The 51,519-nt window shown below is 40.9% G+C and overlaps 1 protein-coding gene across 1 annotated transcript; it reads right to left on the bottom strand.

Moving 5' to 3' along the window:
- Positions 1 to 23,651: 23,651 nt before the first annotated feature.
- Positions 23,652 to 28,074, bottom strand: LOC309481294 (E3 SUMO-protein ligase ZBED1-like; the record flags this gene model as incomplete). Its single annotated transcript, XM_082146162.1, has 3 exons — positions 27,570 to 28,074; positions 25,966 to 26,929; positions 23,652 to 24,379 (listed from the first exon to the last, which is right to left on the bottom strand). The coding sequence occupies exons 1-3, from the start codon at positions 27,798 to 27,800 to the stop codon at positions 23,652 to 23,654; spliced, it is 1,923 nt and encodes a 640-aa protein (XP_082002288.1). The 5' UTR covers positions 27,801 to 28,074.
- Positions 28,075 to 51,519: the final 23,445 nt, after the last annotated feature.

Genomic DNA, 51,519 nt, shown 5'->3' with positions numbered 1-51,519 from the left:
AACACCGGAACAACAGCCCCTTTCACCAGACACTTTTTCTCTCTCGCCAGCAACTCCACTTCTGTGCTTCTCACAGAAAATGGAAGAACTGGTGCATGCTGGAACCAGACTATCCCACTCTTTTGCTGCAAGCCCCCAGATATCAACCAAAAAACGTCGGGCACCGCTACCACCAAAGCCTGCGGGCCCAGCTCACCCTCCCCCTGTCTCTGTGAGAGCTCTTCGGCCTCTGCCACAATGCCAGGGCCCACACCCTCCTCCATCTGCTCGAGGTGAACCAAAAACAACTGATACCAGCTCTCAGTGATGTGTGTCGGGTCCCCGCTTTGATAACAGTAACTTTCTCAAATGTTTACAGAACAAGCGGGAGCCCAGTGTGCCTGTATCTTTCTCTATTGCTGTTATATTACAAGATAGAAAGTCTAAGGCCTTCAATAGCCGTACAGCAAACTCAACTAATCTGGTGCCTATTGCACGTCTAACTAAGATTGGTGTAGGGAAAAAAAGTAAGACTGTTAAGTTAGCAATTTTAAACATCCGCTCACTTAAAAATAAATCACTTCTAGTCAATGACTTAACCACAAACAACCTGGATTTTATGCTTCTAAATGAAACCTGGCTAGAAGACAGCTGCAGTGCAACAATCCTAAATGAAACATCCCCTCCTAACTTTACTTTTATGAGTGTCTGCAGAGCTGTTAAAAGAGGTGGGGGTCTAGCTGCTCTTTTTAAAGATATCTATTAATGTAAGCAAATATAATTTGGGAACTACACGTCTTTTGAATATCTGGGTATTGTGTTAAAAGGTGCTCCACGCATTTTACTCATCATTATTTACAGGCCTCCAAAATACTCTCCAGCCTTTGCTGAGGACTTTACAGAACTGTTATCAACAATTGACTCAGAGTTTGACTGTTTTGCCATTGCTGGAGATTTTAACATTCACATAGATAATGCAGAAACCAATATGGTAAAAGAAATCAAAACTGTTTAAAAAACGTTTGATCTGAATCAGCATGTACATGGACCCACACACAATCGCGGACACACTCTAGATTTACTTATTAGTAAGGGTCTAAACATCTCATCGATTGTTATGAAGGATGTAGCACTGTCTGATCATTTCTGTATTTTCTTGTGATGAAACAGAGAGGTCCAGAGACGGGAAGCAGGTACAGTTCTTTTAATGGAAACAAGGTAGACGCCGTACAGGCTGATAACAGAAAGTCACTTCTCAAATAATCAAACAAAGGTATCGTTCGCTGCTTCTCTCAAAGTATGTAGAAACTGAAGAGAACACTGTCGATCTGGAACACTCCTGAGTAGCGAGGACTGGGTAGCAGGTGAGCAGTGGAACCCTCTGCTATTCTCCACGGAGAACACTGGGTACAGTACAGAAGAGGTAACTCACAGTAGTAGATAACAGTTGCACAGTATTCAGTAGGACCAGACAGGACAGGACAAGACAAGGTAATCCTTCGGAGCAATAACAGCCGACGTGCATCACAGAGAAACAATAATCCGACAATACAGACACGAAAGGGAGAACTAGGTATAGCGAAGACAAAAATGAATGATAGAGAACAGGTGTGTAGATGGGATGCGAATGAGAACCAGCTGATGGTCATGAGGTGAAGCGTTAATGAGTGTGTGCGTAAGTGTGTGAGAAAAGAGGTAGTAAGGCGTAAAACAGCCAGCAGAGGGAGACAAAGGAAAGAAAAAGAGAAGGAAAGAGCCAGGATCATTACAGTACCCCCTCCTCAAAGTGCGCCCCCTGGCGCATCTGAGGAAGAGGACTGACGGGAGCGGAAAAAATCATCAATAAGCGAGCGGTCCAGGACGTCCCGGGAGGGGATCCAGCATCTTTCCTCAGGCCCATAACCCTCCCAATCGACAAGAAATTGATGGCCCCTCCCCCTGGGGCGCACATCTAGTAATCTGCGAACTCGGTAGACGGGCGAACCCTCAACCCGGACCGGAGACAAGACAGGACGAGGTGGAGCGCGAATAACGGGCTTCAAACAAGAAACATGAAAAACTGGGTGAACCCTACGGAGATTGGCTGGCAATTGGAGTCTGACCGAGACCGGACTAAGGACCCTAATGACGCGGAATGGTCCTATGAATTTGGGAGCCAGCTTACGCGAAGGATACTGAAGGGGAAGGTCTAGAAGGTTAGCAGTTGAGAGCCAGACCTTCTGTCCGCGGACATAACGGGGACTCTTGATGCGACGCTTATTAGCGGATCGACGCGTCACAGAACGAGATTTACAAAGGGCGGACCTGACCATTCTCCAAGTTCGTTTGCAACGTTGGATAAACGCCTTAACCGAAGGGACCTTAGACTCGGCATCAGAAGTGGAGAAAAGGGGAGGTTGGTACCCCAAACTGCCTTGAAACGGCGGCGACAGACCATTCGTTTGGGGATGAAACCCGGAGGAGAGGCTGACAGAGGCACCTATGAGGCGACAAAACTCCTTCCAAAAGAGGGAGGAGAACTGTGGACCTCGATCCGAGACAACATTCTCGGGAAGACCATGGATCTTGAACACATGGTCAACGACAATCTGAGCGGTCTCTCTGGCTGACGGAAGCTTAGGCAACGGAATAAAATGGGCGGCTTTTGAAAAGCGATCAACGACCGTGAGAATTACGTGGTTACCCTTGGAAGAAGGGAGACCAGTAATGAAATCAAGGGCAATCTGTGCCCACGGACGAGACGGAACGGGTAAGGGTCTAAGATACCCTGCCGGGGGTCTGTTACTGATCTTGGTCTGTGCGCAGATAGAACATGAAGCGATGAAGCGACGAATGTCTCGCTCACGGGAAGGCCACCAAAATCGTTGTCGAACGACGGAAATAATACCTCTTACCCCTGGATGAGCGAATAACTTAGACGAGTTACCCCACTGAAGAACGGCGCGGAGGGTGGCACAAACAAAAGTCCCTTAGGGCAGAGCCGCGGCGTTTGAGTGCGAGAAAGAGCTCGCTTGACTAAGCGTTCAATTCCCCAGATGGCCGTGCCAACTACCACCCCACGAGGAAGAATCCCCTCATTAGTTGGCACAGACTCTGAAGAAGGAAACTGGCATGACAGAGCGTCAGGCTTTAAATTCTTTGACCCTGGCCGATAAGAAATAGAAAAATCAAAACGCGTAAAGAAAAGAGACCAACGAGCCTGACGAGCGTTACGTCTCTTGGCAGAACGTATGTATTCGAGATTCTTGTGATCGGTCCAAACCACGAACGGAACCGCAGCACCCTCAAGCCAGTGTCGAATGGCCAGAAGCTCTCGATTACCTACATCATAATTCTGCTCGGTAGGGGTTAAACGATGCGAAAAAAAAGCACAGGGGTGAATCCGCTCATCAGCTGAAGCGCGCTGAGAGAGGATGGCCCCTACCCCGACCTCTGAGGCATCGACCTCGACAATAAACTGCTTCTCTAAATCAGGCGAGACAAGAATGCGAGCGGAAGAGAAACGCGACTTGAGAAGTTCAAAAGCTACCTCGGCAGCCTCAGTCCAGAAGAATCGAATCTTAACAGACGTGAGCGCAGTGAGAGGGGCCGCAATCTGACAAAAATTTTGAATAAAGCGTCGATAAAAATTTGCAAACCCTAGAAAACGTTGGAGGGCAACGCGGGACTCTGGTCTGGGCCAGTCTGTAACAGCGCGAACTTTGGCAGGGTCCATACTGATTCCCTGAGCGGAAATAACGGAACCGAGAAACGTGACCGACTGGGAGTGAAAGGTGCACTTCTCGGCTTTGACAAAAAGACGGTTCTCAAGGAGTCTTTGAAGGACCTGTCTTACGTGTTGCACATGAACTTGGAGATTAGGAGACAAAATCAAGATATCGTCAAGGTAAACGAACACGAAAAGATTTAACATGTCTCTGAGAACATCATTGACAAGAGCTTGAAACACGGCGGGAGCGTTGACCAACCCGAACGGAAGAACGCGATATTCAAAGTGCCCTAGGGGTGTGTTAAACGCCGTCTTCCACTCATCACCCTCCTTGATGCGGAGAAGATGATAGGCATTGCGAAGGTCCAGTTTTGTGAAGAATTGAGCCCCCTGCAGGATTTCAAAGGCCGAAGACATAAGCGGCAGCGGATAACGGTTCTTAACAGTTTTGTCATTCAAGCCGCTGTAATCAATGCACCTCTATATGACATGAAAGCCCCCAGGAGAGTATGGAATTCTTAGCCCAGTTAATATGAGGGTTGTGTTTGGCCAACCATGGATGACCCAAAACTACAGGGGTATTAGGTGAATCAAAAATGAAAAAAGAAATAGTCTCTTTGTGGTTGCCAGATATGGTGAGACTCACCGGTGCTGTAGAGCAGCTAACCTGGGCGAGAACTCGACCATCCAGGGCGAAGACAGGAGTGAGGTCTTGAAGGTCTAATAGGGAAATACCCTGTTTAAGAGCCCAGTTCTTGTCCATAAAATTTCCCTCAAGTCTATCAGAGCGGGACAGGTGACAGACGAGTTGGCCCAGCGGAGGAGAACAGGAAAAGTGGTCCGGGGCGCAGAAGAGGGTCCAGAGAGGATGCGCTCACCAGTCTCCCTCTTAGGACTGGTGAGCTCTGGCTTTTACTGGGGACTGTGTAGCGAAGTGCTTATCCGAACCGCAGTAAAGACACAGACGGTTCACAATTCGACGATGGCGCTCAGCAGCCGAGATCCGTATCCCTCCTAACTGCATAGGTTCGTGTTCGGTAGAGGTTGCAGGTGGAGAGCTAGCAGTAGACGAAAAAGCGGGCGTGGTCATCACACGGCGAGTCCGCTGGCGCAGTTCAAAGCACTTCTCAATGCGCAAAGCAGAGTCTATCAGAGGATCAAGACGAGTAGGAACTTCACGGGCCAACACCTCGTCCTTAATCTCAGCATTGAGACCTTCAATAAAACGAGCCACCAGAGCAGGCTCGTTCCAACCGCAGGAGGTGGCGAGAGTCCGGAACTCCACAGAAAAGTCGGAGACCGAGCGGCGTCCCTGCCGTAAGCAGGACAGTGTGCGAGAAGCCTCAGGACCATAGACCGAGCGGTCGAAAACTCGCAGCATCTTCTCTTTAAACTGTGAATAACGGATCAGACAATCGGCTTCAGCATTCCAGACAGCTGTTCCCCACTCGCGGGCTCTTCCCTTCAGAAGAGAAATTACATAGGCTATTCGGGAGCGCTCTCTTGTGTAGATAGATGGCTGGAGCGAGAAAACAACCTCACACTGGGTGAGGAAAGGCAGGCATTCCGTAGGCTCACCGGAGTAACAAGGGGGATTGTTAACTCGCGGTTCAGATGTACCTGATGAGACAGACAGGGAGGCGTCCACGTGAAGCACGTGGAGCTGTTGTGAAAGATCGGCCACTTGAGCGGTCAGCGAGTCCACAACACGGCGGGCGGCGGAGAGTTCTTCATCGTGCTGACCCAGCAACGCGCCCTGCATCTCCACAGCGGCCTGGATAGGATGTTCACCAGCCAGCTCCATTCTGTTGGTCGGATTATTCTGTGATGAAACAGAGAGGTCCAGAGACGAGAAGCAGGTACAGTTCTTTTAATGGAAACAAGGTAGACGCCGTACAGGCTGATAACAGAAAGTCACTTCTCAAATAATCAAACAAAGGTATCGTTCGCTGCTTCTCTCAAAGTATGTAGAAACTGAAGAGAACACTGTCGATCTGGAACACTCCTGAGTAGCGAGGACTGGGTAGCAGGTGAGCAGTGGAACCCTCTGCTATTCTCCACGGAGAACACTGGGTACAGTACAGAAGAGGTAACTCACAGTAGTAGATAACAGTTGCACAGTATTCAGTAGGACCAGACAGGACAGGACAAGACAAGGTAATCCTTCGGAGCAATAACAGCCGACGTGCATCACAGAGAAACAATAATCCGACAATACAGACACGAAAGGGAGAACTAGATATAGCGAAGACAAAAATGAAAGATAGAGAACAGGTGTGTAGATGGGATGCGAATGAGAACCAGCTGATGGTAATGAGGTGAAGCGTTAATGAGTGTGTGCGTAAGTGTGTGAGAAAAGAGGTAGTAAGGCGTAAAACAGCCAGCAGAGGGAGACAAAGGAAAGAAAAAGAGAAGGAAAGAGCCAGGATCATGACATTTCTTTGATATATTGATCTCTCCTGCCATTAAAGCTAGATCTGTGTCTGTCAAGAAGAGATGCTTAAATGAGAACACTAGTGTACTATTTATGAAGGCTATATCCTTAACACCAAGCATATCTGCTGACTCTGTTGATTTTCTCCTTGATTCTTTTAACTCAAAAGTTAAAAGTGCAATTGATGATATTGCTCCTGTGAAAGTCAGGAAGAAGAGTGGCAGACAAAAAGCACCTTGGAGAAACTCAACAGCAGTGCAGAAAAGCAGAGCGCATGTGGCGGAAGACAAAACTTGTAGTCCATTATAACATCTACAAAGACAGCCTTCATGCTTTCAATATGGAACTAGGCAAAGCTAGACAGACTTTCTTCTCAAATATTATAAACTGCAATTTAAACAAAACACGCACTCTTTTTGCGACTGTAGAGAGACTAACAAACCCCCCAAGCCAGATTCCCAGTGAAATGCTCTCAAACAGCAAGTGCAGTGAGTTTGCTTCTTTCTTCTCTGACAAAATCAATAATATCAGAAAGGTGATGAGCACATCCTTGAGTTGCGCTGGGGTCAGACAGAGCAGACCACCTGAGAAAGTAGTTACTTTGTCTGATTTCAAAAAAATTGATGGCAAAATTTTGGTAGAAACCGTACAGCACCTTAAAACATCAACATGCGCTCTTGACACACTTCCCACATCTTTTTTCAAAAGTGTGTTAAACAGTTTAGAAGCAGATCTTCTAGAAGTGGTAAATGCCTCACTTCTCTCTGGGAGTTTTCCAAACTCCCTGAAAACTGCAGTTGTCAAGCCCCTCCTGAAAAAGAACAATCTGGATAAGACCATATTAAGCAACTATAGACCGATCTCAAATCTTCCTTTCATAGGCAAGATCATTGAAAAAGTTATCTTCAATCAGCTGAACAAATTCTTAAGCTCGAATGGATACTTTGACATTTTTCAATCTGGTTTCCGACCGCATCACAGCACAGAGACAGCGCTCATAAAGATAATAAACGATATTCGCTTAAATACTGATTCAGGCCAATTATCAGTGCTGGTACTACTCGACCTCAGTGCTGCATTTGACACTGTCGATCATTACATACTTCTTGACAGGCTGGAAAACTGGGTGGGGCTTTCTGGGATAGTCCTAAAATGGTTCAGGTCATACTTAGGGCGTTTTTCCACTGGGTTCGTTTGCTGCGGTCCGAACCCGAGTGCGCTCGTTCCCGGCGCCCCCCGCAGCGTTGGTCTGGTTTCACACTCAATTAGTTGTATCGAACCCAGGTGCGTTTGCAGTGATCTTACGTCATCGCAAACGCAATCAAACAATGATATCGACAGTGATACGCATGCGCGGGATACTATACTTCCTGAACAAGCGCGCACCCGAGTCCGTGTTGCTTGCACATTAACGCGAACCGCACCACGGTTCGGGAGCAACCGAGCTCAGACCACCTCCTCCAGGTAGTCTCGGGTTCGGTACTCTAGTGCGCACCCGGGTCCGATGACAGCGTTCACATTAGCGATTTTTCATGCGAACCGTGCCCCGGTCCGCACTAAACTGCCAGTGTGAAAGCGCCCTTAGATGGGAGAGGTTATTATGTGAGTATAGGAGACCATAAGTCTGAGTGGACATCCATGACATGCGGAGTCCCTCAAGGCTCAATTCTTGCGCCACTCCTGTTCAACCTGTATATGCTCCCAATGAGCCAAATAATGAGAAAGAACCAAATTGCTTACCACAGCTATGCAGACGACACACAGCTGTACTTAGCCCTATCGCCTAACGATTACAGCCCAATTGACTCCCTGTGCCAATGCATTGATGAAGTCAACAGTTGGATGTGCCAAAACTTTCTTCAGTTAAACAAAGATAAAACTGAAGTCATTGCATTTGGAAACAAAGATGAAGTTCTCAAGGTGAACGCATACCTTCACTCTAGGGGTCAAACAACTAAAAATCAAGTCAGGAATCTTGGTGTGACACTAGAGTCAGACCTTAGTTTCAGTAGTCATGTCAAAGCAATAACTAAATCAGCATACTATTATCTAAAAAATATTGCAAGAATTAGATGCTTTGTTTCCAGACAAGACTTAGAGAAACTTGTGCATGCTTTCATCACCAGCAGGGTGGATTATTGTAATGGACTCCTCACTGGCCTTCCCAAAAAGACCATAAGACAGTTGCAGCTCATACAGAACACTGCAACCAGGATTCTGAGCAGAACCAGAAAATATGAACATATCACACCAGTCCTCAGGTCTTTACACTGGCTCCCAGTTAGATTTAGGATTGATTTCAAATTATTATTACTGGTATATAAATCATTCAATGGCCTAGGACCTCAATACAATGCAGATATGCTCACTGAATATAAACCCAACAGATCACTCAGATCATTAGGATCATATCAGCTAGAAATACCAAGGGTTCACTCTAAGCATGGTGAGTCTGCTTTTAGCTATTATGCCAGCCGCAGCTTGAACCAGCTTCCAGAAGAGATCAGATGTGCTCCTACAGTAGTCACATTCAAATCCAGACTCAAAACACTTCTGTTTAGCTGTGCATTTACTGAATGAGCACTGTGCCACTGTTCGTCCGACTGTACTGTACTGTACTGTATTTCATTTTATTTTTCTAAACTGTTTTAATTATTCTTATTTCTTTTTATTATTTTAATTTCTTCTATGTAAAGCACTTTGAATTGCCATTGTGTATGAAATGTGCTATATAAATAAACTTGCCTTGCCTTGCCTTGCCTTGCCTTGCCTAAGGCTATACTTGACATAGGCTATGTTGAACTACATTTCCCATGTTCCCTATCCCTGTAGCCTTAGCCATGTTAACACAGGTGTCTGGCATTATGCAATCAGGAGAGGTGATTGGCAAGAGCCCTTTTGAATGGCCACATTCACTCTGTTTTGTATGCCTGAAGAAGGTCGCAAGACCGAAAGCTTGCTAATAAATAGATTTTGCACAGTGTTTGAGTGTGCAGCTGCTGTATTTTTACAATATACAAATTACTTAAACAGAGAATATTTGTTTTCAGTTTGAATCCAATCATTTAAAAGTACACACTTAAATGTTTATAAAGGTATATGGCTCATAAATGTGTGACAAGTATTCGCTGAGTTTTGTTTCAGTTTATAGATGTGCTCAAGAAAAAAAAGTTCACCGCGACGGAGAGGCAGAAAGCACACCCTGTTTATTTTCTTTATTTTACAAAAGCACAATGTTTTGATTCGATTGTAAGTGGACACATACAAAAGTAGAAATATCACAGATTCTTTTTTTCATATTTCTTTTTTCTGTATGACCGTAAATGATGGAGAAATTTAAGTTTATTGTACTACTATGTGAAGAAAATCCAGCAAAACGCGCCGGCGCGTTTGTCGACCTCAGAGGGTTAAACATCGTATACATTTTTAAATATTGCTGATTACTTACAAAGCACTAAATGGTTTAGAGCCCCAGTACATGATCTAGCTCTTAACTTAACATTATAGTCCTTCACCTCTATTGTAATCTCAAAGTTATGGCCAGTTGATAATACCTAGAATATCAAAAACGGTAGATCCTTTTTTTATTTAGCACCTAAACTCTGGAACTGTCTTCCTAACATTGTCCGGGAAGCTGAAACACTCTGTCAGTTTAAATATAGACTAAAAACACATCTCACTGTCACGGTTCATGAATTCACTGTTTTCTTCGTGTCTCGTGTATTTGTTGTTCTGTGTGTGTGGGTGTGTGTGAGTGGGCGTTACTGCTCGTTCCAGCTGATCAGCGCGCCAGCTGATCTCATTCCCCGCACCAGCTGCTGCCAATTCACTCACCTATAAGTTCTCATCGCACTCTCATTCTTTTGGCAAGGCAAGGCAAGTTTATTTATATAGCACATTTCATACACAATGGCAATTCAAAGTGCTTTACATAGAAGAAATTAAAATAATAAAAAGAAATAAGAATAATTAAAACAGTTTAGAAAAATAAAATGAAATACAGTACAGTACAGCAGTGGTTCCCAAACTTTTTGAAAGCATGGCACCCCTTTGTAGTGTTTTTTTTTCCACGGCACCCTAACCCAATTAAACTAAACGAACATATGTGCATACATATATACAATTATATCCAGATGAGCAAACAACCAATGAAGCATAAACAGCAGCATGAATTTATTATGAATGCATTACAACAGACATAATATGAGGCGAAACAACCCCTTCAGATGAATCATCAGTCCATTAATAACTGGACACACGTCAACAGACTGATTTTAACCAATAAGGCTACTGTATGTGAGAATCATTGGAATAAAACAGATTTAAAGATACTTAACTCTTTAAATAATAATAAACAACTCCAAATATTTTTGCATATGTTGGTGTTTTGATATGATTTTAAAATATGCTGTAAACAGGGTTAGCCTATATAGTTTTGCATTTTTTCATTAGTTTTTATTTCGTTTTGACTTTTTGTTTTCAAATTCAGTTTAGTTTTAATTAGTTTTTAAAGTGGGTTTGCTAGTTTAGTTTATTTTTTATTTTTTGAAAATGCTTAGTTTTCGTTTAGTTTTTATTAGTTTTAGTGTTAGTTTTAGTCTTTTTTTTGTAATTTGGGTTATTTGTCAGGGGCAAGATTCAGAAAGACATAATGACATAACATTATTTCATATTTGAATCACAGCTAGTGTTTTGACATCGACAACCACAACCAAAAAGTGCATTTTTCCTCAAACTTGCGACTAGTTAACTTTCTAAAGAAGGCGCAATCGCTTCTCGGGTCGACAATAACACACTGACAAATTTATATTCAGAATTTAAAATATTTTTATACCACTTTTTAATGTGTGATTGTGTAAAGGTGTTCACAAGATAGAGAGACCAACCTTTCGCGAACTTGCTTTCAACGTCGAACGAACACTCGTTCTCATGGAGACGCGGTGTGCACAGAGGGGAGGAGCTGTGTGTTTGTGTGTGTGTGTGTGTGTGTGTGTGTGTGTGTGTGCGCGCGCGCGCGCATGTGAGAGACGCGTCGCATGAGTGACAGAGAGAGCAGGGAAAGGAAATGCAGCTGAACGAATACGCTGCGTGTTTTAAATAGCGTTTTTTCCCACCTAGTTTTCGTTTTTTCGTTCGTTTTCGTTAACGATTATAACCTTGGCTGTAAAAGGTTATTATATGGTACGATAGTTATTTTAGGCTGTTTAAATTGGAAAATAAAGCTGAGATTCTGCGGCACCCCTAGCCAGTTGTCACGGCACCCCAGGGTGCCGCGGCACCCACTTTGGGAACCACTGCAGTACAGTACAGTCGGACGAACAGTGGCACAGTGCTCATTCAGTAAATGCACAGCTAAACAGAAGTGTTTTGAGTCTGGATTTGAATGTGACCACTGTAGGAGCACATCTGATCTCTTCTGGAAGCTGGTTCCAGCTGCGGCTGGCATAATAGCTAAAAGCAGACTCACCATGCTTAGAGTGAACCCTTGGTATTTCTAGCTGATATGATCCTAATGATCTGAGTGATCTGTTGGGTTTATATTCAGTGAGCATATCTGCAATGTATTGAGGTCCTAGGCCATTGAATGATTTATATACCAGTAATAATACATTAAAATCAATCCTAAATCTAACTGGGAGCCAGTGTAAAGACCTGAGGACTGGTGTGATATGTTCATATTTTCTGGTTCTGCTCAGAATCCTGGCGGCAGCGTTCTGTATGAGCTGCAACTGTCTTATGGTCTTTTTGGGAAGGTCTTTTATGGTCCATTACAATAATCCACCCTGCTGGTGATGAAAGCATGCACAAGCTTCTCTAAGGGCGCTTTCACACTGGCAGTTTAGTGCGGACCGGGGCACGGTGATCAGCACATCCTTGAGTTGCGCTGGGGTCAGACAGAGCAGACCACCTGAGAAAGTAGTTACTTTGTCTGATTTCAAAAAAATTGATGGCAAAATTTTGGTAGAAACCGTACAGCACCTTAAAACATCAACATGCGCTCTTGACACACTTCCCACATCTTTTTTCAAAAGTGTGTTAAACAGTTTAGAAGCAGATCTTCTAGAAGTGGTAAATGCCTCACTTCTCTCTGGGAGTTTTCCAAACTCCCTAAAAACTGCAGTTGTCAAGCCCCTCCTGAAAAAGAACAATCTGGATAAGACCATATTAAGCAACTATAGACCGATCTCAAATCTTCCTTTCATAGGCAAGATCATTGAAAAAGTTATCTTCAATCAGCTGAACAAATTCTTAAGCTCGAATGGATACTTTGACATTTTTCAATCTGGTTTCCGACCGCATCACAGCACAGAGACAGCGCTCATAAAGATAATAAACGATATTCGCTTAAATACTGATTCAGGAAAATTATCAGTGCTGGTACTACTCGACCTCAGTGCTGCATTTGACACTGTCGATCATAACATACTTCTTGACAGGCTGGAAAACTGGGTGGGGCTTTCTGGGATAGTCCTAAAATGGTTCAGGTCATACTTAGATGGGAGAGGTTATTATGTGAGTATAGGAGACCATAAGTCTGAGTGGACATCCATGACATGCGGAGTCCCTCAAGGCTCAATTCTTGCGCCACTCCTGTTCAACCTGTATATGCTCCCAATGAGCCAAATAATGAGAAAGAACCAAATTGCTTACCACAGCTATGCAGACGACACACAGGTGTACTTAGCCCTATCGCCTAACGATTACAGCCCAATTGACTCCCTGTGCCAATGCATTGATGAAGTCAACAGTTGGATGTGCCAAAACTTTCTTCAGTTAAACAAAGATAAAACTGAAGTCATTGCATTTGGAAACAAAGATGAAGTTCTCAAGGTGAACGCATACCTTCACTCTAGGGGTCAAACAACTAAAAATCAAGTCAGGAATCTTGGTGTGACACTAGAGTCAGACCTTAGTTTCAGTAGTCATGTCAAAGCAATAACTAAATCAGCATACTATTATCTAAAAAATATTGCAAGAATTAGATGCTTTGTTTCCAGACAAGACTTAGAGAAACTTGTGCATGCTTTCATCACCAGCAGGGTGGATTATTGTAATGGACTCCTCACTGGCCTTCCCAAAAAGACCATAAGACAGTTGCAGCTCATACAGAACACTGCAACCAGGATTCTGAGCAGAACCAGAAAATATGAACATATCACACCAGTCCTCAGGTCTTTACACTGAAATCAATCCTAAATCTAACTGGGAGCCAGTGTAAAGACCTGAGGACTGGTGTGATATGTTCATATTTTCTGGTTCTGCTCAGAATCCTGGCGGCAGCGTTCTGTATGAGCTGCAACTGTCTTATGGTCTTTTTGGGAAGGTCTTTTATGGTCCATTACAATAATCCACCCTGCTGGTGATGAAAGCATGCACAAGCTTCTCTAAGGGCGCTTTCACACTGGCAGTTTAGTGCGGACCGGGGCACGGTGATCAGCACATCCTTGAGTTGCGCTGGGGTCAGACAGAGCAGACCACCTGAGAAAGTAGTTACTTTGTCTGATTTCAAAAAAATTGATGGCAAAATTTTGGTAGAAACCGTACAGCACCTTAAAACATCAACATGCGCTCTTGACACACTTCCCACATCTTTTTTCAAAAGTGTGTTAAACAGTTTAGAAGCAGATCTTCTAGAAGTGGTAAATGCCTCACTTCTTTCTGGGAGTTTTCCAAACTTCCTGAAAACTGCAGTTGTCAAGCCCCTCCTGAAAAAGAGCAATCTGGATAAGACCATATTAAGCAACTATAGACCGATCTCAAACCTTCCTTTCATAGGCAAGATCATTGAAAAAGTTATCTTCAATCAGCTGAACAAATTCTTAAGCTCGAATGGAGACTTTGACAATTTTTAATCTGATTTCCGACCGCATCACAGCACAGAGACAGCGCTCATAAAGATAATAAATGATATTCGCTTAAATACTGATTCAGGCAAATTATCAGTGCTGGTACTACTCGACCTCAGTGCTGCATTTGACACTGTCGATCATAACATACTTCTTGACATGCTGGAAAACTGGGTGGGGCTTTCTGGGATAGTCCTAAAATGGTTCAGGTCATACTTAGATGGGAGAGGTTATTATGTGAGTATAGGAGACCATAAGTCTGAGTGGACATCCATGACATGCGGAGTCCCTCAAGGCTCAATTCTTGCGCCACTCCTGTTCAACCTGTATATGCTCCCAATGAGCCAAATAATGAGAAAGAACCAAATTGCTTACCACAGCTATGCAGACGACACACAGCTGTACTTAGCCCTATCGCCTAACGATTACAGCCCCATTGACTCCCTGTGCCGATGCATTGATGAAGTCAACAGTTGGATGTGCCAAAACTTTCTTCAGTTAAACAAAGATAAAACTTAAGTCATTGCGTTTGGAAACAAAGATGAAGTTCTCAAGGTGAACGCATACCTTCACTTCAGGGGTCAAACAACTAAAAATCAAGTCAGGAATCTTGGTGTGACACTAGAATCAGACCTTAGTTTCAGTAGTCATGTCAAAGCAATAACTAAATCAGCATACTATCATCTGAAAAATATTGCAGGAATTAGATGCTTTGTTTCCAGACAAGACTTAGGGCGTTTTTCCACTGGGTTCGTTTGCTGCGGTCCGAACCCGAGTGCGCTAGTTCCCGGCGCCCCCCGCAGCGTTGGTCTGGTTTCACACTCAATTAGTTGTATCGAACCCAGGTGCGTTTGCAGTGATCTTACGTCATCGCAAACGCAATCAAACAATGATATCGACAGTGATACGCATGCGCGGGAGACTATACTTCCTGAACAAGCGCGCACCCGAGTCCGTGTTGCTTGCAAATTAACGCGAACCGCACCACGGTTCGGGAGCAACCGAGCTCAGACCACCTCCTCCAGGTAGTCTCGGGTTCGGTACTCTAGTGCGCACCCGGGTCCGATGACAGCGTTCACATTAGCGATTTTTCATGCGAACCGTGCCCCGGTCCGCACTAAACTGCCAGTGTGAAAGCGCCCTTAGAGAAGCTTGTGCATGCTTTCATCACCAGCAGGGTGGATTATTGTAATGGACCATAAAAGACCTTCCCAAAAAGACCATAAGACAGTTGCAGCTCATACAGAACACTGCCGCCAGGATTCTGAGCAGAACCAGAAAATATGAACATATCACACCAGTCCTCAGGTCTTTACACTGGCTCCCAGTTAGATTTAGGATTGATTTTAAAGTATTATTACTGGTATATAAATCATTCAATGGCCTAGGACCTCAATACATTGCAGATATGCTCACTGAATATAAACCCAACAGATCACTCAGATCATTAGGATCATATCAGCTAGAAATACCAAGGGTTCACTCTAAGCATGGTGAGTCTGCTTTTAGCTATTATGCCAGCCGCAGCTGGAACCAGCTTCCAGAAGAGATCAGATGTGCTCCTACAGTGGTCACATTCAAATCCAGACTCAAAACACTTCTGTTTAGCTGTGCATTTACTGAATGAGCACTGTGCCACTGTTCGTCCGACTGTACTGTACTGTACTGTATTTCATTTTATTTTTCTAAACTGTTTTAATTATTCTTATTTCTTTTTATTATTTTAATTTCTTCTATGTAAAGCACTTTGAATTGCCATTGTGTATGAAATGTGCTATATAAATAAACTTGCCTTGCCTTGCCAAAAGAATGAGAGTGCGATGAGAACTTATAGGTGAGTGAATTGGCAGCAGCTGGTGCGGGGAATGAGATCAGATGGCGCGCTGATCAGCTGGAACGAGCAGTAACGCCCACTCACACACACCCACACACACAGAACAACAAATACACGAGACACGAAGAAAACAGTGAATTCATGAACCGTGACAGTGAGATGTGTTTTTAGTCTATATTTAAACTGACAGAGTGTTTCAGCTTCCCGGACAATGTTAGGAAGACCGTTCCAGAGTTTAGGTGCTAAATAAAAAAAGGATCTACCGTTTTTGATATTCTAGGTATTATCAACTGGCCATAACTTTGAGATTACAATAGAGGTGAAGGACTATAATGTTTAAGTTAAGAGCTAGCTCATGTACTGGGGCTCTAAACCATTTAGTGCTTTGTAAGTAATCAGCAATATTTAAAAATGTATACGATGTTTAACCCTCTGAGGTCGACAAACGCGCCGGCGCGTTTTGCTGGATTTTCTTCACATAGTAGTACAATAAACTTAAATTTCTCCATCATTTACGGTCATACAGAAAAAAGAAATATGAAAAAAAGAATCTGTGATATTTCTACTTTTGTATGTGTCCACTTACAATCGAATCAAAACATTGTGCTTTTGTAAAATAAAGAAAATAAACAGGGTGTGCGTTCTCCGTCGCGGTGAACTTTTTTTTCTTGAGCACATCTATAAACTGAAACAAAACTCAGCGAATACTTGTCACACATTTATGAGCCATATACCTTTATAAACATTTAAGTGTGTACTTTTAAATGATTGGATTCAAACTGAAAACAAATATTCTCTGTTTAAGTAATTTGTATATTGTAAAAATACAGCAGCTGCACACTCAAACACTGTGCAAAATCTATTTATTAGCAAGCTTTCGGTCTTGCGACCTTCTTCAGGCATACAAAACAGAGTGAATGTGGCCATACAAAAGGGCTCTTGCCAATCACCTCTCCTGATTGCATAATGCCAGACACCTGTGTTAACATGGCTAAGGCTACAGGGATAGGGAACATGGGAAATGTAGTTCAACATAGCCTATGTCAAGTATAGCCTTAGGCAAGGCAAGGCAAGGCAAGTTTATTTATATAGCACATTTCATACACAATGGCAATTCAAAGTGCTTTACATAGAAGAAATTAAAATAATAAAAAGAAATAAGAATAATTAAAACAGTTTAGAAAAATAAAATGAAATACAGTACAGTACAGTACAGTCGGACGAACAGTGGCACAGTGCTCATTCAGTAAATGCACAGCAAAACAGATGTGTTTTGAGTCTGGATTTGAATGTGACTACTGTAGGAGCACATCTGATCTCTTCTGGAAGCTGGTTCAAGCTGCGGCTGGCATAATAGCTAAAAGCAGACTCACCATGCTTAGAGTGAACCCTTGGTATTTCTAGCTGATATGATCCTAATGATCTGAGTGATCTGTTGGGTTTATATTCAGTGAGCATATCTGCAATGTATTGAGGTCCTAGGCCATTGAATGATTTATATACCAGTAATAATACTTTGAAATCAATCCTAAATCTAACTGGGAGCCAGTGTAAAGACCTGAGGACTGGTGTGATATGTTCATATTTTCTGGTTCTGCTCAGAATCCTGGTTGCAGTGTTCTGTATGAGCTGCAACTGTCTTATGGTCTTTTTGGGAAGGCCAGTGAGGAGTCCATTACAATAATCCACCCTGCTGGTGATGAAAGCATGCACAAGTTTCTCTAAGTCTTGTCTGGAAACAAAGCATCTAATTCTTGCAATATTTTTTAGATAATAGTATGCTGATTTAGTTATTGCTTTGACATGACTACTGAAACTAAGGTCTGACTCTAGTGTCACACCAAGATTCCTGACTTGATTTTTAGTTGTTTGACCCCTAGAGTGAAGGTATGCGTTCACCTTGAGAACTTCATCTTTGTTTCCAAATGCAATGACTTCAGTTTTATCTTTGTTTAACTGAAGAAAGTTTTGGCACATCCAACTGTTGACTTCGTCAATGCATCGGCACAAGGAGTCAATTGGGCTGTAATCGTTAGGCGATAGGGCTAAGTACAGCTGTGTGTCGTCTGCATAGCTGTGGTAAGCAATTTGGTTCTTTCTCATTATTTGGCTCATTGGGAGCATATACAGGTTGAACAGGAGTGGCGCAAGAATTGAGCCTTGAGGGACTCCGCATGTCATGGATGTCCACTCAGACTTATGGTCTCCTATACTCACATAATAACCTCTCCCATCTAAGTATGACCTGAACCATTTTAGGACTATCCCAGAAAGCCCCACCCAGTTTTCCAGCCTGTCAAGAAGTATGTTATGATCGACAGTGTCAAATGCAGCACTGAGGTCGAGTAGTACCAGCACTGATAATTGGCCTGAATCAGTATTTAAGCGAATATCGTTTATTATCTTTATGAGCGCTGTCTCTGTGCTGTGATGCGGTCGGAAACCAGATTGAAAAATGTCAAAGTATCCATTCGAGCTTAAGAATTTGTTCAGCTGATTGAAGATAACTTTTTCAATGATCTTGCCTATGAAAGGAAGATTTGAGATCGGTCTATAGTTGCTTAATATGGTCTTATCCAGATTGTTCTTTTTCAGGAGGGGCTTGACAACTGCAGTTTTCAGGGAGTTTGGAAAACTCCCAGAGAGAAGTGAGGCATTTACCACTTCTAGAAGATCTGCTTCTAAACTGTTTAACACACTTTTGAAAAAAGATGTGGGAAGTGTGTCAAGAGCGCATGTTGATGTTTTAAGGTGCTGTACGGTTTCTACCAAAATTTTGCCATCAATTTTTTTGAAATCAGACAAAGTAACTACTTTCTCAGGTGGTCTGCTCTGTCTGACCCCAGCGCAACTCAAGGATGTGCTGATCACCTTTCTGATATTATTGATTTTGTCAGAGAAGAAAGAAGCAAACTCACTGCACTTGCTGTTTGAGAGCATTTCACTGGGAATCTGGCTTGGGGGGTTTGTTAGTCTCTCTACAGTCGCAAAAAGAGTGCGTGTTTTGTTTAAATTGCAGTTTATAATATTTGAGAAGAAAGTCTGTCTAGCTTTGCCTAGTTCCATATTGAAAGCATGAAGGCTGTCTTTGTAGATGTTATAATGGACTACAAGTTTTGTCTTCCGCCACATGCGCTCTGCTTTTCTGCATTGTCTTTTCATATTTTGCACTGCTGTTGAGTTTCTCCAAGGTGCTTTTTGTCTGCCACTCTTCTTCCTGACTTTCACAGGAGCAATATCATCAATTGCACTTTTAACTTTTGAGTTAAAAGAATCAAGGAGAAAACCAACAGAGTCAGCAGATATGCTTGGTGTTAAGGATATAGCCTTCATAAATAGTACACTAGTGTTCTCATTTAAGCATCTCTTCTTGACAGACACAGATCTAGCTTCAGTGGCAGGAGAGATCAATATATCAAAGAAAATACAGAAATGATCAGACAGTGCTACATCCTTGATAACAATCGATGAAATGTTTAGACCCTTACTGATAAGTAAATCTAGAGTGTGTCCATGATTGTGTGTGGGTCCATGTACATGCTGAGTCAGATCAAAAGTTTTTAAAACAGTTTTGATTTCTTTTGCCATATTGTTTTCTGCATTATCTATGTGAATGTTAAGATCTCCAGCAATGGCAAAACAGTCAAGCTCTGAGGTAATTGTTGATAACAGTTCTGTAAATTCCTCAGCAAAGGCTGGAGAGTATTTTGGAGGCCTGTAAATAATGATGAGTAAAATGCGTGGAGCACCTTTTAACCCTCTGAGGTCGACAAACGCGCCCGCGCGTTTTGCTGGATTTTTTTCAGTTCAGTTCAAAAGAAATTAATTTTGCTCTGTTGACTTTGATATTACAAGCAAGTTTCATACATCAATCGATTCTGTTAAATGTGTATTATTTTTGTGCATACTCACAATAAAAACAAACTGTTGTGCTTTTTGCCAAATAAAGAAAAATAAACGTGATGCGAGTTCTGCCTTCTCTCTGCCAGTGAAGACCATTCTGAAACGCGTCCGAAAATGAACAATAACTCAGCGAATACTGAGTCAAACAGGCATACAGTCACACAGGCATGAAGCTTGAATTCTCTTCTTTAAAATGAGGTAATTTATATAAAAAAAAAATATTCTCATCTTGTGAAATCTGTGTTAAAAGAGAGCGATTCCAGTCGAGCTCATTAGAGCTCATTCAAAGGTAATGTGACTCCGCCCACGGAGAGCGCGCGCTATTCAAACGCAAATTACTGAGGCAAACCTGTGAACGCCCCCCATATCAGCTCGAGGAAACACAAGTTTAATCATATCATTGTAGCCTACGTGTTTACACCATCTGGCAGCGCTGTGAGGAATAATAATAACGGAAAATCTACCTCAGAGTGCGGGTATTGCAGGAGAGAGGATCCGAATATGTAGTAAGTTTTTTTTCCTTCTCAAGTTAATCGCGTTTCTGTGAATGAATGAACGCCAGCCGCAGAGATGCGCGCTGTTTATCACAGCTCGCAAAAAGACAGTTTAAATTTAAATTGCGTCTCTGTGTGAATGAATGATGATGTTTTAGCAAACTGTATTGCTATACTGAGATGAGTAAACTGAAAATTAACATTTATATGCCCTAATATTTCATAAAAACAACGTTACAGTCAGGCGTTTCTGTTTGTGAATGAATGTTTCGGTTTTAGCAAACTGTATTGCTATACTGAGTAAAAATCGACTGAAATGTTGAAATACAATGTATTTGTATAAGCAACGTATTAAACTGCAAATTAACATTTATATTTCTTATAATAAAAATGAAAGACCTATGTTACAGACATATGAAAGACAACATTTCGTTGATTAGTTTTGGATAGATTATACATTTTTACTGTAAAATATCTGCCAACTCAAATAATCTTTTGTTTGCCAATATTTGCTCATGTTAAATATAGTATGTTTTGTCAAAAATAAAGTAATCAAATAATCAATCAAATCCTTAACTTTGAAATATGTATGATAAAATGTTTACTTTAGTTTTTACAAAGAAAGATTACACTTGAATTGTTGTTGTAATTGTAACCTTTTTAATAAAAAAATATATTTACAAGGTAGATGTAAACAAACTATTAAAAGGTAAATATAAGCCTTTTCTTTAAATAATTTTTATTGTGTTTTATTAGTGACAAATTTGGGGAGAGGATAAATATTCCAAAACTGAAAATACAGTATGAGAATTAACTGCACAATTACTAGACATGTTTTCCTTGGATATTATAGGCCAAATTGCAAGCACAATATGTGGAAAAATAAAAAAGAATTGAGATGCTTCCAACTGTTGCTCTTGCATTCTTGTGGCTCAGTGACTCACCTGAATGAATGGCTAATTAAGTATGCAGGCCCCATTGTCTCCTAAGGTGTGAACCACTAAATATGCATGATCGTTGACGCCCACTCCGCATATTGCCTTTCCAAACAGAAAGTGCTTTGCAAAATTCAAATCAATGTATTGTGTTATGTGAATGATAAGGGCAGGATGATTTTCACATCATTTTGAAGAAAAAACACTAGGCAATGACATCTATTAGACAAAAGTCTTATTGGCACATATTTAGTATGTGTTTTATGGCCTTATTTCAGAAACTTTAGTTTTTAGTTTTTTCAATAACCACGCATAAACATTATTCTCTCAAAAATGCAGACATGTACATTCTTGTTGCTCACATATTATGGTAGCCCTGTTTGTGCTAAATAGAGTGTAATTACACCTTTGCCATTAATATGTTTATAAGCAACTGAAAAAAGCACAAATGTCAGGGCATGTCAGAACATCTCAAGGACACCAAAAACCCCTCAGACCTCAGAGGGTTAATACAATACCCAGATATTCGAAAGACGTGTAGTTCTCAAATGATATTTGCTTACATTAATATATATCTTTAAAAAGAGCAGCTAGACCCCCACCTCTTTTAACAGCTCTGCAGACACTCATAAAAGTAAAGTTAGGAGGGGATGTTTCATTGAGGATTGTTGCACTGCAGCTGTCTTCTAGCCAGGTTTCATTTAGAAGCATAAAATCCAGGTTGTTTGTGGTTATTAAGTCATTGACTAGAAGTGATTTATTTTTAAGTGAGCGGATGTTTAAAATTGCTAACTTAAAAGTCTTACTTTTTTTCCCTACACCAATCTTAGTTAGACGTGCAACAGGCACCAGAGTAGTTGAGTTTGCTGTACGGCTATTGAAGGCCTTAGACTTTCTATCTTGTAACAGAACAGCAATAGAGAAAGATACAGGCACACTGGGCTCCCGCTTGTTCTGTAAACATTTGAGAAAGTTACTGTTATCAAAGCGGGGACCCGACACACATCACTGAGAGCTGGTATCAGTTGTTTTTGGTTCACCTCGAGCAGATGGAGGAGGGTGTGGGCCCTGGCGTTGTGGCAGAGGCCGAAGAGCTCTCACAGAGGCAGGGGGAGGGCGAGCTGGGCCCGCAGGCTTTGGTGGTAGCGGTGCCCGACGTTTTTTGGTTGATATCTTGGGGCTTGCAGCAAAAGAGTGTGATAGTCTGGTTCCAGCATGCACCAGTTCTTCCATTTTCTGTGAGAAGCACAGAAGTGGAGTTGCTGGCGAGAGGGAAAAAGTGTCTGGTGAAAGGGGCTATTGCTCTGGTGTTATAGGAGGCTGTGATATGCTGTCCTGGCTTCCCTGGCTGTTTTCCAGGAAGTCGTCCTTGGGTGCTGAATCTTGGAGCAGTTCTGATGTGTCTGTCTGTGATGAGCTCTGTGGGCAGGGCTCAGCTGAGATGGTGTCCGTGAGCAGAGGTTGTTGTGGCTCAGTGGTGTTATCATTGTCCTTGTGTGATATGTCAACATCATGTCCATTCTGAAGTGAAGTCCTGTGGTCATTCATACTGTGTCCAGGTGTGTGTGTGTGCCGTTCTGATTGAGTGGATTGGCACACACTGCAGAAGGATGATTGAGGGAGAAGTAGATATTGTCCTTTAACACTCTTGAACCAAGTTTGTTTGGGTGATGGCCATCCCGATGAAATAGTTGTCTCTGACTCCAGAAGAGATTGAAGTTGTCAATGAAGTTTACTCCTTTTATATTGCAGGTTTTTTGCAGCCATGTATTAATCCCAAGCAACCGTGAAAACCTGTTTGTCCCTCTTGCTGGGAGTGGTCCACTGATGAATGTCTGAACTTTCAGTTTTTTAAGTGTTTCAAAAAGTTCATTGAAATCCTTCTTAAGGAGTTCTGACTGCTCTTTATGAATATCATTCTTCCCCACATGAATGATGAGTCGATTTGCAGTCTTATGTTTCATTAGAATGTTCTGAAGTTCCCTGTTTATATCAGAAGTTGTTGCTTGTGGAAGGCAGCACGTAGTTGTATCTAGGCATGGGCCGGTATAAGATTCTGACGGTATGATAACCTTGGATAAAAATATCACGGTTTCACGGTATCACGGTATTGTAATTACTGCTTTACAATGTTATATTTAAATGTCTGGGTAAAAAAAACAACTCTTTTTTTCCCAACTGAACACAGTATATTTTATTTTAGGAAACATATAGAACATTTTGTAACATTGAACATCAGGCAAAATAATTAAAATAAATAATTGAATCTTCTTAATTAAATTAAATTGCAGTCACTTGTGTGAGCCTAATCCTGCAGCTCAACAATAATCAACATAAATAAACATAAATAAAATTTTCTAAATGGAAAGAATGCAATCACTAATCAAAACAAAAACATGACCATTTGTCACAGTTCCAAAAAAAAAAAATATATATATAAATAAATAAATGTAGTCGTTTTAGCAGCTCAACAAATTTTGTAGACATGCTCACTTTTTACACATTCTTTATTCAGTTCAGTCCAAGTTAAGATGCAGGAATGTGAGCATGTTCACCTTTCCTGGATTAAGTTTGGACCGGTGAGGTACAAGGATATGTCCGCTACAACTGAACACCCTTTCCGAGGGCACACTGGTGGCTGGGATGCAGAGAAATTTTCTTGCTACCTTGCCAAGTAGAGGTAACTCTTGAGCATGATTTTTCCACCATGCCAGTGGGTCAGTATCAGAGGATATGGGAGGCTGAGACATATACAATTTAACCTCCGCTATCACTCTTTCTTTTAATGGGACATCTCCTTCTTTGACCGTTTCTTGTTTTGCTGATGTAATTTTTTTGAGCAAGCAAGACAGAGATTTGTCTTTCTTCTTTGTTGCAGCAGAAGGGACAGTGGTTGTGGAAGTGCTGTTTCCTTGCTCTTGAGCAGTAGTGAAGGCAGGTAATTCTTGAGGTGGCCGTGATGTAATTTCTTCCAGTTTCACAGCTTCCTCTACAGTGAACATGACAGTCTCATCCTTGTTCTGCGAAAAGTTGCCCTTGAAACGGGGATCAATGAAGCAAGCAATGTCAATCAGCTTACTGACATCCTCAGAGGAGTAACGTTGTTGCAGATCATCCCTCATTACTTTTTTCATTTGTTTTGTTAGGGCATCATCTTCCTCTTTTTCTTCCAGTATGCCAGTGATGTGCTCCATAACAGGCTTCAATGATGACAGGGTGGTCTTTGTTTCAGAAGCCAGTAGATCTGTGAAGTCATTTAGAGGCCTCAGAAGTTGGCAGAGGTGGAAGTAACGAATTACAACTACTCACGTTACTGTAATTAAGTCGTTTTTTTGGGTACTTGTACTTTTTTGAGTATATTTTTAAATCTGTAATTTTACTTGTACTCAAGTACATATTAAGCTAAGTAATCTACTTCGCTACTTGTAAAATCACATTTCGTTACTGAGTACAATTTGAATTGATATTCAAATCTTTGAAATGCATTTCGGTAGCCAATAAAAATATTCGATCGTAAACGGACCAATAAAACCCCTGATATTTGGACTGAATGAAAGCCGCCGCAGTCGCAGCAGGTTTTGAAGAGCTGATCATGAAGGAGGCGAGGAGCTCAGAGTGATTAATGGCTGGACTGAAAGTTTGGAACAACAAACTACATAGTAGTACTGTCAAAATATCTATATTTTGATACATATCAATACTGAAATATCTGTCAATACTCATTTTGGCCTATACACCAATACGATACCAGCTGCGTGTTCTCATTCTCTTATCTCAACGACAGCGAGTTTGACACACCCGCCTCCCCTCAGCGCGGGATTGCAGGTAGGCCTATTACGCATAATTTTATTAATACCTGCAAGTTTCTATGGCATATTTTAATGGCAAATGTCACGAACAATATTATAACGCGAGGGCACATTCATGTAATCACAGAAAACTGGACGCGAGCTCTCAAATGTAGGCTACGAATGAACTGGACTCGGATATTGAGTGTGCGCTCTCGGACTGTGTGTCATATCATGTGTAATCGCGAATCTCTCCAAGTGGTTCTCACTGCAGACTCAAATGACGTCCAGCTCCAATCTCTCCATGCTCTTGAATTAAACGCTGTCAAAAGTTATGAAAAATCTAGTCTTTTTGCAAATTAAATTCAGTTTGAATTGAAATCAAGCTTCCTCGTGCTGTGTGTGAGCTATTGCAACAGTTCACGTTACCCTATTGTAAAGACAAATACACTGAGTAAATATTAGATTATTGTAATGGTTATTGATCAATGTTTAAATATGTAAACAAAAGCCTGAATTAAAATCTCTCCTTATAAAGTGGACGTGTCTCTTCAGAAGACTTGAATTAAACTTTTCCATTCAAATAGATTACTGTTACAATGAGTGTTGTGCTTTTCAATGCTTGAAAATAATGATTGCCTTGACAAAATGGATGGACAAAAATGTAGATATTAAAATATTTAGTATGTAGTAGTTTTCCCGATGGTATTAAAAATTATAGGCTAGGCCTACTGAATATTGACATATTTCAAGGTGTCATATTGAAGTTAGAAATTCCAGTATCCACTAATTAATGTCCTTCGACAATAAGGTAAAAATGTGTTAAAAGTAGCTATTTTCTACATAAATCTATGATTTGGTTGTATATTTTTATTGGTAATGCATTAACTATCGCCAGCTAAAAAGTAATTAGTAACTAGTACTCCGAGTAGTTTTTGAGAAGAGTAATTTGTACTTTTACTTAATTACTTTTTTGACACCAGTACTTTTACTTGTAATTGAGTATTATTTCAGCAATGTAACGGTACTTGTACTTGAGTACAAATTTTCAGTACTCTTTTCACCTCTGGAAGTTGGCAGACCATCTCCAAAGTGCGCACATCACTGTCTTTTGGCATTAAATGCCATGAGCTTCTGTCTGCTGCAAGCACTGCACAACAAGCCTGCTGCTGTTCCAGAAATCTTTCAATCATTTTGAAGGTGGACCCCCATCTTGTCACTACATCATGAATGAGTGCTTTTTCAGGAATATTCAGGAGTCCCTGATTTTTCTTTAGTTCCCTCTTTCTTCTCCAGCTGCGAGAGAATCCTTGAACAAGATGCCTGCATGCTCGAACAGCGGATTCAACTCTTTGAAGTTTTAGCACTTTGACTATAGCCAAATTTAGGTTATGGCCAAAACAGCTGAGCCAAACACAGGGTAAGCCTTGGAATGCTTTTTTCATGTTTGACGCATTGTCTGTTGTGATGCTGGACAAATGGTCCCTTGTGATGCTCCACTCCTGCAGTATGTTTTCAAAAAATTCCAAGATGTTTTCAGCTGTGTGGTCCTCTGGAAAAAAAACAGCTTCGAGGCAGAAGGACTTCAATTCCCAATCTGGAGAGAGGAAATGAACTGTGAAGCTTATGTATGGTTCTCTACTACCACCACTGCTGGTCCAAACATCTGTAGTAACAGAAAACCACACCCCTTCTGCCACTTGTTTTTGCACATGACCCCTGACTTCTGTGTACATCTTGGGGATTTCATTCTTTGAAAAGAATTTTCTTGATGGCACTTTGTATAAAGGTGTTGCTGTTTTCATTAGTTTTAAAAAACCAGGTTTCTCCACAGTTTGAAAAGGCATCATGTCTTTTGCAATAAAGTATGCCACCGCACTGTTCAGGTCCTTTGCAGCCTTGGATGTGGGTGCATAAGCAAGCTGTTTCTCAAAAGTTTCTTGGATTGTTGGCTGACCTGCAGCTTTTGAGGAGGATGGTCCTTTGCTGCTGAAGCCACAGCTGCTCTACAAAGAAGAAAAACAAAGACTGACATGTTAAATTTAAGCTAAATCTGTAACTAGTCTTTTTTTTCACTTCATCTTTTAATCAGTATACTTTTAAAAATAGATGCGATGTGGTAATTTACTATATTTAACAAAAACAACTAATTACATTATTAAATTTTTTGTGTGTGTAAAAACAAATAGTACTGCTAAAAATATCAAAATAATGCTCTAAAATAAATTTTAATTTCAGTGTTGATGCATATTAACGCAGAGTGCGAGTGTAACTGCACACATGCACACACACACACACACACACTCACACACACAGTCTCATCAGTTCACGAACACTCAAAGACACGTGAGAGCCAGCGAGGAGTTTTTTTTTCTTTTTTTTTCGTGATTTTGAAAAGATGTAAATGTGGCTGAAGGCTTAAAAGCAAAGACGTGATTTCACCTTAACTTAATGGTTGTACTAATGTTCAATCACAGAAACGTAACATTAGTACATATAGTCTGCTATTCCCCACTCTGTAAAGTAACGTGCAAGAGGAAATTAGTTGATGTTAGCTAATGTTTATTAATTAGCCGTGTTATCTGACTTGGTAACTTAGATGTTAGCAAAAGTTCATTTCAAGACAGCTTTAAGTTAACAACTTACCTTGAATTTAGCGAAGAGTGCTGGATGGTGCTCCCGTAGATGAGAAATCATATTTGATGTATTGCCTCCTTTAGCAGCGACTCTTTTTAAACATGATTTGCATGTCGGTTGACCTTCCTCTTCCAAGCCGTGGCCGTCAGAATTTTTCCGGTACCCAAAAAAATCCCACACCGCTGACTTGGTCTTTTTTGATGGGGGGAAAAGTTGTGGGGGTTCACCTCCTTCGGCCATCCTGAACTTAAATTACTGCTGAGTCTCACTGACTGCGGATCACGCGCACAATCACATACACGCGCCTGCCAGCAGTAACCGGTGGGGGAGGGGCTGCATTGTTTTCGCTGCAGGTACGCACACACACAATCTAGTGGGGAGTCCTGCGCTTTCACTTTGACGACACAAAAAATGCACATATCGTAGGAACGGTATAACTTTTTTTGTTTGCGGTTTTGAAACCGTGACTTTTTCAAACCGCGGTAAACCTTGAAACCGGTTATCATCCCATGCCTAGTTGTATCCCTGCTGCTAATGTTTCTGATTATGGAGTCCCCCACTATCAGAGTCCTGTGCTCGGCTGCGCTCTGAGCTGAGTGCCGCTGTCTGCTCGACCTTGAGCGCCAGTTAGCATCAGTGTTAGCTACTGGCTTATACAGTCTGTGTTCGATCACATTCATCACGTTTGGGGATTCCTCATTTACATTCATTAGTACTTCAAATCTGTTCTCAAGATGTATAGGTGTTGGTAGGAGACCAGTGTTTGCAATCTTTGTCAGAGCTGTATCTGGGGTAGAGGATGCTACTGCGGCAATATGTGATGCTCGTGACAATCTGATGTCTTGAGTGCCTTTGGGTCTCGCTCCCTGTTCGTGCCATCGATTTGTAAGTCGATCGGCTTGTTTCTCTACCTGTCGAGGAGCACTAGTTTCATGGGACTCACCGGCTATATGCTGAGGGTGTCCATGACGAAGCTCTGTTGTGTGTTCTGTCTGGTTTGGTGGTCCCGTAAGTAACTTTGTTTCAAGAACTGCAATCCTTTGTAAAAGTCTGTGGCAGTTAGTGCAGCAAGTAGATTCCAGAAGAGGCATTTTCTCTCTTATCCTTGTAGGCAGTTGTGTTTTCCTTTCCCCGGAATGTAAGCTGGTCGGGTAGAAGAATTCTGCGTTTTTGTAGTAATCCAAACTTTGTCGTTTGAGCACTGTGCTGATTTGCTGAAGTTAAAATTAGGTGATAAAAGGAGCTAAAATTATAAAAGTATAGAAGATAAAATATAAAAGCGATAGAGCAAAGCGTGGAGCAGTAAGCAAGAGCGTCCAAACAGTAGCTGAGCAGGAAGGTCCTTAGGCACAGGGTCTACTGAAAACAAAAAACATAAATTACATCAAAACTTCAAATTGATAAATACATTACAAGATTATATTGCATCAACACAAATAGGAAGAAACCACTATTCTATGCAAATATCAGGATATGACCATCATAGAGCATAGAATAGTCTATAGTGATGAGATTAAAGAAACACACTCATATCAAACTCCTCATTGAGACCCAGTGGTTGTAGAGCTTCTAACATATAGATCCAATACAGCTCTCTCTGACATAGTCGCCTGTCAACATCACCCCCTCTCTGAGAAGTAACCTGTTCTATTCCCTGAAACCTGAGGGAGGATAGAGGATGCGAGTGGTTATTAACCCTCTGAGGTCGGCAAACGCGCCCCCGCGTTTTGCTGGATTTTCTTCACATTGTAGCACAATAAACTTAAATTTCTCCATCATTTATGGTCATACAGAAAAAAGAAATATAAAAAAGAATCTGTGATATTTCTACTTTTGTATGTGTCCACTTACAATCAAATCAAAACATTGTACTTTTGTAAAATAAAGAAAATAAACAGGGTGTGCGTTCTGCCTCTCCATCGCGGTAAACTTTTTTTTCTTGAGCACGTCTATAAACTGAAACAAAACTCAGCGAATACTTGTCACACATTTATGAGCCATATACCTTTATACACATTTAAGTGTGTACTTTTAAATGATCGGATTCAAACTGAAAACAAATATTCTCTGTTTAAGTAATTTGTATAAAACCAACAGGATGTCCAGTATCTCAAACGCTTGCTAATTACTTTTAATTCGACCACGCCCACTCGCGCAAAAGTGATTCACATGCAAATCGTCCACATGGAACGCGAACGCCCTCGTTACCTCAAACACAAAACACCAAAACACTTCACAAGTCTCTGCTTTTCGTCGAGTTTGGAAGACACGTCTGAGCTTACATTGGATTTAACTCAGAAGAAGAAGAACGCGATTTGAAGACAAGAAAGATGTAAGGTAAGAAATTCTTACTTATTAGTTTATGTTATTGTTGCATAAACTTCACATTGCAGTTGAACTGTTGCTAGATATATGGTGAATATTATACTATTTAGACCCTTGTTTACTGTTAAATACTGTTTGTGGATATCTGCTCAAACATAGATATGTATAACCATAACGTTTAATATTTTGGAGCGCGATCGCGTTTGAATGTATCATATTTTGGAGCGCGATCCCGTTTGAATGTATCATATTTTGGAGCGCGATCGCGTTTGAATGTATCATATTTTGGAGCGCGATCCCGTTTGAATGTATCATATTTTGGAGCGCGATCCCGTTTGAATGTATCATATTTTGGAGCGCGCTGTGGGTTTGAATGTATCATATTTTGGAGCGTGATCGCGTTTGAAAGGAAAAATGCACCAAACATTAGGCTTTATGTTTTTACTATTATCTCATTTCATATCATCATAACGAATGGAAACATTTGAAGTAACATAAGATTATCAATATATTTTTCTCTAGCATTGTTACTGAAATCTTTTGGAAGATTTATAGGCTGCTATAGGTTATTGTTATAATTATTTTATGCAGTACTGCACATAGCTTGTGCCTACAAGGCACAACAAACATGGTGTTCATTATATTATATATTGTTGGAAACATTAGTGTGTGTGTGTGTGTGTGTGTGTGTGTGTATTCTGTGAATTTTAAAAAGCAATTTTAACCAGAAAAATCAAAAATGTATTCCCAAAATCGTGCAGGCCTAGTTTCTCTCGATACCAGTATGTTCACTTTTTTTCTTTTCTTTCAGGGACCAGATGCAACTGAGTCCTGCTGACTTCAACATTCACATGAGTCTCTGTACATGAACATGGTAAAGTGAAAATCAAACACCTTGGAAATGAAAGGTATGTACAATGTTTTTAGGAATGGCACAAAGGTCTCTGTCTTTGGATCATTGTTTTCAATGTGCTCTTTTGTCATTTGTTGTGTATTTTTGGATTATGTTGTGTTGTAAATAAATCCAAACAATCTAAAAGCCATTCTTTTTTAAATCTCCTCATTCTTTGTGCAAGGTTGCTCTGAATGACAGGGCCTGATCACTCCTAATAGGGCAGTTAGGGGAGTGTCTTTGTCTTTCTCAGGTGTAAAAGCTTACATATTCATGAGATGATCACGCCTCTTCGCATATGGCTTTCTCACACAAAACACGTCTTAGAAATTTTAAATCAATATATTGTCTTATCTGAATGAGCAGTCAGGGTGATTTTCACATAGTTTTGGAGCAAATATTCTAGGCTACGTGATACAATTTTCAAAAGTCTTGTGAAGAAATAATCAGTATAGGTTTCATGGCCTTATTTCAGTGACAATTTTTTTTGGTATTTTCACAAACCACGCATAAATGTCATTATCTCAAAACTACAAACTTTTACATACATGCTGCTGATATATTATTGTAGCAGAGTTTGTGCTAAATACAGTGTAATAAGACTTTAGCCATGACAATGTCACAAGTAACAGAAATAAGCACAAATGTCAGAGCATGTCAGAACACCTCCAGGGCCAGAAAACAGCTCAGACCTCAGAGGGTTAAAGTGGCGGGCAACAGGGTAATTCATATCATTTCGTCTCATTGAACTTTTGTGTTCGCTAATTCTTTGCTTCAGAGGGCGAGTAGTTTTACCAATATAGACCATATCACACGTGCATTTAAGCATATATACAACATTTTTAGTGTTGCATGTGATAACCCCTCTTACTGGAAAAAAGTTCCCTGTTCTAGGATGTGTGAAAGTGTTTGTTTTCCACGTATTGTGGCACTGAGCACAGTTACCACAGGGGTAATTTCCATGTTTGATAGGGGCTAAAAGTGTCTGTCTGGGACTTGGTAATATATTGGCTCTAATCAATTTATTTCATAGGTTTGGCCCTCTTTTGTAAGCAAAAAGGGGTGGATCTTTGAAATGTTGGATGAGAGCTGGGTCTGAGGTCAAAATGTGCCAATATTTGAGGATGGTACTCTTAAACATGTGAGCCTGAGGGGTATAGGTGGTAATACAGGTTACTGAAATTTTTTTTTCTTCCTGGATACTCTTTGTCAATAAGATCTGTCTTGGTTTCGACAGGGCAGCCTGATGGGCGTCCTCAACACACTGAGCAGAATAACCCCTTTCTAGAAACCTTTGTTTCATTTCCAAAGACTTTTCTATGTAATCTTCATCAGAATGGCATATGCGCCTCAGTCTATAAAACTGACTCTTAGGTAAGCCATTTTTCAAGGCTTTAGGATGGGCACTACTTGCCAAAAGGAAGGTGTTACGGTCAGTGGGTTTCCTATATAGTGTGGTAATGAGGCCTCCATCCTTTAACCCTCTGGGCGCCACGGTCGAGTTTACTCGACAAGATGCGGCACTGAATAAAATGGCCGATTTTGTCAAATAGGGTGTCAAATTTCGTTCGACCTCCCCTCCACTAGTTGGCAGACATGTCATACTTCATCCCCGACTCAAAAAAAAGTCATGCTTCTACACAAAATATTCGAGCTAGAGCGCATTGAATCAGTGCGAACAAAAGCGTAGCTAGTGTGCGAGTGAGCCATTTTATCAGAGCAATATTGTCAACGTCAGCGAGTATTTGCATTAGATTATTATTATTATTATTATCTAATGGCATCAATAAAGCTTACCCGCAATGAAGTGTTGGGTCTTCTATTCGCGGACCCTGATTCTGAAGGGGAATAACGTTATCTGCCTTCAGAAAATGACGGTGACTCTGAAAGTGAAAGTATAGCCCTACACCAAGCACAAACGGTGAATCCTTTGCCCAATATAACGTTAGATGGTCCTTTGCCCAATGTCAGTGGTGGGAACAATGTTTCCCGGGGTCGGAGTGTTCATCGCGAAGTTAGCAGGCGTGTTAGTGTTGTCGGGAACGAGGCGGCCGCGGGAGATTTTTACCGCGCTAGCCATGGTGACCGTGTGCCTCTCCGCAATCGCGGCGACAGTATTGTGGTGGAGACTTTGTCTAATGCCACTGGGTATGTTAGACGAGGTCGAAGTATTCATAGGACAGTTAGGGGGCAACGTGGAGGCAGGGTGGGGAGTCGCAATGACAATGACAGTAGTCCGAGCTGTGCACACTCGGCGCGCGCGCGAGGCAGATCTGGCCGCGCCCACGCTGCTGCTCGTAGCAGGAGAAGAGGCGATGTGACACGGGGCAGAGGGGCTATTATGCATAGTCTTATCGCAAGACCACACCATGAAACACTACAAGAAATGTCACCTGGATGAATAGGGAGTCATTATCTCTACAGCAAAAGCCCTGCAACAATTGTTTTTGTCTGCCATTTATTACACTGTTGATTTACTATCTATTTCCCTGACCATTTAGTAGTGTACAATATGTGTTCTTTTTTGTGTGTTCATGTCCTTGTGATGTGTGCGTCTTTGTCAGCTAAAAAACAAAAAAACAACCAAATAAACATCAACAAAAACCATAAAAATTCTATAATGCAAGATGACCGCCACCATATGACGTCATAATATGCAAATTAGATGGGAAAATGTAATCCCTACATAAACTTTGGGTCATCCTTAATATTTCTCTAATTTACAGAAAGTCTCTATCTTTTATCACTTTTAAGATATAGCCTTTTGAAATTAAGATGTCAAAATCGAACGTTTTAGGAAAAAACCTCTGGCGCCTAAAGGGTTAACTCAATCCACATGTCAAGGAAAGATACACGTTGTAGATCATATTCAATTGAGAATTTTAAATCAGTATAGACACCATTCAGAAAAGACACAAACTCTGATGTAGGACTGATGTAAACTAACGGGGGGGTGAATATTGTGAAAACTAATGGATACATTTAGATAAATATTAATACATTATAGCATATTATAATACAATATTTATAGAATATAGGCCTATCAATATACAAGACTGAACCACATAGATGTGACATATAAAGGCTATCATGATCATTTTGCCAACAATGAACCATGGATTTGTTTAGTTTATAATACGTTTTATTTTTAACTTAAACAAATACAACTTATAACATTCAAAACTCATCGGCTTTAGACTGCATTTGAAGAAAAATAAACACAAAAGTTTTCTGTAGCCTTGTGCGAACTTATTAAATAGAATTAGACTTCTAGAATGTTCTTTCCAGTGCAAAAAATTATATTTTTAATTTAATTAGACAACATTTTAAGGAAGTGTAGTGCAAATATCTTACTGGCAAAACTTCCATTATAGTTAACTTTCTTTCCAGTGCAAAGCAATAATACATAACAAAACAGCTAATAAAGAAATTAAATTTTTCGCCGGCTACTCGGAGGTAGTCATTTTTACATTTCCCGCTGTTGTCACTTGTCGTCATCGTTGCTATGATACGTGACTCACAATGACTGAAACGACCAATCAAAAGGGCATTCTCTGATGATGTTCCAAGATGTTAAAAACGCTACGCTGATCATAGACAAACAGGGGGATAAATTAGTATCTACCGCACCGTTGTTTTTTTTTTCTTCTTATCATAGCCTACAAATGTCTTCGTTTATAGTCTGACATATATTAGAAGCTATGTGTCTGTCATGGATTTGCACTGAATTGATTCTTAAAAATACGGAACAAAGTGCGTTCCGCATCAGTTCAATACGGAACAAGACTTTTATGTGTCAAATACGGGACGATTCCGTATTATACGGAATGGTTGGCAACCCTACATGCAAATCTCCACATGGAACGCGAACACGCTCATTACCTCAAAAACAAAGCACCAAAAAACTTCACAAGTCTCTGCTTTTCGGCGAGTTTGAAAGACGTGCCGTGAGCTTACATTGGATTTACCTCAGAAGAAGAAGAACGCGATTTGAAGACAAGAAAGATGTAAGGTAAGAAATTCTTAATTATTAGTTCATGTTATTGTTGCATAAACTTCACATTGCAGTTGAACTGTTGCTAGATATATGGTGAATATTATAATATTTAGACCCGTATTTACTGTTACTGTGTTTGTGGATATCTGCTCAAACGTAGATATATATAATATGGTAACCATTATGTTTCATATTTTGGAGCGAGCTCTGGTTTTGAATGTATCATATTTGGAGCGCGATCGCGTTTGAAAAGCAAAACGCACCAAACAAAGGCTTCATGTTTTTACTATTATCTCATTTCATATCATCATAACGAATGGAAACATTTGAAGTAACATATGATAATCAATATATTTTTTCTCTAGCGTAGTTGTTACTGAAATCTTTTGGAAGATTTATATGCTGCTATAGGTTATTGTTATTATTATTTTATGCAGCACTGTGCATAGCCTATGCTTACAAGGCACAACAAACCTGGTGTTCATTATATTATATATTGTTGGAAACATTTGTGTGTGTGTGTGTGTGTATTCTGTGAATTTTAAAAAGCAATTTTAAACAGAAAAATCAAAAAATGTATTCCCAATAAATATTAGAACTATATTCCCTATAGTTTCTCTTGATATCAGTATGTTCACTTTTTTTTCCTTTCAGGGACCAGATACCACTGAGTCCTGCTGACTTCAACATTCACATGAGTCTCTGTATATGAACATGGTAAAGTGAAAATCAAACACCTTGGAAATGAAAGGTATGTACAATGTTTTTAGGAATGGCACAAAGGTCTCTGTCTTTGGATAATTGTTTTCAATAGTGCGCTTTTTTGTCATTTGTTGTGTATATTTGGGTTATGTTGTGTTGTAAATAAATCCAAACAATCAAAAAGCCATTCTTTTTTAAATCTCCTCATTCTTTGTGCAAGGTTGCTCAGAATGATAGGGCCTGATAGCTCCTAAAATAGGGCCATTAGGGAGTGTCTTTGTTAGGGCTGGGTACCGAGTTCGATACTTTTTAGGTACCGACCGAATTGCCTCGATACTATCGAGTATCGAAAAATGACTTGTTTTTCGGTACCAGATTTTGATATCTAAGGGGTTAACTCGTCAACGTCAGTGCTCAAACAAATACATATGAAATGCACAACGCCACGCCTAAAGTCTCTCGCGCACATACACGTGAACTCTACACACACGAGACGCGCGGAACTCTGCACACATACTCATATGAGACGCGCGCGCACACAAACTGTCCACGCACACATTCTCATATGAGACGCGAGCACACACACACACAAACTCGCGCACATACTCAATGAGACGCGAGCACACACACTCACAATACCTTAAAGATGTGGAAAAGCCGATCAAAAGTGTGGCTACATTTCTCCATTCTCGATGCCAAGCGTGCGATGCAGTATTTGCGGTAAAATAATTGCTGCAAAGACGGTACCGCGACAGATATGATGAAGCCCTTGACAGTGCACGGAGTAAACATAAGAGCAGAAAGTTGCTCCGTCTTCGACTGGTAACTGAAGAGATACCTGTTGATCACTCTGACAGTGTTTATATTGCAATAATGACCTACTGAATGTACACTGCCGTTCAAAAATGTGTTGGTCAGAATTTTTTTTTCAGTAAGGATGCATTAAAGTTATCAAAAATGACCTTAAAACATGTGTAATGTTACTAAAGATTTCTGTTTCAAATAAATGCTGTTCTTTTGAATTTTTTTATTCATCAAAGAATCATGAAAAAATGTATCAAAGTTTCCAAAAACTGTTTTCATATTTCTGAAGGATCATGTGACACTGAAGTAATGATTTTGAAAATTCAGCTTTGACAACACAGGAATAAATTAGATTTTGAAATATATTCAAATACTATTTTAAATTGTAATACTATTCCACAATATTACAAGTTTTACTGTATTTTTGATCAAACAAATTCAGGTTTGGTGAGCATGAGCTCTTTATAAAAAAAAATATTTTGTTCCTTTGTGCTTTTTTTGTTCCTTTCTGGACTGACTAAGGAGCATGAGTCAAACTGAAAAAATAAAACCAAAGTTTTTCTGAGGTAATGTGTTATGTAATCTTGTTAAAATGGATTTCATAAAATTGGTATCGAAAAAAGTATCGTTCAGGAACCGGTATCGAAATCAAGGTATCGGTATTGGTATCGAAATTTTTTGAACGATACCCAGCCCTAGTCTTTGTCTTTCTCAGGTGTGAAAAGCTTACATATTAATGAGGTGATCACGCCCCTCCTGCATAAAGCTTTCTTACACAAAACACGTCTTAGAAATTTTAAATCAATATATTGTCTTCTCTGAATGAGTAGTCAGGATGATTTTCACATAGTTTTGTAACAAATATTCTAGGCTACGAAGTCTTGTGAAGAAATAATCAGTAGGGGTTTCATGACCTTATTTCAGTGACAATTTTTTTTTGTATTTTCACAAACCACGCATAAATGTCATTATCTCAAAACTACAAACTTTTACATACATGCTGCTGATATATTATTGTAGCAGAGTTTGTGCTGAATACAGTGTAATCAGACTTTAGCCATGAAAATGTCACAAGTAACAGAAATAAGCACAAATGTCAGAGCATGTCAGAACACCTCCAGGACCCAGAAAACACCTCAGACCCGAGAGGGTTAATAGAGAGCCAATGCAGTGTTAATATGGTCATACTTCCTGGTTCTGGTAAGAACCTCTCTGTTAGGTATGTAACCCTCGTTCCCTGAAGGAGGGAACAGAGACGTAGTTGGACGTACCGTACTGATTGGTATCACGCTTAGGGAGCCTGTCATCTTCGAGTATTGATAAAACGAGCCAATGCACATTGGCGTGCGAGATTTGCATCTCACACTCCGACCTGCGGCGTGGGTATAAATATGAAGTGGATGCATGCACCATTTGTTTTTCGCTGAGGAGCTGAGCGGAGCCCGGAGTCAGCGGTAGTCCAGCTAAAGTGGCGATGGGACTACGTCTCCATTCCCTCCTTCAGGAACCGAGGGTTACATATGTAACCGAGACATTCCCTTTCAGTTCGGTCACGTTCAATGTAGTCGGATGTAGCGTACTGATTGGAATCCCAATTAAAATGCCAGCTAGTGCTGCCACCTTTCAGTGCCTAGACAAAAGCATCCTGAGCATCCAATCCGCATTATTGAGGAGGAGATGGGAGAGGGCTCAGGCCAGGGAAGTCAATGCTGTTCCGCAAGACCCACTCAGTTAGACTTGGATAATACTGGGAAAGCATGCCATTTCGGTGGAAAGGGAGACGCTGCGGAAGCCACACCCTGCCCGTGGGGAGGTAACATGTGGACGTACACATATGGACTGGGCGTTACCGGGCAGTACAACATATGAAATGTCACTGAGGTGGCTCCAGCCTATAACAGGGGGGAAACTGGTCAGCGAAGGTGGAGTGGGCTCTGCCAAGGGAAAGGCAGAGGCTCGCCGCAGGGAGCCGTACCGTGGAAGAATACACATATGGGATCGCCGTAGAAATCACAACATATGGGACTCAGCCTAGCACAGGTTCCACCAGTGCATACGAGTGTTAGGCCTGGCATCGGATGCTCCGCCACATCCATTGCCAAAGGGTGTGGAGGAACTCAACAGGGTTCGGTTAAAGAGGAGCGCTACTGGAGCAGGAATGGCCATATGAGGGGAATGGCGCAGCAAGCCAACACTTCAAGCAGGGCTTACAGTGTTGACTGGCTTCTATGCGAAGAGAGCACACGGGAAGCTACCGGCTATAGAATCTAGCGAAAGTGTTTGGTGCCGCCCTGCAGCTCTACAAATATCTCTCAGCGAGGCACCTGGTGCCAGCGCCCAGGAAAAAGCTAAACTCCGAGCGTTATTGGACCGCACTCAGCTGCCGGCTGGCGATACAAGAGGGGGCTGAGGGTGGCAAGGCTTTACGGGGTCGCACACCGCTGGTCTGGCCATCCTGGGACCCAGGAACAGAGGATTTTTTTCTTTCTTTGACAATTTGGGTCAAAGAAATAACAAATACCAATGGCGGAACACAAACAGAAACAAAACAAAGATTCTCTGCCCGGCCCAGCCCATTCTCTGGGGGAGGGAGTGGTGCAGTGGCCATCTCCCAAAGAGCTCATTCCTCCATCCCTGAGTGACCCGTCTCAGGGACGCTTGTGCTTGCGCTTGCCACCTGGCTTGACAGCGCCTGAAACGGGCCGGGCCGCCTGCCTGCGGCCGGCTCCATATTGAGGCCTAGGTAAAGGCTGCTACGGTGGCGGCGATAGGAGGACGCCCTCGTCGGCGAGCAGGCGGAGGATCTGCCACCGCCAGACGGGTGGAAGCAGCAGCGGGCCGCCGGGGCAGGATGTGCTGGATGGCCTCCATCTGTTTCTGAGCAGCAGAGAACTGCTGGACGAAGTTCTACACCGCGTCACCAAACAGCCCAACCTTGGCCTGGTGGGCCTGCAGCAACGCCATGGCATGCAGGGAGGAAGTGGCTTGCCCACAGGGTTTGTAAGTCTTGCCCGTGAGGTAGGTAGGTAGGTAGGTAGGTAGGTTAACTTTATTGTCCCCAAGGGGAAATTCTGCTTGGGCACAGTGCAGAGTTGCTTCATAAAAAACATCACAAAAGACATCACAAATCACATCGACAAGAACCTGAGAAGCATCAACATATTGTACTTCACAAAAAAAGAAAAAAAAAAGAAAAAAAAGAAGGGTATTGTTGACAACACAGTTCCATGGATTAAAGTGCAAGTGCTAAAGTGCTAGTGTGGTTGTTGCACATTGCTCCATTGCACTGAAGTTTGTGTAAAGTGCATAAGCTAAGGTGCTAGTATGTTTATTGCACGTTGCCCTATTGCACTGGGATCATAAGTAAAGTGCTGTACTGCCCTACAAAGGCAAAAGACCTTAAGTCGCTAGAGTGTGGAACTGAGAAAAATGACTTTAAAGATTTTTAGTTGACCCGCCAAATTAATTATAGATAGGACACTGGAAATCTGGCAAATAGATGTTTTAGTAATGACAATAATATACATTAAAAAATCTTGAGCTCAAACTTGACTTTTGACCACTATTTTAAAGTTACTGTACTCTGCCTTTGTATTGTCAGCAAAAAGTGAGAAGTCATGCCAAGGCAAAAGGCAGTAACTTCCACATTATCAATATTTGGTTGCTGATCACCATTAACAAAATCATTATAGTAACACCTGTATAAAATCTAGTGATCATGGCATTTATTTTGTATGATTTACAATTATTTATAGCCATCTACTTATTGCTATCCTGTGCTTTGGTTGCATTCTGATGGCATTATTAATACATTTGACATGACAAAATACCTCCATAGATATATTAGTCCAGCGTTGGCTCGACCGTGTTTAGGGCGGGGCTGAAGTCGCCGGCGAAGTTTTGGCACTCTGCCAGCTAGATGCATGAGTGTTTCAACCAGGTCCGGTACCCGAACTGGGTGAGGCGGGGCTTTAGTTCTTGGTTGTATTCATCTGCTACGGCAATGTGTAAAATTTTTCTGTCAACTCTGCATAATCCTTTGCGATCGATAACGTACGTTTGTCGATGGAGCGGTTTCAGACCATACTAAATCTTCTGACCGCGTTTGTGCAGGACAAAGCTCTGAGGACATCAGAAGTTACAGGGACTGATGGCAGCTGTACAAAGTACACAGACTACACCGTAATTTTAATTTTAATGGACATTAAAACAAAGGCAGATAACCGTACAATCTGGTAGGTAGCATTATTTGATAGAACACCGGCACAGTAACTTCATATTGACGCGCGGCTAAACAAAGGCAGAGCACCATAACTCAATTTGAGCGTTCCAAAACAAAGCCAAAGAGCGGTAACTGATGTTACGGTGTTCTGCCTTTGTTCATGGGCTTTTGGAAGTTACTGTTAAGACAACTCATTATTTTCTCGAAAAAACAGAAAATAGAGCCTCTGAAAATAAAGCCTCTGCTGCAGTTTGTTGCACAGGTTGTCAACGTGTTTTCCAGCAAAGAAGACACCTGAGTTACTTCTTGGTTTTTAATGACCACTGGCTCGTGGTCTGTAACTTGCCTCGGGTCGAAGACCATCTCCTTTGTTTTTTGAATGTTTCAACAGATAAGGAACTCCCGCACACTATCGTAACTTGCAATTTAAAAATAATATTTATTAACACACAACGTTTCGGTCACACGACCTTCATCAGGAGTATACAAATGTTCAAATTCATCTCTTTTAAGATTAACCAATTAACCAATTAACAGAGCTCCATCTGTAAACAATTAAGCTCATTGGGAGTACAAAATTAGCATCACATCATAAACAGTTACAAATTATGATAGTTACAACAATCAATAAAGATCCCCCTGTAGGTTAACAAGATCATCTAAAACACATAATCAACACGTCGTCATCAAACAGCATCAAATTGTAATTCTAAACAGTTACAACAATCAATCAGGCTCCATAGCCACTCAAACTCATTGTGAATACATGGTAGAAACAACACGTCATTCAAAACAATTACATCACTATAACATTGCATTAAATAATGCTTCATCGTTCATACCCATAGGTGATAAAGTTTGAAGGGTGTAAATCCAAAACAGTTCGCATCTCTGTAGAAGTAATTCAATGTCTCCACCTCTAGGTGGCAAAGTTACTTTCTCAATCCCACAAAAGCGTAAAGAGGTAACATCGTGATTCAAAGTTAAAAAATGTGCCGCAACTGGATAATTCATATATTTTCTTCTGCTCGAACTCTTATGTTCACTAATTCTTTGTTTCAATTGACGTGACGTTTTTCCCACATAGCCTATACCACAAGGACAACGGATCAAATACACAACATGTGTATTTGTCTGCCTCGCTGCCTGCTGTGAGTGTGTTTGCTCTGTGCTGTAAGCTCCGTCTTAGCCTCGTATTTTCCTTGTTTTGAACCATCATCTACTACAATTTCTAGTTGTTTATACTACTACTAAATACAGCTTACCCAACATCGCTAGCTTCCGTTACTACTAGCACAGCACGCTAGTAATTCGCTAGCCTGTAAACGCGCGCCACCCGTGTGCGCTCAGCTATTTTTATTTATTTATTTTCTCTCGCGCGCTCGCGCCTTTGAGTTCATAAAAGCTCAGGTGAGTAAGAAACACTCAACAAACACGGTGAGTAATGTCTTGTCCTGTTATTATCATGCGTCGCGTCTGAATACGTTGTTGTTTTTGGAGCTCTATCGATTTGATTTATAATTCTTGATTTTTCTCGCTGCCTGCTGTGAGTGTGTCTGCTTCGGTGCTGTAAGCTCCGTCTTAGCCTCGTATTTCCTTGTTTTGAACCATCATTTACTACAATTTCTAGTTGTTTATATTACTACTAAATACAGCTTACCCAACCCTGACATCGCTAGCTTACGTTACTACTAGCACAACACGCTAGTAATTCGCTAGCCTGTAAACGCGCCACCCGTGTGCGCTCAGCTATTTTTATTTATTTATTTTCTCTCGCGCGCTCGCGCCTTTGAGTTCAGAAAAGCTCAGGTGAGTAAGAAACACTCAACAAACACGGTGAGTAATGTCTTGTCCTGTTATTATCATGCGTTGCGTCTGAATGCGTTGTTGTTTTTGGAGCTCTATCGATTTGATTTATAATTCTTGATTTTTCTCTTTAAACTCGCTTACAACGAACATTTTCTACTTTTCCTCACTGAGAAGCACTAATGTTACTGCTCAAACCTCATTGTTACAACGCGGACTGTTGAGCAGACGCGTCTCAAGCCTATTAGTGATCCAACGCTGCATACTCTTAAAGGTTACGTCCGTGGATCACGGCTGAACGCGTCGTCTTCTCCACACTCACTTATAAACAAACATTTTTTTTTCGCCTATCGTGCGTCTACTCTACACCCCTACCACTAAAAAACCTAAAAAACCTCATAGTTACAACGCGGACTGTTGAGCAGACGCGTCTCAAGCCTATTAGTGATCCAACGCTGCATACTCTTAAAGGTTACGTCCATGGATCACGGCTGAACGCGTCTTCTCCACACTCACTTACAAACAAACTTATAATATAAATTAGTATTAATATTGATAGCATCACTGGTAGCTTCGTTGCTAACTCACTGTCCATCAGTTAAAATGGCGAATATATCAGATGTAAGTAGTCAACCGCTTGGTGCAGGTGAGGACACATTTGAGCTGCACGCACTGCAGTCTGAGCTGGAAGCTGTTGAGAAACAGATCCACAACCTTTTATTGAGACAGGCCGAGCTGAGAGACCGGTGTTTGGCTCTTGAAACATCACGCGCCGATGCACACAAATCAGTGTTTAACGTTACTAACCCGCTGACTCCGACCGCGTCTACTCCGTGCGTTCCTCAGCATCGGTCGAAATCAGCCATGGTCTCGTTCACTCCGGCTCCAACACGCCACCACGAAGCCTGGGTGGTTCCGCAGCGGAAGACGCGAGTCAGGTTTAGACCAAGACTTTCTCCGACCCTCCCGGTTTTCGAGTTATTGACACAAAACCGCTTCTCCCCTCTACGCGAAACAGAACGCGATGCTGTGATCATCGGCGATTCCATCGTTCGGCATGTACACGCTACGTTAGGTAAAAGTAAGGTGCAAAGTCACTGCTTTCCTGGTGCTCGTGTTTCTGAAATCGCTGCTCGCGTTCCCGAGATCCTGAACGGTGACGAGCGCGTCGGAACTGTGGTCCTGCACGCGGGAGTGAACGACATCAGGCTGCGCCAGACGGAGATTCTGAAGAAAGACTTCAGGAATCTAATCGATACGGTACGCAGCACATCGCCTGAAACAACGATCATTGTGTCAGGACCGCTTCCTACGTACCGACTAGGGCATGAAAAGTTCAGCAGATTATTTGCGCTAAATGAATGGTTAATGTCATGGTGCAATGAGCAGAAAGTGCTCTTTGTAAATAATTGGAATCTGTTTTGGGAGCGTCCTAGGCTTTTCCGTGCTGATGGCTTACACCCAAGCAGATTCGGAGCGGATATTCTGTCAGATAACATCTCCAAAATGTTAAATACCCTTTGACTAGTAACCAAAAGTCCAAATCATAGTCTCTGCTGCACCAATTCAACTGATATAAATACTAGTGTAGAACATTGCATAGAAACCGTGTCTATTCCTCGTTTAGTGAGATCAAATAATAAATCTAATGCAGGATATAGGAAAAATCTAATTGTTATTAAAACAGAAAATGTTGCTATTAGTAAACAAAAACTATTTCTAAAGCTAGGTCTTCTAAACATTAGATCACTCACACCTAAGGCAGTTATTGTAAATGAAATAGTCACAGATAATAGCTTCGATATACTTTGCCTTACTGAAACCTGGCTTAAACCAAATGATTATTTCGGTATTAATGAGTCTACTCCTCCTGGATACTGTTATAAGCATGAGCCCCGTCTGATTGGTCGTGGCGGAGGTGTTGCAACCATTTATAAAGATATTCTAAATGTTACCCAGAAAACGGGTTATAAGTTTATTTCATTTGAAGTACTTGTACTAAATGTTACGCTCTTAGATGTTAGAAAAACATCCCTATTATCTCTAGCCTTGGCTACCGTATATAGACCGCCAGGGCCTTACGCTGATTTCCTAAAAGAGTTTGCAGATTTTCTCTCAGACCTATTAGTCAATGTCGATAAAGCACTAATTGTTGGAGATTTTAACATACACGTAGATAATCCAAATGATGCGTTAGGAGCTGCGTTTACAGATTTATTAAATTCATTTGGGGTCAAGCAAAACGTCACCGGACCAATACATCGTCTTAATCATACACTCGATTTAATTATATCACATGGAACCGATCCAACCGATATAGATATCATTCCACAAAGTGATGAAGTCACTGATCACTACATGGTAACTTGCATATTACGTACTGCTGTAATATGTCATGCGGCGTCGCGTTATCAACCAGGCAGAACAATCCTCCCATCCACCATAGATAATTTCTCAAATTGCTTATCTAATCTGTCTCAGCTGCTGCCTGAACCCAAACAAACAGATGAACTAGAAGAACTAACTAGCACTATGAGCACCATTCTCTCTAGAACATTGGATGTGGTTGCACCTATTAAATTAAAAAAGGTCAGAGAGAAAAATAAAGCACCATGGTATAACAATACTACGCATGTTTTAAAGAGAGAAACGCGTATTTTAGAGCGTAAATGGAAACAAACTAATTTAGAGGTCTTTAGAATCGCGTGGAAAGACAGTATGTCACGTTATAAAAAGGCCCTAAAAGCGGCCAGGGCTGAGCACCTCCGCAAACTAATAGAAAACAACCAAAACAATCCAAGGTTTTTATTTAACACCGTGGCTAGACTAACAAATAAACAGACGTCACCCGAACAAAATATCCCGTTACAGTTCAGTAGTAATGATTTCATGAACTTCTTCACTGAGAAAATAGAAAGCATCAGAACCACAATTGTAAATGTTCAATCTTCAATCGCGCCTTATAATTCAGCCTCAATTATCACCCCGAAAGAACAATTACAGTGCTCTACAACTATAGAACAAAAAGAGTTAAATAAACTTATCACTTCATCTAAAACAACAACATGTTTATTAGATCCTATACCAACTAAACTACTGAAAGAAGTGTTACCTGTAGTGGAAGATCCTCTCCTCAATATTATTAACTTGTCTTTATCTTTAGGTCATGTTCCAAGAACATTTAAACTGGCAGTTATAAAACCTCTCATTAAGAAACCACAATTAGATCATAATAATCTAGCAAATTATAGACCCATTTCAAATCTTCCATTTATGTCTAAAATATTAGAAAAAGTGGTGTCCGCTCAACTGGGCTCTTTCTTGCAACAAAATGAGATCTATGAAAAGTTTCAGTCTGGATTCAGACCGCATCATAGCACTGAAACTGCGCTTGTTAAAATCACAAATGATTTACTTTTAGCTTCTGACCAAGGCTGTATCTCAATACTAGTTTTACTTGATCTTAGTGCTGCGTTCAATACTATAGATCATACATTACTCTTAGATCGACTACAAAATTATACTGGTGTTCAAGGACAAGCACTAAGCTGGTTCAAATCATACCTATCTGACCGCTACCATTTTGTCTATTTAAATGGAGAAAAATCGATCATAACTCCAGTAAACTATGGAGTGCCGCAGGGATCTGTATTAGGCCCTCTGTTATTTTCAATATATATGATGCCACTTGGAAATATTATAAGGAAACATGGAATTAGTTTCCATTGTTATGCTGATGACACTCAAATATATATTTCATCACGGCCGGATGAAAACGCAAAATTTTCCAAATTGACAGAGTGTGTTAAAGATATAAAAGATTGGATGACCCGTAATTTTCTTTTATTAAATCCAGACAAGACAGAGGTAATACTTATCGGTTCAAAAAACCGCCCACAAAACCTCGCACAATACAACTTTAACATCATAGGATGTCCTGTTACTTTATCCTCTACAGTAAAAGACCTGGGTGTTATACTCGATTGCAACCTGTCTTTTGAAAATCATATTTCATATGTTGCAAAAACAGCATTTTTCCACCTTAGAAACATTGCTAAGCTACGTAATATGCTATCAGTTTCTGATGCAGAAAAGTTAGTTCATGCATTCATGACCTCGAGACTGGATTACTGTAATGCTTTACTAGCTGGTTGTCCTGCATCCTCAATAAACAAGCTACAGTTAGTCCAAAATGCCGCCGCTAGAGTTCTTACTAGATCAAGAAAATATGATCATATAACACCGATTTTATCATCACTGCATTGTTTACCTATAAAGTTCCGTATTAATTACAAGGTACTGCTACTGACCTATAAAGCCCTAAACGGCTTAGCTCCAGTCTATTTAACGGATCTTTTATCACCCTATAATCCATCGCGCTCTTTAAGATCACTAAATTCAAGGCTTTTGGTCATACCTAGGATATCCAGAACCACCAAAGGAGGGAGAGCATTCTCACATTTGGCTCCAAAACTCTGGAATAGTCTTCCTGATACTGTTCGTTGCTCAGACTCGCTCTCCCAGTTTAAAACTAGATTAAAGTCGCATCTCTTCAGCCAGGCATTCATATAATCCTACAGTTCAAACTACAATCCGGCCTCTAGCTCATAAATGCCAGAGGAGAACTGGCCCCCGACTGAGCCTGGGTTCTCCCAAGGTTTTTTTTTTCTCCATTAGGTCACCTGATGGAGTTTTAGGACACCATTAGGTCACTTGATGGAGTTTTTCGGTTCCTTGCCACTGTTGCCTTTGGCTTGCTCAGTTGGGGATATTTTGGGGATATTTAATTTAATTTTATCAATCAATAAATTCCTCTTGAAACAAACTTTGTTGTATTATTTTAATTTAATACTGTGAAGCTGCTTTGATACAATCTGTATTGTGAAAAGCGCTATACAAATAAACTTGACTTGACTTGACTTGACAACATGAGTGGAAACACAAGTAATCACAGATTTTATGCTATTTTTTTTGCCAGTTCCAGGATGACAAAAAAATTATGTTTTAAAAGTATTATTACACTGAGCACAATTCACACAACGATAATTGCCCTTCTGTATAGGACTAAGTAAACTCTGAGATGCATGAGGACTAACGCTCTGAAAGCGAGCATGTACCAAGCTGTCTTTTAAATTCCTAGCGCGTTTGTATACAATCAAAGGAGGATGTCTAAAAATACCGTTCAACTCCGGAAGACAACAAATGCCAGTGTTTTAAAAAAATTTAATTTATCATGTAGGACTTAGGTGAATGTGTTGTAATACAAGCAAAAGAATACTTTCTTGTTTTTTTTTGTCTTCTTTTTTAGCAATTCAGACCGTGTCTTTTTAAAAGCTGTATTACATCCTTCTTCAACCCAATCTAAAGGGTAACCTCTGTTCAAAAATTAATTTTTCATGATTTTCGATTTCTCAATAAAATTGGAATCAGAATAACAAATCCTCCTCAATCTGTAGAACTGACTCTTAGGCAGTCCTTTTTTTTTAAAAGTCGGATGAAAACTGGTAGCGAGTAAAAGTGTGTTACGATCAGTCTCTTTTGTAAACAAAGTTGTAGTCAAACTGCCTTCGTTCTTCTGTACCCACATATCGAGGAAGTGTACTCTAGACGAATTAATTTCAGAGGTAAATTCCAAGTCGTCAACCAAGTTATTCAAATATGTCACAAATTCTCGAGCCTCATCGTGATCACCCAAAAAATACAAAATATATCGTCAATGTATCTATACCATTTGATGATCTGTGAATAGAAAGGATTATTTTCTGTATTCAATACATAACTCTCCTCAAAAAAAAACATGGATAGATTGGCATAGTTAGGGGCAAAATTCGAGCCCATTGCTGTCCCACTTATCTGAAGAAAAAAATCCTTATCGAAACTAAAATAATTATATTTCAAAAGGTACGAAGCCATCTCGATGATAAAGTCTGATGGTGGATTAGAGTCCTCGCGTAACGAAAGATAATGTCTAAGGGCAATAAATCCTTTTTCATGTGAAATGTTAGTATATAAACTTGTTATGTCCAAAGTTAATAATAAAGAAATGTCCGGTAAATCATATAACTCAGAAATCTTATTGATGGAGGGATTGTGTGATGGAGTTTGTTCATAAATTTTTTGAATGTTTAAAATTAGATGGTTGGTGTCGCACCATTTAACGAATGTGTCTATTTCGTCTTAGTACACAGAGGAGTCTACATCCTTGTACAAAAGGCTCAGGATCGCGGTATCATCAGCAAATTTCATTATATGAAGTTTTATGTAACAAAGTTCGGGAGGAGCACGTTCAGGTAATCAACCAATCAGCTCAAGAGGAAGCCGGTATAAATAAAGCTTTTCCTCACCTTCTGTCTCACGACAAGTTTATCAGCATCCCTCCACCACCCCATCACCTCACACTCGGCTGGGTCTACCCCAGAATAGGAGGAATACTCTGGGTTCGGGCAAAAATCGGAGCCCTCCCCTGGACAGCAAGCCAAATATGCATAAATACTACATTAGATTTCATGTACGTGTGAACTCGTGAAATAGTTGTTAGAGTGTACATTACTACAGTCATTGGTGTACAATGTGAAGAGTATTGGTGATACAACACAACCCTGAAGAACTCCTGTGTTACAGTATTTGATCTCCGATAGCGTCCTATTGACCTTCACTTGCTGTGCCCTGTTAGTTAAAAAAGAATAAAACCATTTAATTAAGATAGTATTAACATTCATGTTTTTAAGCTTCTCTAAAAGCACATGAGTTTGCACTATATTAAAGGCTGAACTAAAATCGACAAACAAGATTCTAGCATAAGCTCTTATGTTTTCAAGGTGCTTAGAAACTAAGTGCGAGATGCAAAGGATTGCGTCATCAGTGCTGCGTTCGTGCTTATAGGCGAACTGGTACACATCTAGCTTTGACTCTACATCCTTCATAGACACAACAAATTTTTCAAAACATTTCATTACAATCAAGGTTAGAGCTATGGGACGAAAGTCATTATTCTCTGAGGCGCCTGTTTTTTTAGGCAGTGGAGTTATAACTGATTTCTTCCACAGAGCTGGGACAGTGTGAGTATATAACAACTGTTGGAAAATAGGGCACGATGCCATTGTTAGTTCTTCGGCACAACTTTTGAGCAGAAAGGCTGGGAGGCCATCATGGCCCGTGGCCGTGCCCGTATGTACTTTGCTGAAAAGTCGTTGGATGCTAAATGGTTCCACTTCCAGAGTCACTGATTTCATTGTGTCCCAAAGTTTTTTTTGTATTTAATGTTTGGAAGTTTTGTTCCATTGTTTGCCTGTGTTTTTCCCTCGCATTAGTGAGGAGTTGTTTAAGTTCTTTTTGGACCACTGACAATCCCGCTATCCTGCAAGCTTGCAGTTGTCAGCTCCAACATATAGTCCCAAGCACAAAACACTTAAGACGCGAATTAAAAACAAAACACTACAAACAACAGCACTCGCCCGGGTCGCTACAGAGCAGCGCCACTGGAAGTCAAATTGATTTAAACGGACGAAAACTTACAGGCCTTAGAGGGGAGACGAGGACTCCCCTTCCAATAGGTAGCGGTCACCGGACACAGCTGCACTGCACGGACGACAGACCGACTGATCCCACCTTTAATAATAGCCAGCTAAAATGTTTTCGGTACATATCCTAGTGACAAAGAAGAATTAATGATATTAAGGAGAGGATCTATGACCTCAGGAAGCATCTCTTCATCGCCTAACATACGTGTTGTTGATTTAGATGATTTAACGATGTTAGACAATTCTTCCTCTCCTATTGCAACGAATAAATCAGTTTTTTTTTTTCGTTTGAGCTCATGCACATATGTCATTAAAATAAATGTTTCATTTAGAATTGTTGCATGAAGTCTCCCTTTTTAGTTGCAGGGTTGTAACAATATATATTTTTCTAAGGTTCATTGTGTCAACTTTGACCATTGGGTGGCGCATATCCCTTTTGTTGTTACACAGCTGGAAAGGAAGGAAACAGTAGGAAGCAGTGCTGGTAGAATGCATGAAGTGAAGTTGTGACTTAGGATTGGTCACTTGTTTGTTTCTTTGCAATGGCAAGTTTCTCATTTACTCCTGATAATAAGTCATCTGAGGTTATTCATCACAGCCACAGTAAACTGTGAAGACCAATTATAGCCATCATGGTTTGCTGTTGAGTAAATGTGCACCTCAGGGTGCTGTTAACACATGTGCTGAATGCAGAGATGATCTATTCATTAGAGGTGTGAAAGCAACACATCAAAACACACAGTGAAGGCACTGATGCAATAGCTGCTGCTCATTATTCAGGGGTCAGTTACATAATATTTTGTTTTGATGTATTTTAAAAGTAAATGAAATAGAACTTTTATTCGACAAGTAGATATACAAAAAAAATCCTCTCGGTGCAGGTGCCAACAGTACAGAGAAACATAGTACCCCCACCAAAAAAATTAAAATCAAAGAGAGCTGATGATCTTCTCAGTCAGACATTGTTAACAATAGCCCTTGTGGCAGCCTGATTCAGTTCTCTCAGAAAGTGTTGTTTAAACTACTGCAACTATCACAGTATTAACAACATTTACATTTACAACAACATAAAACTTAATATTTGGCATTTGTAATATCTGTAATGATGCTTTATATCATTTTAAAAACAGAAACTCAAGCTAAAACACTTCGTTCTGAAACAGTATAAGTTATCATTTTTAAAATTACAGTATAGAAGATTTGGCCCATAGCGGCTTTTATGATACTGTTATGGTACTTGCTACGTGAATGTAGACCACCCGTTGCAGTGTTGTCTGTCCGAACCAATATGTGCTTGTCCTGCAGCAACGGTCAAAACCGGCGCAGAGCCAGCAGAACTGCTGGCAACACGAGGCAGTTGATATGTCACTGCAGTCAAGGTCCTGACCAGGAGCCAGAGACTACGTGCCCGTTGCATATAGCGCCCCAGCCCATTCCAGCAAGGTGGGCATCGTCTGGCCGAGGACCCGCGCTGTGACTGTACTGCAGTTCCTGCATCAACCTCGGCTCAGAACTACCCTCGTGCTGCTCTTTTAGTGTTTTGGCCTGGTGGACTTGCAGAAAGGCCGTAGCATGCAAGGCAGAGGCAGCCTGTCCAGCGGAGGCAGTCACTTATTTCCAGGGGTTTCAGTACAGCGTAAAAATTGTGGCATTGTAGAGTAAGCGTTCTCCTAATTCCGAGGTCACTGGTC

Source organism: Leuciscus leuciscus (genome assembly GCF_965113295.1).
Source record: "Leuciscus leuciscus genome assembly, chromosome: 18".
NCBI classification, from domain to species: domain Eukaryota; kingdom Metazoa; phylum Chordata; class Actinopteri; order Cypriniformes; family Leuciscidae; genus Leuciscus; species Leuciscus leuciscus.
This window is presented reverse-complemented; position numbering and strand designations above follow the sequence as displayed.